At 45.5% G+C, this 72,089-nt stretch overlaps 3 protein-coding genes across 3 annotated transcripts; 2 read left to right on the forward strand and 1 right to left on the reverse strand.

Moving 5' to 3' along the window:
- Nucleotides 1-23,710: 23,710 nt before the first annotated feature.
- On the reverse strand, nucleotides 23,711-24,574 carry LOC123440344. The gene has a single exon (XM_045116916.1). It carries the CDS (start codon nucleotides 24,572-24,574, stop codon nucleotides 23,861-23,863), a length of 714 nt encoding a protein of 237 aa, XP_044972851.1. The 3' UTR covers nucleotides 23,711-23,860.
- Nucleotides 24,575-24,769: 195 nt separating this feature from the next.
- Nucleotides 24,770-26,567, forward strand: LOC123444594 (pentatricopeptide repeat-containing protein At3g13160, mitochondrial-like). The gene has a single exon (XM_045121373.1). It carries the CDS (start codon nucleotides 24,794-24,796, stop codon nucleotides 26,228-26,230), a length of 1,437 nt encoding a protein of 478 aa, XP_044977308.1. The 5' UTR covers nucleotides 24,770-24,793; the 3' UTR covers nucleotides 26,231-26,567.
- A 9,312-nt stretch (nucleotides 26,568-35,879) lies between these two features.
- LOC123440346 lies at nucleotides 35,880-38,239 on the forward strand. The gene has a single exon (XM_045116917.1). The coding sequence runs from the start codon at nucleotides 35,978-35,980 to the stop codon at nucleotides 38,009-38,011; it is 2,034 nt and encodes a 677-aa protein (XP_044972852.1). The 5' UTR covers nucleotides 35,880-35,977; the 3' UTR covers nucleotides 38,012-38,239.
- The last annotated feature ends 33,850 nt before the right edge of the window (nucleotides 38,240-72,089 follow it).

Raw genomic sequence — 72,089 nt, forward strand, 5'->3', positions numbered from 1 at the left:
ATAAATACAGAGGGGAGATAGACACTACAGGTACGACGTACAAACCCGGACCTACATACGTACAAACATGTTTAACACCCCCTGCAGTCGAAGCGTTGCCTGTGACGCAAAGACTGGACCGGAAACCCTCGAATGTCGAGGTAGGAAGTCCCTTCGTCATCACATCTGCAAACTGTTGATCGGTGGGTACATGCAAAACACGAACACGACCAAGCGCAACGTGCTCCCGAACAAAGTGGATGTCAAGCTCTATGTGCTTCGTCCGTCGATGGTGAACAGGATTAGCAGAGAGGTAGATCGCGGAGACGTTGTCGCAGTAGACAATCGTGGCCTTGGGAACCTCACATAGCAGCTCCTGGAGCAACTATCGGAGCTAGGAACACTCAGCGACGATGTTAGCCACAGCGCGGTACTCCGCCTCGGCGCTCGATCGTGAAACCGTGGGTTGTCGTTTGGACGACCACAAGATTAGAGAGGGGCCAAGGTAGACGCAGTAGCCGGAGGTAGAGCGCCTGGTGTCGGGACACCCAACCCAGTCGGCGTTGGAGTAGGGGACTAGGCTGATGTCCGGTGATGCCGTCAGGGTAAGACCCATAGTCGTGGTGCCACGGATGTACCGAAGGATGTGGGGCACCAAAGACCAATTGGTGTCACGTGGGGCGTGCATGTGAAGACACACCTGCTGAACTGTATACTGAAGATCCGGCCGCGTCAGCGTGAGGTACTATAGAGCACCGACGATGGAGCGGTAGAAGGGGGCATCGGACACCAGAGTTCCCTCGACGGCGGACACCTTTGCCTTCGTGTCGACAGGCGTAGAAGCGGGCTTATAGTTAAGCATACCCGCTCGCTCCAACAGCTCATGAGCGTACTTCTGCTGATGCAGAAAGAATCCAGAGGCAGTGCGAACAACCTCGATACCGAGGAAGAAGTGAAGAGCCCCCAAATCCTTGAGAGCAAACTCAGTGCCAAGACAAGCTGTAATCTGCTGCAGAAGGTCCGGTGATGATGCAGTCAAGATGATGTCATCGACATACAAAAGAAGGTACGCACTAGCGGCTCCCTGGCGGTAAACGAACAGAGAAGCATCAGATCGCCTGGACTGGAACCCTTGTTGGTGAAGGTAGGCCGCAATCTGCTGGTACCAAGCCCGAGGATCTTGCTTCAACCCGTAAAGAGAACGGGAGAGCAGGCACACATGGTCCGGAGAAGTGGCGTTGACGAAACCGGTAGGTTGCTGGCAGAACACCTGCTCGTCGAGATGGCCATGCAAGAATGCATTGGACACGTCAAGCTTATGAACCGGCCAAGCACGAGAAGCAGCGAGCTGGAGCACTGTGTGGATCATGCCCGGTTTTACAACCGGGGCGAAGGTGTCGGTGAAGTCCAGACCGGCGCGCTGTCGAAAACCACGAACCACCCAACGCGCCTTGTAGCGCTCGAGAGAACCGTCAGGGCGAGTCTTGTGGCGGAATACCCACTTGCTAGTGATGACATTGGCATGGGGAGGCCGCGGGACAAGCTGCCACATACGGTTGCGCTGTAGGGCATCGAACTCCTCATGCATCGCAGCAAGCCAATTCGGATCCCGAAGGGCTGTGCGAACAGAGGTGGGTAGTGGTGATGTAGTCGTAGTGGACGCTGATACGTCCATTTTGCATCATGTTTTCATGTTGATATTTATCGCTTCTTTGGTAGTTATTTCACTTCACGGTACAATTCTTATGCCTTTTCTCTCTTATTTTGCAAGGTTTACATGAAGAGGGAGAATACCGGCAACTGGAATTCTGGCTTGAAAGTGGAGCAAAGTTGAGATACCTATTCTGCGCAACTCCAAACGCCGTAAAAATCAACGACGATTTTTTTCCCGATTTATAAAAAATACTGGGCCGAAGAAGTGCCAGAGGGGCACCAAGGGGTGCCCACAAGCCTACACGATGCGGCCACCCCCCCAGGCCGCGCCATGAGGGCTTGTGGGCAGCCCACTGGCCCACTTGCTCCCCTCTTTTGCTATATGGAGGGTTTCGTCCAGGAAAAAATCAGGGAGGAGCTTTTTCGTGGTTTCCCCGCCGCCACGAGGCGGAACTTGAGCAGAACAAATCTAGAGCTCTGGCATGACGATCCTGCCGGGGAAACTTCCCTCCCGGAGGGGAAAATCGTCGCCATCGTCATCACCAACACTCCTCTCATCGGAGGGGACTCGTCACCATCAATATCTTCATCAGCACCATCTCATCTCCAAACTCTAGTTCATCACTTGTAACCAATCACCGTCTCGCGACTCCGATTGGTACTTGTAAGGTTGCTAGTAGTGTTGATTACTCTTTGTAGTTGATGCTAGTTGGATTATTTGGTGGAAGAGTTTATGTTCAGATCCTTGATGCTACTCATTACCTCTCTGGTCATGAATATGATTATGCTTTGTGAGTAGTTACTTTTGTTCCTTAGGACATGGGATAAGTCATGCTAATAGTAGTCATGTGAATTTGGTATTCGTTCGGTATTTTGATGTGTTGTATGTTGTTTTTCCTCTAGTGGTGTTATGTGAACGTCGACTACATAACACTTCACCATTATTTGGGCCTAGAGGAAGGCATTGGGAAGTAGTAAGTAGATGATGGGTTGCTAGAGTGACAGAAGCTTAAACCCTAGTTTATGTGTTACTTCGTAAGGGGCTGATTTGGATCCACTAGTTTAATGCTACGGTTAGACTTTGTCTTAATTCTTCTTCCGTAGTTGCGGATGCTTGCGAGAAGGGTTAATCATAAGTGGGATTATTGTCCAAGTAAGGGAAGTACCTAAGCTCTGGTCCACCCACATATCAAACTATCAAACTAACGAACGCGAATCATATGAACATGATGAAAACTAGCATGACAGAAATTCCCGTGTGTCCTCGGGAGCGTTTTTCCTCCTATAAGACTTTGTCCAGGCTTGTCCCTTGCTACAAAAGGGATTGGGCCACTTTTCTGCACCGTTGCTACTTTTGTTACTTGTTGCTTGCTACGAATCATCTCACCACACAATCACTTGTTACCGACAATTTCAGTGCGTGCAGATTTTACCTTGTTGAAAACCACTTGTCACATCCTTCTGCTCCTCATTGGGTTCGACACTCTTACTTATCGAAAGGACTACGATTGATCCCCTATACTTGTGGGTCATCAAGACTCTTTTCTGGCGTCGTTGCCGGGGAGTGAAGCGCCTTTGGTAAGTGGAACTTGGTAAGGAAACATTCATATACTGTGCTGAAATTTATTGTCACTTGTCACTATGGATACAAATCCTTTGAGGGGCTTGTTCGGGGTATCTTCACCTCGAACGGAAGCACAAATAGTTGCTCCTCAACCTGCTGCACCTACTGAAAATATTTGCTTTGAATTTCCTTCGGGTGTGCTTGAGAAACGGCTGGCTAATCCATTTACAGGAGATGGAACATCACATCCAGACTTGCATATGATCTATGTGGATGAAGTTTGTGGTTTATTTAAGCTGGCAGGTGTGCCCGAGGATGAGGTCAAGAAGAAGGTCTTTCCTTTATCTTTGAAGGATAAGGCGTTGACATGGTATAGGCTATGTGATGATACTGGATCATGGGACTACAATCGGTTGAAATTGGAATTTCCTCAAAAGTTTTATCCTATGCATTTAGTACATCGTGATCGGAATTATATTTACAATTTTTGGCCTCGTGACAGAGAAAGCATCGCTCAATCTTGGGGGAGGCTTAAATCAATGCTATATTCATGCCCCAATCATGAGCTCTCGAGAGAAATTATCATTGAGAACTTCTATGCTCGGCTTTCTCATGATGATCGCACCATGCTTGACACTTCTTGTACCGGTTCTTTTATGAAGAGAGATATTGACTTCAAATGGAATTTATTGGAGAGAATTAAACGCAACTCTGAAGATTGGGTGCTTGAAGAAGGTAAGGAGTCAGGTATGAATTTCACATTTGATTGCGTTAAATCCTTTGTTGAGAAAAATACCTTTAGTGATTTTAGCGCTAAGTATGGACTTGACTCTGAGATAGTAGCTTCATTGTGTGAATCTTTTGCTGCTCATATTGATCTCCCCAAAGAGAAGTGGTTTAAATATCATCCTCCTTTAGAAGTCAGTGTAGTTAAACCCACTCCAGTTGAAGAGAAAGTCATTGCCTATAATGATCATGTTGTTCCCAGTGCTTACATTGAGAAACCACCTTTCCCTGTTAGGATAAAGGATCATTCTAAAGCTTCAACTGTGATACGTAGAGGCTATATTAGAACACCTACACCCCCTGAGCAAATTAGAGTTGAACCTAGCATTGCTATTATCAAAGATCTTCTGCCTGAAGAAGTTGAGGGACATAATATTCACTTCTGTGAAGATGCTGCTAGAATTGCTAAACCTCACGTTAGAGACAAACATAGGCCTCTTGTTGGCATGCCTGTGGTTTCTGTTAAGATAGGAGATCATTGTTATCATGGCTTATGTGCCGTGGGTGCTAATGTTAGTGAAATACCTCAATCCTTATATGATGAAATCAAAGATGAGATTGCACCTGTTGAGATAGAGCCTATTGATGCCACTATTCAGCTTGCCAATAGAGATACTATCTGCCCTGTGGGAATTGTTAGGGAAGTTGAAGTCTTGTGTGGTAAAACGAAGTATCCTGTTGATTTCCTCGTTCTTGCTACCGCACAAGATAGTTTTTGTCCCATCATATTTGGTAGACCTTTTATCAATACTGTCAATGCTCATATTGATTGTGAGAAGCAAACTATCACTGTTGGCTTTGAAGGTGTGTCACATGAGTTCAATTTCTCTAAGTTTGGTAGACAACCTCATGAAAAGGAGTTGCCTAGTAGGGATGAAACTATTGCCTTAGCCTCTATTATCGTGCCTCCTACTAATCCCTTAGAGCAATACTTGCTTGAGCATGAAAATGATATGCATATGGATGAAAGGGATGAGATAGATAGAGTTTTCTTAGAACAATATCCTATCCTTAAGAATAACTTGCCTGTTGAACTGCTTGGGGATCCACTGTAACATCCCAAAATTATAAATTTTGGAATGTTAATATAATTATTAGATTGATTGTTTGTTTGTTTGCTGAGTGATTGAAACTGGTGTGAAATTTGAAACTTTTCGAAACTTTTGAATGAGAGGGAATAAAATGACTTTCCCCTTCTCCGGCGAATTCAAATTCAAGGTTTTAAAAGCAAAGAGAGAAGATGACATGACTTCTTCAACTATAAATAATTTGAACGGAGATATTTGCATTTGAATTCTTCTCCATTTTCATTCGTTTTCTTCGTGCAACAAAATGCCGGGAAATACATTTCCAAAGAGGAGGAACATGACCCTCGAACCCACGAGCATTTTGAAAGTTAATTGAACCCTCAAACTTAGAGGATCATTTGAAAATTATTTGCAAAAAGAAATAAAGCAAATTGGGAATTTCTGAAAAAACATTTTTTTTAGTTTTTATTTTGGCTTTAAAAAAATGTTATTCGGGTAGAGATTCTTTTTCTGATTTTTTTGATATATAATACCATATATAGATATTTCGATTTATTTCCCTTTATTAGCTTTTGATTTTCTGTCTCGAAAAAACTTAGAATTAGGAAACCTTTTTTTTAGCCACCCCTGGGCGCTAGATAGGCCTGGGCCGAGACCCACTATTCCCTGGGATCCCCAAATCCCTTAAAGCCGGCCACCCTCCCCAATTTTCCCTCCTTCCACCCACTTACCTGTGGACCCCTCACCTGGCCGACACCTCTTCCCCGTCACCTTCCTTTCTCCTACCTCCCTCCTCCTTCTTGTTTTCTTCTGCCCGACCGAGCCCCTCCCCAGCTCGGGATCCCTCCCCGCTTTTCTCTCCCTCTCTTAGCAGCACCCCGCCCCTGCCTCTCCCCGCCCCTTCTCCCTCTGACCTGCGGACCCCCACCCGAGCCCCTCTCTCCACGTCGGCCTTTTCTCCTTCCTCACCTTCCTTCTTCTACAGCCAAGACCGAGACCGAGCCGCACCACCCACGATTCCATTCCCCACTGCCTCCCTCTCCTTCCTTAGCCCGAGCCCCTCCTCGCCTATATAAAGCCCCATCCCGAGCCACCCCGTTCCCACCCTAACCTAGCCGCCGCCGCCGCCCGAAGCCGCCTCGCCACCGCTGCCGCCGGTGCAAGCTACTGCACCTTCAGCCTCGCCCCTGGAGGAGCCCCCCGGAGCCCCCTCTTCCCCGAGCGCCTCCCCCCGCGGAGGAGGAGCACCGCCGCCGCCTCCCCGAAGCCTCCAACCCCGCCCCGGAGCTACCCTCTCCTCGCCGGCGACGCCCTTCCCGCCGGAGCTGCTGCCAGCACCCAGCCACGGTAGCTAGCCCCCCTCTCTCTATTATTGCATGCTCTTTCTTTTTAGCCGTTAGATCTTGTATATAGGGTCTAGATTAGATCTTTTGTACCCATTCGGTTTATCTTAGAAAACCCCCGGTTTTTATTCCCACTTAAGTTTTAGCCGGCGACTTTGCTTAGCCGTAGGCCGTTTGCCCGTAATGTTCCAACACACAGCCTCCGCAGCCAATAGCATCAGGCCACGTATACCCTCTGTTAGCTACTAGTAGTTTTACATTTTTCTGCCTGTTTGCAAAAAACAGCAAGTTTCAATCTTGTTTTGGCCACAACTTTTTATCCCGAAGTCCAATGACATTGATTCTTTTTCCAGTAGCTCAAAAATTTCCTGTAGTTTTTAAAAACATATAATTTGTATATTTTGAATTTTTCAAATATAAGTTAGAGCAGATTTAGTTTAAACCTTGTTTTGCCTATTCCAGGAGTTTAAAAATAGCTTTTAATTTGATTCCTGTTGGTACTGATCACTAGTGAGCTTATGTATCGGTGGTAAAAATTTCAGATTTGTTTGAGTATTTTAGATCACTGTTCCGTGTGAAACAATTTCTGTTTCACCGCTTTTAGGTTTTCGGCTAATTCATTTTCTACTTTTGTTTTAAAATATTTTCTCAATTATTTCAGAAAAATTATTGTTTTGTTTCTGTTAGATAAAACAGTAGTTTTGCAACAAGTTTTTATTTTATTTTTATTTGTTTTCATGAAAACAATTCTAGTCCCGTAGTAACGTGCAATTGTTTTCATCACTCTTTCAAATCCCGTTTGGGAATACTTTCAAAAAGTTTTGTGAAAAAAACTTTATTTTATCTTAGATAAACTTATATCTTAGTTCTTTGTTATTATTTTCTGTTAGACAAAACTATTTAGTGTTTAACGTAGTAGAAGACTCCCTAGTCTTATTTGAAGTTTCTTTCGGATTTCCTATTCGCTCTCTCTTTTGTTTTGATTGCTAGAATGATTGCTAGTATGAGTGCTTATGTGGATGATATGTTTGTTATATAGATTTCATCGGAGAGTGACGAGTAGTCTATCAAGTTATTTCTCGAGAAATTCTTCTTCGTCAACATCACCAGGCAAGTCACTTTGATCATACTATCACCCATGTTTTATGCATTGTAGTTCTACCATCCTATGCCCAATTGCATGCTGCCTAGGTACTTGGAAACTTTAGTATAAGTTGTAGTATCATGTGGTAGGGACACAACAACCCCGATACTTGGCCCCGGGACGACAATTTCTTAATGCTATGCTTGAGTAGACGGGTCATCGGTTGAGTGTATACCACGAGTGATGCGAGGTTGATATAATAATCAAGACCAGTTAAGACAAGATTTTCAAGACCTCGGACGCAATGCAACACTGGGTGAAGGACGGTTGATCGGCTCCCTGGAAAACCCAGTGGATGCCCGGGATGCTGGAGAGGCCATGTCATCCTGCGGAAAGCTTCACCCAGGCTCAAAGAGACGGACGGATATTTTCAAGACCCAAGGCTTACCTGCACAGCCACAAGTCATTATGGGCTTTGGCTTGGTTGGACAACGCGGCGACTCTGGACAGGCGGTGCTAGCAGATGTAGAAGAACGGGAGGAATGGATGGGCACCCACAGGGATTCAGAGGGACCCGTTGAAAGACCATGTTTTGATCATCCGGTCTTCAAACACCCTGAAGTGCGAGGACATACTCGGAGGCGATAAAATCTTGTGGGGAACGTGTGCAAAACTCTGCAGAGTACTCAAACCTAATCGATTAGCCGTGTCCACGGTCATGGACAACTTGAGCCAAAGGAACTGAAGTTATCTGGATTTCTCAACACCATTATATTTGATGAGGGTAATTATCGACAACTTGGGTACGAGAACTGGTTGGCGGAACCATCTCGTTAACAACCAACAATGTAGTAACAGTTTGCTTTTAACCCTCTCCTGATGTAGGAGAAAACTTGCTTTTTCGCTAAAAAAAACTTATAGACCCACGTGCCATATATGCATATAGTATAGATGATTACTTTTCACCCCTCTCTTATGTGACTTGCCGACATATTCAATATGCTGACCTACACGGCTGCAACGTCTTATGTTGCAGATATTTTTCTTCGACGAGTAAGAGTACGATCCAGGGTTACGGTCTACACTCAACTTGCCGTTGGTGTTTATTGGGACTCCACTCCCTTGACTGCTTCCGCTGAGATATTTAAGGTATATATCAGTTTTACGCTATTTACATGTGATTGCACTTTGATATATACATTGATGTACTGTGTGTGCCAGCATACTGATCCAGGGATGGCACAGAAACACAGAGGCTTGACTCGTCTTGAGTCGGGTCGCTACATCCACCCCCACCAAAGGGTGATCCTGTGTTCGAGCTTAAAGAGTTGCCTGATACTCTTAAGTATGCTTATCTTGATGAAAAAGAGATATATCCTGTTATAATTAGTGCTAGACTCTCAGAGCATGAAGAAAAGAAGTTACTAAAAACTCTGAGGAAGCACTGTGCTGCTATTGGATATACTCTTGATGATCTTAAGGGCATTAGTCCTACTCTATGCGAGCACAATATTAAAATTGATCCTGATTTCAAACCAGTTGCTGATCATCAAAGGAGATTAAATCCTAAGATGAAAGAAGTAGTGAGAAAAGAAATACTAAAGCTCCTGGAAGCACGTATCATTTATCCTGTTGCTCATAGCGATTGGGTGAGTCTGATGCATTGCGTCCCTAAGAAGGGAGGCATTACCGTTGTCCCTAATGATAAGGATGAATTGATCCCACAGAGGATTATTACTCGCTATAGGATGGTGATCGATTTTAGGAAATTGAATAAAGCCACTAGGAAAGATCATTACCCTTTGCCTTTTATTGACCAAATGCTAGAAAGGATGTCTAAACACACACACTTCTGCTTTCTAGACGGTTATTCTGGTTTCTCCCAAATACCAGTTGCACAATCTGATCAGGAGAAGACCACTTTCACCTGCCCTTTCAGTACCTTTGCTTATAGACGTATGCCTTTTGGCTTATGTAATGCACCTGCCACTTTTCAAAGATGTATGATGGCTATATTCTCTGACTTTTGTGAAAAGATTGTTGAGGTTTTCATGGATGACTTCTCCATTTACGGGTCTTCCTTTGATGATTGCCTCAGCAACCTTGATCGAGTCTTGCAGAGATGTAAAGACACCAATCTTGTCTTGAATTGGGAGAAGTGCCACTTTATGGTTAATGAAGGCATCGTCTTAGGACATAAAATTTCTAAAAGAGGTATTGAAGTCGATAAGGCTAAGGTTGATGCAATCGAGAAAATGCCATACCCCACAGATATCAAAGGTATAAGACGTTTCCTTGGTCATGCTGGTTTCTATAGAAGGTTCATTAAAGACTTCTCTAAGATTTCTAGGCCTCTTACCAATCTCTTGCAAAAGGATATTCCTTTTGTTTTTGACGATGATTGTGAGGAAGCCTTCGAAATACTTAAGAGGGCTTTGATAACCGCACCTATTGTTCAACCACCTGATTGGAACTTGCCTTTTGAGATCACGTGTGACGCTAGTGATTATGTTGTTGGTGTTATTCTAGGGCAAAGAGTTGACAAGAAGTTGAATGTTATTCACTACGCTAGTAAAACTCTAGATAGTGCCCATAGAAACTATGCTACTACGGAGAAGGAGTTTTTAGCAGTCGTGTTTGCATGTGAAAAGTTCAGGTCTTACATAGTTGATTCCAAAGTCACTATTCACACTGATCATGCTGCTATTAAGTACCTCATGGAGAAAAAGGACGCTAAACCTAGACTTATCAGATGGGTTCTCTTGCTACAAGAATTTGATTTGCACGTTGTCGACAGAAAGGGTGCTGATAACCCAGTAGCAGATAACTTGTCTAGGTTGGAGAACGTTCTTGATGACCCACAACCTATTGATGATAGCTTTTCCGATGAGCAACTGAATGTCATCAATGCTTCACGTAGTGCACCGTGGTATGCTGATTATGCAAACTATATCGTTGCCAAATATATACCACCTAGTTTCACATACCAGCAAAAGAAGAAATGCTTCTTTGACTTGAGACACTACTTTTGGGATGATCCTCACCTTTATAAGGAAGGAGTAGATGGTGTTATTAGACCTTGTGTACCTGAACATGAACAGGGACAGATCCTATAGAAGTATCACTCCGAGGCCTACGGAGGACACCATGCGGGAGATAGAACTGCAAACAAGGTATTGCAATCAGGTTTCTATTGGCCCACTCTCTTCAAGGATGCCCGTAAGTTTGTCTTGTCTTGTGACGAATGTCAAAGAATAGGTAATATTAGCAAACGTCAGGAAATGCCTATGAACTATTCACTTGTCATTGAACCATTTGATGTCTGGGGCTTTGATTATATGGGACCTTTTCCAAAATCCAATGGGTATACTCACATCCTAGTTGCTGTTGATTACGTCACTAAGTGGGTACAAGCTATCCCCACTAGTAGTGCTGATCACAACACTTCTATCAAGATGCTGAAAGAGGTTATCTTCCCTAGATTTGGAGTCCCTAGATATCTAATGACCGACGGTGGCTCACACTTCATTCATGGTGCTTTCCGTAAAACGCTTGCTAAGTACGATGTCAACCATAGAATTGCGTCTCCCTATCACCCTCAGTCCAGTGGTCAAGTAGAGCTAAGTAACAGAGAGATTAAACTGATTCTGCAAAAGACTGTCAACAGGTCTAGAAAGAATTGGTCTAAGAAGCTCGATGATGCACTGTGGGCTTATAGAACTGCCTATAAGAATCCCATGGGCATGTCTCCGTACAAAATGGTGTATGGGAAAGCATGTCACTTACCTCTTGAGCTAAAGCATAAAGCTTATTGGGCAATCAAAGAGCTCAACTTTGATTTCAAACTTGCCGGTGAGAAGAGGTTATTTGATATTAGCTCGATTGATGAGTGGAGAACTCAGGCATATGAGAATGCCAAGTTGTTCAAAGAGAAGGTTAAGAGGTGGCATGATAACATGATACAAAAGCATGAGTTCAATGTAGGTGATTATGTCTTGCTATATAACTCTCGTTTAAGACTCTTTGCAGGCAAGCTTCTCTCTAAATGGGAAGGTCCCTATGTTGTTGACGAAGTATATCGTTCCGGTGCTATCAAGATCAACAACACGGAAGGTAATTGTCCGAGAGTGGTAAATGGGCAGAGAATCAAGCATTATATCTCAGGTACTCCCATAAATGTTGAAAGCAATATTATCAATACCATAACTCCGGAAGAATACCTAAGGGATATTTATCAGGCTATTTCAGACTCCGAAAATGAAGAGGTATGTGATTCGGTAAGAAAACAGAGTCCAAAACTTTTCCAGTAGGAAATTTTCTCCGTTTTGGAATATTAGAAAAAATACAAAAATTGGAAGTAGTCCCGAAAGTGCGCGAGGAGGCGACAAGCCTGTACGGCGCGGGCCCACCCCCTGGCCGCGTCGTGAGGGCTTGTGGCCACATCGTGCGTCTCCCGGACTCTGTTTTCGTGTGGGGTACTCCTTCTGGTCTGAAAAAATCAATATATATACTCCCGTTTGGTCTGACCCCTGCATCACGCAGATTTCCTCTGTTTTTCGTTTCGAGCCTGTTTCTGTTGCAGATCTAGATCGCTATGACTTCCCCAAAAGCTCCAAAGGACAAGATCTTCGAGAAGGTCATCAATACCTACCTCACAGAAGTGTTGCAACACCCTCAATCTATCGAGATGCGTGAGGGGATGTTGCACATCCGTGATGTTGAGGGGCCTAAGAAGACCGGAAGCATGGAGACGAGGCTCGAAGCAATGGAGCAACAAGTCTTCAAGTGCCAAGGGATGGTGGAGCGTGGACTCAACGCCAACCACATGATGATCACGGAGTTCACCAACAAGCACAGGATAGATGCCAATGACATTGGGAAGCACCTCTCCAGGCTCTATGGCAGGGTTGATCAACTCCAGGGCCATATCTATGACCCGCAGAACCAAAACTGTGAGTATGAGTATAGATTTAAATCAATAAGGTTGGCTGCATATTGGAGGATTCCGGAGACTCGTTCATCTTTCCGCGGTGGAGCACCTATGCCTTGGAAGACGAAGGATCAAACTCATGTTGCAACAACTCCACCATCACCACCAAAAGAAGACAACTGAGCATTGGTATGGGCAATCCCCTTGTCTTTTGCCAAGCTTGGGGGAGTTGCCCCGATATCGTATCACCATCACATCTTTTGCCTTTACCTTTGTTTTAGTTTTCCTTTTCAGTTTTCTTTTTCTCTAGTAGTTTAAAAGTCTTAGTATTTTAGTTCTGAGTTTTGCTTTGTGTCACCCCCGATGTATTCTTGCTCGTGAGCCTTATAATAAAGAGTGTCTTAGTTGAAGGGCTTTGCCTCTTGCCATGATCAAAAGAGTGAGAATAGAACAAAAGCATGAAAAATCATGTAATGATCTCATGGAAAGTGATGGCTTCACATATAAAAAGAATGAGGATTGAAACTTGTTGAGGGTAGGCAAACGTAGACCTTGGTCATGGTTGCAATTAATAGGAAGTGATCAAGAAGGAGAGGTTCACATATAAATATATCATCTCTGACACCATCTATGATTGTGAACACTGACCAAACTATTGCATGCCTAGAAGTAGATGTTGGACAAGGAAGACAACATAATGAATTGTGTTTGCTTGGCTCTGAACAATGTTATATGATTAGCGATCCCTTAGCATGTGACGATTGCTTCCACCTCATATTAGCCAAAACTCCCGCACCAAGTAGAGATACTACTTGGGCATCCATAAACCATCAACCCAGTTTTGCCATGAGTGTCCACCATACCTACCTATGGATTGAATAAGATCCCTCAAGTAAGTTGTCGTCGGTGCAAGCAATAAAAATTGCTCTCTAATATGTATGATCTATTAGTGTGTGGAAAATAAGCTTTGTACGAACCTGTGATGAGGAAGACATAAAAGCGACATACTGCATAATAAAGTTCCTTATCACAGGAGGCACTATAAAGTGACGTTCCTCCGCACTAAGAGGACACGCATCCAAACCTCAAAAGCGCATGACAACCTCTGCTTCCCTCTGCGAAGGGCCTATCTTGTACCTTTACTTTTTTCCCTTGAAAGAGTCATGGTGATGTTCACCAATTCCATATTTCGCCTTTGTCTTGGCTACCGTCATATGCTTGGGAAAGATCTATATTCATATGTCAATTTGGAGGTAGGCATTCATGAATTATTATTGTTGACATTACCCTTGAGGTAAGCAATTGGGAGGCAAAACTATAAGCCCCTATCTTTCTCTGTGTCCAGCTGAAACTTTGATCTCATGAGTACCACGTGAGTTGTGGCAATTGTAGAGAACGAAAGAATGCTTGAGTATGTGGATTTGCTTTACAAGCTCTTATTTGACTCTTTCTGATGTTGTGATAAATTGCAATTGCTTCAATGACTAAAGGTATCGGTTGTTACTTCTCGGTAAGGTTCTTGATCCATGCTTTACTTTGTGAAGGAATTATCACCTTAGCATGAGAGATTATATGTTGGTATTGCTGTTGTGATCTTGATCATGATGCATGCATGTTCGTATCTTGTTTTGTCGACACCTCTCTCCCAAAACATGTGGACATATTTATTGAGCTCGGCTTTCGATTGAGGACAAGCAAGGTCTAAGCTTGGGGGAGTTGATACGTCCATTTTGCATCATGTTTTCATGTTGATATTTATCGCTTCTTTGGCTATTATTTCACTTCACGGTACAATTCTTATGCCTTTTCTCTCTTATTTTGCAAGGTTTACATGAAGAGGGAGAATACCGGCAACTGGAATTCTGGCCTGAAAGTGGAGCAAAGTTGAGATACCTATTCTGCGAAACTCCAAACGCCGTAAAAATCAACGAGGATATTTTTTCCCGATTTATCAAAAATACTCGGCCGAAGAAGTGCCAGAGGGGCACCAGGGGGTTCCCACAAGCCTGCACGGCGCGGCCACCCCCCCCCCCCCAGGTCGCGCCATGAGGGCTTGTGGGCAACCCACTAGACCACTTGCTCCCCTCTTTTGCTATATGGAGGGTTTCGTCCAGGAAAAAAAATCAGGCAGGAGCTTTTTCGTGGTTTCGCCGCCGCCACGAGGCGGAACTTGAGCAGAACCAATCTAGAGCTCTTGCAGGACGATCCTGTCGGGGAAACTTCCCTCCCGGAGGGGGAAATCGTCGCCATCGTCATCACCAACACTCCTCTCATCGGAGGGGACTCGTCACCATCAACATCTTCATCAGCACCATCTCATCTCCAAACCCTAGTTCATCACTTGTAACCAATCTCCTTCTCGCGACTCCGATTGGTACTTGTAAGGTTGCTAGTAGTGTTGATAAATCTTTGTAGTTGATGCTAGTTGGATTATTTGGTGGAAGAGTTTATGTTCAGTAGTCATGTGAATTTGGTATTCGTTCGGTATTTTGATGTGTTGTATGTTGTTTTTCCTCTAGTGGTGTTATGTGAACGTCGACTACATAACACTTCACCATTATTTGGGCCTAGAGTAAGGCATTGGGAAGTAGTAAGTAGATGATGGGTTGCTAGAGTGACAGAAGCTTAAACCCTAGTTTATGTGTTACTTCGTAAGGGGCTGATTTGGATCCACTAGTTTAATGCTATGGTTAGACTTTGTCTTAATTCTTCTTTCGTAGTTGCGGATGCTTGCGAGAGGGGTTAATCATAAGTGGGATGCTTGTCCAAGTAAGGGCGATACCTAAGCGCTGGTCCACCCACATATCAAACTATGAAAGTAACGAACGTGAATCATATGAACATGATGAAAAGTAGCATGACAGAAATTCGCGTGTGTCCTCGGGAGCGTTTTTCCTCCTATAAGACTTTGTCCAGGCTTGTCCCCTGCTACAAAAGGGATTGGGCCACTTTGCTGCACCGTTGCTACTTTTGTTACTTGTTGCTTGCTACGAATCATCTCACCACACAATCACTTGTTACCGACAATTTCAGTGCGTGCAGATTTTACCTTGCTGAAAATCACTTCTCACATCCTTCTGCTCCTCGTTGGGTTCGACACTCTTACTTATCGAAAGGACTAGATTGATCCCCTATACTTGTGGGTCATCAGACGCCGAGGTAGACGTTGTACAGGCGTACTCAGCCTCGGGGTAGCGCGTGCTGGGACGCAAAGTCCCAGTCCGAGCCCGAGTGACCGCACCGATGAGGGGTGCGGGTGCTGCCGGCCGACCAGAAAATGAGCCCGACGAGGTGGATGTGGAGCCGAGCTCCAAGGGCGCCGACGTGGCGTCAGCGGGGGCGGCACGTGGGGCGTCCAGGAGGACGACCGCGCCGGCGGTGCCGCTAGGGGGAGCAGCCGATCCCGGGGCCACCAAATCCCCAGAAGAGGAAGGTGCAGCCGGGGCGGTGGGGGTGCTCGGCGGGGTAGCAGGCTCGCCAGGGGTGATGGCAGGGGCGAGCCTGGTCGCGGAGGGCACCGTGGGGAGCTCAGACGCTGGCGGGACCTGCTGGAATGGAAACACAAACTCATCAAAGTAAATGTGTCGCAAGGTGTAGACACGATGGGACACTGGATCATAGCACCGGTAACCTTTGGTGTTGGGAGGGTAACCAAGAAAGATGCAAGGAACCGAACGGAGAGCAAGTTTATGTGGGCTGGTGGATGCGGTGTTAGGATAACAAAGACACCCAAAAATGCGAAGACCATCATAGGATGGAGCCGCACCGAAAAGGAGTTGATGAGGAGCATAGTTCCAGCGAGGACGACACGGGCGGATGTTAAGTAGTAGGCTGGCGGTGGCAAGAGCATCCGGCCAGAATCGAGGTGGCACGTTGGAGTGGAAGAGCAACGTGCAGACACAGTCATTGAGAGTGCGAATGACGCGCGCAGCGCGACCGTTTTGTTGGGAGGTGTAGGTGGCGGCGACGTGGGGCGGCGGCGGCGGCTACAGATGGCAGCGGCGGCGGCGGCCCGAGGAGGCAGCTAGGCTAGGGTTGCGGAAGCTAGGGTAGGATCGAGACGGTGAATGATACCATGTTAGTTTTGGAGAGAAGGAATTGTGCATCGATAATTCCCATTGATCGTGCAATGGGCACATATATAGGTATAAGGGGTGCGACCGGTCTCTTGTCTCCCAAGAAAGAGATAAATACAAAGGGAACATAGACACTACAAGTACGACGTACAAATCCGGATCTACATACGTACAAACATGTTTAACACCATGTATATGAATATTAGCCGACGAGGTGTAGAGTTGGACACGAGATGTGCAGTCTATGGACGCCTTTTTGAGGATAGTGGGCACCTATTCTTTAAGTGTAAGCTTGTAAAACAGAGATGGAGGGCCCTTCTACTAGAATAAGAACGGAGTCATCTCTCCCTGTTGAGATCAGTGAATGTGGTTGTTCACGCAATTCTGCAACTCCCGCATGAAAAGGAACTCTAGATTATTGCCTTACTATGGCTGTGATGGACTGACCAAAACCGTGATAACCACTCGGAGAAACAACAAAACATATATGAATTCCAATTCTTTGTCAGATATCATGTTCACGAGTGGAAGGACGATTTTACAAGCGAGCACATGTGCTAGCGGCTCTAGTGCAGGTTTAGACCATGGTACCAGGCGTATTTCATATGATGACTACCCAGTTAATACAACATGTGTGGTAACCGATGATTATGTCGTGTCGTAAATCTACTACCCTATAAAAGGATGAAAGGGTAAATCCAACTTCAAATATGGACCGTCTAATCATACAATCAAGGGTCTAAATATTTTATTAACTCTCGAAGCCCTCGCGTCGCCCTCCCCCTAGGGTGACTCGGGGGAGCCCGGAAACCTAGCTGCCGCAGCCAAGCACTCCCTCCTCCTCTTCCTCCGCCGTCGCCGCGGGACGCTGCCGGGCTAAGCCCGGGTGCCGACGACGGTGGCGGGGGATCTCCTCTCTCACGCGTCTCCGGGTTGGGGCGGGACCCCTAGGCGTGTGGCGGCGTGGCCGATCTGGATTCCGTGGCGCGGCGGATGGCCGGCCCGTCCTCAGACGGCGGCGGCTAGGCGCGACGGGCGGTCCAGTCACGGACGGCGGCGTGGGATGTGGGTGCAGCGACCGGCCTTTCTAGGCTGCGGCGACGTGCAAACTTTCTTCAGATCGACAGTGGCGGCGTGGAGGGCCTGGTGGTTTCGTCGGCAGCACATCCGGTCAGATTTGTTCTGACCGATGCGACCGGCGGTGGTGGTCATCTCTTCCGTCAGAGGTGGTCGGCATGAGGTTGGATGTTCGGATCTTCAAATCCATGATCCAATACTGGCTGCGAGTCGGGGAGACATAGTTGCCGGTGAAAACCGAGCCGACGGCGAGCGATGGCGGCGTTCTACGTCGTTACCTTGATGAAGGCATCGTTGTGTGACTTATGTCAACCCACTCATACTGCTTTGGGGGAAACCCTAGGATCTGGTCTTCCAGATCGGACGATGACGGTACTGCGGTGGCGTTTCTCTCTTGTGAGCATCGTTTGTGGAGCAGTGCTGGTGGTCAGAGGCAGGAGGTGGAGCGGCTTCGTCTTGCACGGAGCTTCGATGGAGATGTCAAGTCATGCCTGGCCGTCAGGTGCTATGCTTTGTCATGCCTGGTCGGCAGGTGCTACGCACGACAGATCTTTCATAGACTTCAAGTTGTGTTGGCTGGTGGTACTTGGCGGCATGGAGCTGAGGTGTAGCTGTGGCGACCGCGACGTGCTCAACAGTTCGTGCGCAGGGTGGTGGTGGTGTTGGGCGCCGTGGTGGCGTTGACGGCAGATAGACCAGGCAAGGATGATGCGTCAGTACAACTCTGAAGATGGAGTAGTGGCAGTTGGCGGCGACGGCCTCTGAGAGCATGCCGGACCGGTGGGTGCCCCATACCCGGTAAGTGGCTTGGTTGGGGCCTCAGGTCTTAGATGTTAGGCTTGTCTGCGAGGTTTGTGGTATTATGCCCAGACTATTAGCATCCCTTTATCAGATGGATAGGAGTAGCGACACTTGTCGCCTAGACGGTGGCTTCAGACTTATTGTTATATTTTTTTGTAAGGTCATTTATGAATAATTAATAAAATGGTTGCATACATCGTCCAGATGCAGAGGCCGGGACGATCCTCCTTTTCTAAAAAAATAGTATATACTTTATTAACGAAATTGTCTTAGTTAACGAAATGCTAACCCATCACATCGATCCCGCACTTCTTTGCCCTGCCAACCGCTCCCGCCTCTCCTTCACGCCCAGCCCAGCCCCTGCACCCACCGCCTAGCCATGCCGCCTCCGAGCCCAGCCCTTTCACCCGCCGCCCAGCCATGCTGCCGCCCCGCGGGCGCCTGCGCCGCCCAACCACGCCGCACCTCAGCGGCTCGACGAACCATGGACATGGCTGCTGCCCTGCACCTCAGCAGCTTTACAGCAGGCACTAAACATGGATTAATGAAGCAGCTGCCTAGACCAATTTTTTGATCCATTAGGTTCAGCCATGTAGCTTCGCGGTCGTCGAGCACAACAGGATCAGGTCCGCCCTTAATTTTTCTAGGGTAGTGCATAAGCAATACAATCTACATTTTCCCTAATTGTCTCCATTCCAAATTTCGTCCATATTAATTCCGCCTTTGGAGCAAATTTGGTCCAACAGTTCAAGATGTGCTTGTAGGTTCGATCCGTGCAAGTTTAAGGACATAATGCAAGATTAGTATGCAAGTTTGGGTACCAATTTGATGATACACGACCAGTAATACTTGTTTCTCTTCCCTGAACATGTTAATTTAATTATTGGAAGATTACCCTCACTAATTAGTTTTTGAAAAAGGTGTGATGGCACCGGGGGGTCCCGACACCCTTTTATCCGGTGCGTTCATCGGTTACAAGATTTCTGCTGTGGACTGCACAGTAGCAAGCCACTTGCATTGTCAGGTCAATTAAGCTGGCGTTTTACAGAGACAAAGAGGGCAGGTCCTAGGTTTTAGCTGCCTGAGCAGGGAGGTCACGGATAACACCTTTTCGTGCTGGAGAGAGGACAGGCGGGCCATCGGTGAAAAGACAGCACGTTGCATGATGTGTGTCTCGTGTAGACTACAGTACATTCTGCAACGCGTCACATCAACGCGATACCATCGGAGTTTCAGATGTTTAGGTTATTTTCTTCAGTTTTTGACTTCCTAGTACTTTGTTCACGTAGAAAAAAAGCAACTGTGCCCATGGGATGGGATGTGGATGGCTAGATTACTACTCCTCTACGGCCCTGTTTGGATCCTAGTTTGAGCTGGTTTGGGTTTAACTAGCCTTAAAATATCCAAACATAAAGGTTAGATTAGAGCTAGTTGCATCTAACTCACCTAAAAAAACTAGCCCACACAAGAGGTGCTAATTGGAGCTAATTCTCATGGGATTCATTAAAAAATATTTTTCTCTCTCTCCTACCAGCCAAGAGATGTTAATTGGAGCTAGTTTTCATGGGGCCCATTAAAAAATCACTTTTCTCTTTTCATAAAGTGCATCTATTATCAATCTAACCCTTTTATCCAAACACCTATTTAGCTAGAGTTAGTTTAGGGTTAGTCATGAACTAGAAACTAACTCTAACCACTAGCTAAGCTAGAGTATCCAACAGGGCTATAACTTTGTTGTCTGTTCATCGGAGTCACGTGTGTAGATGGCGAGAAGCCCTAGAACGCGACCGGGTCAAAGGAATCTCAAATGAACATCCCTATGCTATGCGGTCGGTCAATTACTGTTCATGTCATGTACATATCACAGAAGTGGCAGGGAGTCGTCCTGATCTCGAGAGAAGGGAAATTGACACAAACGGTGCAGATACTGGGGTGTCGGGACAACCGGGAGTCAAAAAATCCAGTCTCTTCTTAGTTTTTGCTTTGCATATCATTTTTTCCCAAGATTGAATAGCACTCTCCAGTGAGAAATAAGGGTTGTTGTGAGTTGTGACTTTCAGAAAAAGTTTCTATCTTCCTTGTATTTCCACACTAGCTAGCTACTTATATATTTTCTTCAGTACTTTCCTCAATTTTAGCTACTTTACTCACATGAAATGTCTAGTTCGTCATTTTTTCCAGGTTTATGACGTTAGCAATCGGTTTGTTGTACAAAAGGATAACTTATTACTGTTATACCTAGAGTGTGAATTCTTTCTACCATGTGTTTTGCTGTACATGCAGGTCCCGATGATTTCTCGTAGCATGTACAAAACTAATACCATTGTTTGGTGTAACCATGTTGAAGATTTACACTTTGTGCATGCATGCAGTCAGACTTTAAATTAGAATGTGCTTTACTATTACGTATTGCGGACTTTTTCTTTGAGAGGTCCCACACAGGCATATGTGTCTACATATCGAATGGAATCGAGGAAGTTATAATGATGGTTTCTACAAATAGCTTACTAGACGTAATGGTTGAACCCCATCGCAACAGCACCCTGCCCTCCCCCTCCTAGCATCGCTGCTACCACGATGTGCCCTCCCTCTCACTAGTGTTGCTACAGCGAGTCCCTAGTCAAACGGCGATTGGCATCGTTTATCTCATGGCCTTGCAGATCTGCCACACTGTGGTCACGCTCATCGTCATTCGTCGTACCACCTCACGGGAACGTGCGCTGCTGAGTTTGGACACCACAAGTACGCCCGTGCCACCGCAAGGTCCGTAATAAGATTGCTACCAGGGAGTAGAAGGGAGGATATGCAGATCATGAGGGTCCCCCACTCCTTCATCCCCAGGTATTTACATCACATAATTGTTGGGTTCGGTTCTGTAGTCAAATGATGGCATATGATTGGCCGTGTAGCATCATCATAACTGTGCCTTTCTTGTTTGATGTAGTGGTATACTGGTAGTGGAATCGCTATACACAGAAGAACCAAGGCATCTCTGACTATAAAAGCTGATGAGTTGTAGCTGCAAATTTTGAATTCCTTCTCATTTAGAGCTTCAGCTTACGCTCTTCTAATTTGCAACAATTTTCCTCATCTAATGACACTCAATTTTTCTTGCATGACTATGGACTAGGCTGATAACATATTCATGAAAATACTTGAGAATGCATCGGCATTCCAAGCTTCAGAAGGTCCACTCTCTAGCGCAATAAAGCTGGACTGTTTGCTTACCGTACTTTAACCTATCCTCATATGATTTTGGTTATATTTTTTTTCCTTTCTTCCAATTGTTCCAATGGGATGTACTTAGCAGGATCGAGAGTAGAGTGTCGCATGGTGGAAGCAAGTTAGTTGGTAAGAACTGACTCTTATTAAGCTCACTTAATATATATCCTGTTTATAAGAATTTTAACTTACATTCATCTTATGATTGTGTGTGCAAGTTTGATTCTATAATTAATCTAACTAATGGCAAGAAAAAGTGACGTGTGCTAGAGGTGAACTATTTATTGTCTTCTAGTGAGCACTTCAGTTAACATAGTGTTATCTGAAATAATTAGAAACCATTCATGTGTTTGTAACACGGGTAGAATGTGGACTGCTAGGAGCTGTGATTAAACAAATCATGGAGAATGGATGGAATTTACATGTAACGAGATTTCAGGAAGAAATAACATATTTTATGGCATGTATAAATAATAATAAAAATATCCCGTGAATAGTCATAAACAAGCATCAAAAATTGCTTTTTTTACCCAAACCACATAAAATGTCCTTTTACACCGAAACTTTATATACGAACATACAATGTTCGGGTGAACACACAAGATTTTTTTTATTTTTATTTTTTTACTTTTTAAAATGTGTATTTAGATAATAGGTGCATCTGCAACTTTTTTTGTAATTTTTTAGCGTCCATATTAGGTGAACTCCTAAGGATACTCACAGCCTTGCTAGCTACCCAGTCTTGCGATGGCGTTATGGTCTTCACCCTGCTGCTTGAAACACAATCATGTTGATCAACTAAAACTGTGACCTGCACATACAGAATTTAAAAATGGAGGAAAGTTATATAGTAAATACACATAAACAGAGATACAAAAATTAAATGATGAATGGATGTTATATAGTTAGCCATATATCATCTTTACAGTACTTTTATCATCCTGTAGGCTGCCAACAATCCTCCAAGGACAATCCTCACTTGACTTGCAAAACCCTCTAAATCTCTTCTTATCCGACTTCTTCGTGCCTAGATCAAACTCCTCATTGATGGCAAATTGCCTCACTGCTAACCTGAATTCCTTCATTGATGGATACATTGTTCCAAGGTCCATTTTTGGGTGGTCTTTATCATACGTAATCACTACCTCATTTGGTATGACATCACTAACAGGAATGGCAGCACCATCATTATCAGTACTTTGCTCAACCATTCTACGACCCTTTGGTTCACTCTTATATTTTTTCTCTTCCTCATCCTGCAAGCCCAAAATATCACATAACTGATCATCACTCAGTAGTTCAATTCTATCTTCGTCATCATGTGTCTCCACTATCTGCAAGTTATCCCAATCAACTTCTGAAAAAGGTGTTGCCTCAAACTATAACGGATCATCAATACTACTCCCCAACACGACCTCTGCTTCATGCCTACTTGAAACAATTCAGAAATCATGAACACAAGTTTGGGTTAGCGGTACATTATAGATGTGATTAGAAATTATCAAATACAAACAGTACACTACAGATGTAAATTGGCAGCCCTGGGACAATAAACAGTATGAGAACAGTTTACATCTTTTTCTTCATATTGATAGATGTAAGCAGTATACTACATATGTAAACTGTTTGTATGCAGATGTAAATTGTTTGTATTTATACCGTCCTTTTCATCTCTGAAAACTGCAGAAACTTAAACCGATCCTGGGACACATTGACAGTCCTTTTCATCTCTGAAAACTGTAGAAAGTGAAAGAATAGCAGCATTATACCGTTCAGAATCCATGAATAAGGCGTCGACGAGATCGATGGCAGACGACGTTGACGAGAGCATCGACGAGATCAGCGGCAGACGACGTTGACGAGAGCGTCGACGAGATCAACGGCAGACAACATTGACGAGAGCGTCGACGAGATCAGCGTCACGACGTTGACGAGATCGGCGGCGCACGATGTTGAAGAGATCGGCGGCCGCTGCATATAGGCGATTGGTGGCGCCAGCATACACGTATTCTGGGTAGCAGATGCGCGTTGTATCAATTCGGAGATCTCATACGTGAACATATAATCAGGGATAGTTTGGTATTTTCCTGTGTTTATAAATGTAAAAAAATAAAAAAAAATCACTAAAAGGAGGGAAGTGGTATGGTAATCAAGGAGCCAACGATCAGAGTGACAATTTTGCAAAGCCAACGTTGAAAGTGGCAATTTTGCGAAATCATGTATTGAAAATGGCAAATAACCAATTTTCTTCTTATTAGCCAAAGTAATCTTCTCTTTGATATCGAACCTAAATATTGTCCAAAAGAAACAAATGGAATCAATGGCGCTCCGAGTTGGCGCTGAGGATTACTATGCTGGTCGCGGAGACATCAAAGGTAGCATTCCTCACATCGACGAGGCGTGACTTTCTGAAGATGGAGGCGACGACGTTCAGGTCGACGCGCCGGTCGACAGCAACCGCGATCGCGCCGCCACGGCGGACGGTGCGCTCGATCTCAGACGCGAACCTGGACGGGAAGAGCGCGCCGGTGAAGGCCGCCGGGTCGCTGGAGAGGACGAGGTCGAAGGCGTCGTCGAAGAACGGGAGGTTGTGCGGGTCCGCACGGCGGACGAGGGGAGGGAAGTCAACGAGATCAACGCCGGTGACGTCCCCCACGCCGGCCACGCGGAGCGCGTCGACCGCTTGCCCCGCTCCGGCGGCGAGGCAGAGAACTCGGGAGGACCTACCGAGGAGGCGCAGCCGGCGGAGCGGATCGATGACGGACGCGGAGAGGGCCGCGTTGTGCCGCTTCCAGCGCGGGGAGGACCGGAGCTTGGCCAGGCGGGTGTCGGGGTCCACCACGCGGCGGGACGCGGCGTCGCAGGAGGTGCGGGGCAAGGGCGCCGTCGACAGCGAGAGGGAGGAATGGGCGAGCGAGCCGCCGAAGCAGGAGGCGGACGGGGAGCGGAACAGGTGCAGCAGGGCGGCGGTGGCCACGGCCGCCAGGGCGATCGCCACGCGGTTCAGCAGCCGCCGGACGTGCCTGTCCATTGCCGGCGCGGGTCGGTGGAGCCAGCGCCACCTCCGGGCTCCGGGTAATGGACCGGTATGTGCGTCCGAGGCTTTCTTCGTCGTGTTGGGCTGGGCTGGGCTGGGCTAACATTTTTACGGCCTAGTTAAGAAAGCAGGTGTATCGATGAGCCGGCAAAACCCTCCTTTGCCTATTCCCCACTCCTCTCGCCCCAAACCCCCACCGTACGCCGCCTTCACATGACCACCCCCGCCGCCGCTGCCGCCGCCGCCGCTACCGCCGCCTCCACCCGGGCGAACAGCCTCTCCCGTATCTTCTCCTCCTCCTCGCCAGTCATAAGCCCACCCAAGCGCAGTCCCAAGACCAAACGCGCGCCGACGCCGACGCCGACGCCGAAACCGCCCGCCGCCGATGCCGGCTCCATCGCGGACGAGAAGCCCCCGAAGCCCGTCGGCGCACAGCCCGCCGCCAAAGCTGAGTCCAACGCCAAGCACAAGCTCCCGAAGCCCCTTGGCATCATCCTCAAGGCCCTCATCCGGCAGCGCGACCCTGATAAGCTGGTCTCTGACTTCGTCCAAGCGTCAACCGTGTCGTCGCGCTTCCGCGACCGGCACCGCGTGTTCGAGGTGGCGGTGAGCCGGCTCAATTCCCTCGGCCGCCAAGACGGCATCGAGGCCATCATCGAAGCGCAGATGCCCTTCCTCGAGACCTCAGCCGAGGGATTCGCCGCGCGCCTCATCCGCCTCTACGGCCGTGCCTCCATGCCATCCCACGCGGCCGCAACCTTCCATAAGCTTCCAGCGCAGCATAAATCCACCATGACCTTCAACTCCGTTCTTTCCGCGTACGCCGATGCCGGAGATTTTGACGGGCTCACTGCTGCATTCCAGGAGATCCCAGCCACCCACCCCTCGATTGTTCCCACCGTATACTCTTACAACGTACTCATCCACGCATTGTGCCAGAAGCCCGACATCTCAGCTGCTCTCGACGCTGTCCATCTCATGGAGAAGCACGGTATTCCACCTGACATTATTACCTTCAACACGCTATTGAATGGGTTTTGCAACAATGGCCGCGTGCATGAAGCAGAGACAGTATGGGAGATGATCAAGGAGAGGAATTTAGAGCCAGACGCCAAGTGCTACAATGCCAAGCTGCGGGGTTTGGTTGCAGAAGGGAGGATTGATGATGCAGCTGCTGTGCTTGAGAGGTTGGAGAAGGACGGACCAAAACCTGATACAGTATCCTACAATGAGTTGATTCGAGGATATTGCAAAGCCGGGAGGTTACAGGAGGCCAAGAAGCTGTATGATGATTTGGTAAAAAATGAGTGCACCCCAAATAAGGGAACATATGAGACTCTCCTGCCACAGCTTCTGCAGGCTGGAGAGCTGGATTGTGCATTGACGTACTGTTATAAAATCTTTAGTGATAAAAGGAACCTTAGAGTGGAGTGTGGTGTGCTGCAGGATGTAGTGAATGCTTTGGTAGATGTATCAAGGGTGGAGGAGGCTGCCAAGATTGTTGTGCTCGGGCGGAAGAAGTACTACCCCCGAAAGGGTTTGAGGATGCCTGATAGGACAAAAGACAGTGAATTAAGAGCTGAAACTGATGAGGAAGAAGCAATATCAGAAGAAGAGGAGTGTGAAGTGGAGCATGAGACTGAAAAATAAAATTCGTAGGTCAGGCTTTTACTGATGCATGCCAAATTTCACCATGGCCTGTTTTACTCAGTTCCTCTGTTAGCATGATAGAACAAAAAGTGCAAGTTAAAGTAGTGGTTAAACTAGTTTAATAAGGTATTAGTTAAGCTTGCCCTGTGCTGTGATACTTATTGAAAATCTTTCTATTCGTTTTAGAAGAGATCCACAGAAGTCTTTATTCTTATCTGCAATGACTTGCTTGTGCTGATTTTCCTCGTTGCATCAATTTATCTGTATGGATCTAATATTTGTGTTTGGAAACATCCTCCAAAAGTTGTTTACTTTATGGGTACTTGTACTTTCTGGACATTGATGATTCAACTGTTAGCTCTGCGATGAAGATAAACACATACCTCCCACTTTTTTCGATTCTTATTGTTTATTTTATTATTTCTCTTTGAAGCATGGACAATGCAAATGTTATGACATACATGAAGTTAAAAGGCCTTTGATCAATGATCAGCTTCGATAGTAGTTTGTCAGGTTACTAGTTTGCCAAACTAGAGGTGAATAGTTGTAGCTCCATTCCAGAATGGATTCGTTGCATCGTCATGTACTCCCCTCGGATCCATATTAGTTGTCGCTGAAATGGATGTATCTAGACGTATTTCAGTGCTAGATACATCCATTCGAGCACAACTATTATGAATCGGAAGGAGTCTTTTCCTTTTTTTGACCGATGTTCATATTTGATCATATAATGAGTTAGTAGAGTTGTAAACCAAACAAGGAAGAACTGTATGAATTAGGATAGTAGGTGAAGCAGACTAAGGCATTGCCTAGTGGTGGAAAGGGGTTGATGACTTTCCACCCACCCAGGTTCAAGGCATGTTACTTGCAATTTGGGTTTGTTGCACCAATTGTACTTTAGGGGCCTCCCTTACAGTCTTTCTGTCAAAAAAAAAAAAGGGATAGTAGGTGAACTAATGATTTCTCACAATTCAGATTCTTGCTTCCTAAGAAGATGGTAGGAGCGGACCAGAAGTGCTATTATGAGGTAGTAGAGTTGTAAACCAAACAAGGAAGAAATGTATGAATTAGGATAGTAGGTGAACTAGTGATTTGTCACAGTTCAGATTCTTGCTTCCTAAGAAGATGGTAGGAGCCGACCTCCTTTAATTGTTAGGAAATTGGCTTCAGTATGATACCGCTAGGCTTTGAGACTACCATCAAAATTCTTCCGAGAGTTCAAACTATGAAATTAAGTATGTACTAGTCAACTAAATAATTGTTTTGTGGTTATATCAAAATACACCAGTGTTGTCAAATGTTAGGACTAGACTCATGTATGAAGTACTCCCTCTGTAAAGGAATATAGAGGGAGTAAGTATTACCTGTACAACTCCGCCAATGTTACTCTTTGTGCATTTCATCTAATTAGAGGTAGTGAGCCACCCCAGGTTTAAGCCTTGGTGGTTTGACTGGTCGATGCGGCACCTTATTGACCGACCAGTGCTCGTTACTGTGCTGTCCATTTGCTCGTGTCAAGCTTAGCATATCTGGCAGCAGATTGTTACTTTCTGTGTGCTGTTCAGGTGGATGATCAAGCTTCGCATATCTGGTAGCAGATTCTTACTTTCTGTGTGCTGTCCAGGTGGATGATCATCCTTATTAGACAAACTATTTGGCAGTCGCACCTCTCTTTCTATACGAGCAATGGAAGTATTTCCACCATTCCTCTGATCCCTAATGAGGCGTATCTTTGTCCCCTGAAACTCCTGGAGCGCAGGCTATGTTCATTTTTCATTTTTGTCATCTGGCTTTATCAACAATGGAAGACACTATGAGAACATATCAGCCGCCTTGTTATTCAGGCCTTCCGCAGGTCAGTTTCCTGATGTTGATGTACAAAGCTTGCTTCTTACTGAAGCTATGAGAGCATATCGAACATTAAGGCCATTTATTGGTCAGTTTCCTGATGTACTGCTCTTCTGCTCTTACAGTTTGTTATCTTTGATAGTTAATCATTTCTAATTGGTGTCATATATAAACTGTACCTTGTTCCCTGGTTTATTCTGTGAGCTCATTGCTCTCGTATTACCATTTTTCAAATAAAGGGTCTCCCCCCAGTTTTCATTTCTGAAAATTGATAAGGCGATTTATTGGTCATATGGTACGGTTTTCTTTAGATAAACTGTCATCTGGTAGGTTGATTGCATATCTGCATGCAGGAACCCTTGGGTTTTCTCTTGCTTAGTGCAGTGCTGAACAGCTACACTGTTGTTCTGGCATGCATGTTAATGAACATCTGAGGGGGGTGCAGTTTACAAGCCAATGGAGGCCAAAAACACGGTTCTGGCCTTCGTAGCAAACATCAGCACAAAATGAATCTGGTTTGAAAAAAAATCACGATATAACCCTTTTTAAAACGCCACAAGCCGTGGCATTGTTGCCCCATTATAAAACGCCGCTCTATTTTGGCGTTGCCGACCACCACCGACACGCCAGTCTTGTGTGGCGTTTCTTCTTCCTTGCAACGTCATCATCTCTGGCGTTTTCACTTACAGCTGCAACGCCATGGGCCATGGCGGCATTGCTGCCCCACTATAAAACGCCGCTCTATTTTGGCGTTGCCGGCCACCACCGACACGCCAGTCCCATGGGCCATGGCGTTTCTGTCTGACATATTTATTAGGGGGCACCCTCCACTCACCACTCACTCTCTTCTTCCATCACTCTCTTATCTCCCGAGCTGCAACCCCTTTTCCCCCACTTCTCCCCTCTCAAATCCTTTCAAAAGGATCGGTTTGGTCCGTGGATCCGGTATCATTTCCGTTGCTTGAGGTTATCTCCTTCATCTCACAAATTTTTATTGGTTAGAATTGTCTATTTGGATGGTTTTTTGCTCATGTGTTTCTAGCCCTAATAATGAGTATAGTTGTTCCAATAATGAGTATAGATGTTCTTAGTTTATCTACTAATGAGTATAGTTGTTCCAATTATGTTACATTGTATTGGTTGGATTATGCTTATTGTTAAGATTTAGGGTTAGGGTTAGGGTTTGGGTAATGCTTAATTTGGATTGACATAGATGTTTCTTAGTTATTTTGTTACGAATGTGCTATACTTAGCATTGGTAATTTTGTTCCCTTTTTTAGAAGGACAAGATTGTGAATATTCATTATGTTGACAAAGAGACATTCATGAATGTTGATATTGTTGACAAGTATGAGGAAGTGTGGACATTTCTTGAGAGTCCTACTTATGAAGAGGTTGTGGCAGAAACGCGGATAAGATTGAAGTGGGTCGATCCAAGTGACCAAGTAGAATTATTAGCAAGATATGATGTTGGGTCGGTACACAAGTGTCGAATGAAGACAATGCCTATCAAGTCCAATTTGCATTGGGTTGCATACAAGGAGGCGGTTGCATCCTCGGTAGTCAAGTCACTCGAAGTGTTTGCTAGTATGGTGGTCAAGGCTCCTCTTTTTCATGTTGACTTGAACCAACCCTTAGTAGATGATTTGAGCCCATATAGTAGTGTGCCACCTATTGTTGAGCATAAAGTTGAAGTGGAAGCCAATGAGTATCCCAATATGAGTTCGGAGGTAGTGCACTGATCAAAGATGATGGTCATGACTCCGACGAAGAGTATGAGAGGCACCACAACATTGTTGGTGACCTGGAGGCTCAAGTAAGGCATGATGACATGGATCCTCACATTGTGTATCAGCGTGCTTGTGTGGATGACTCCGATGATGAAGGCCCGATGAATGAGTTGGACGAGGATGGCTTCACTGAGAAAGAATCGGATTGGCATACAAAAATCACCGGTAGGGATCACAAGGGCTCAGTTTTTTCTTTCGGAGTAGCAGCCCCTTAGGACACGAGATCTGATGGCTAAAAATGTTCAGATCGTAAAAGTGGACGGCCGGAAATGCAAATCGCCCCTTAGGAGAGGAGATCTGATGGCTAAAACGTTCAGATCGTAAAAATGGACGGCCGGAAATGCAAATCGCTGAGAGAGAGAGAGAGCTTTAGGCTCAGTTTTACTGTCCTAAACTAGATCATTGATGGCGCGCGTTGCTGCGCCCGTCTATTTTGGCTCTTAATTGTTAGGCATATAAAGTAATTCATATACATTTGTTTACAATGCTTTGAAGTATGGTGCTTTTTGTAGCTACTTCTTGTCTCCATTTTTCAAAATAATGACATGGAATTGAAGAGAGGAATATGACTGATTTGCAATAAAGGTTTGTTGAGTTGTTGTCTTAGACCTAATAGATTTACTTGTTCGAGTTGTGCTTGATGGTTCATGGATACATGTTTTTTGATTGATCATGACCACCTTTGGTTCCTAAAATTACTCTCACAAAGGCTCACATCATGACATTTAGAAACAGAAATGTTGAGGAGACATAAATTAAATTAGATGGTACAAATGATTCTAAATTTTTGGATAAACTATTATCTAAACAAACTAAATCATTAATGACATTGGTGTTAGCCTAGAAGAAAATTCTACATTGAAGCCTGACAAAGAGAGATTGTACAAGGAATTGCACCTGGGCATACAACTCTTCTCACGATATTAATTGTCTTGTAGCTCACTCCTAATTCACCGTACATCTGGCCAATATATCAAAGTTATTTCAAAAAATGGGAGTAAAAACATATGAAAATGAGGACAACCAATAAGAATTCATATATAATCAAGATGGGGAACGTAAACAAAAGTCGATGAAAATATGGAAGCAAGTATATATTTATTCATAAACACCGGTTAGAGAACAAAATGGAACTACTTTATATTTATTTGAAGAAAGTTTGTTCATACAGTAAAACATGAAAAAGGTGAAAATGGAAACCTGTCTATGCAGATAGACTGACAGCCTGAAGGTCTGAGTATCGAGCTGAATGAATTTACGGTGGTTACAGACTTACCGTGCTTGGCCGATGCCCTTCAATAGAATCGGCAGGCTGGTTATGGATTTCAGCTACTACACGTCCTGCACAAAGTGTTATCCTTCCAACATAATCTTGCAGGATTGACTCATGGGTCATTTATCCTTGCTTTCAAACATCAGTGCAGAAGTTAAGAATTGGAGGAGTTCAACGATCATTGTCTCCCTATATATACGTACAATATATACATGGTAGGTCTCCACGTTTATATCAGAATGTTCTATGAGAGGCAACTCCCTTCCTTGCTGGACACAGAGTTGCAGAATTGACCTTGAAACTACAGTTGAATATACTTATGAAGTAGTGAAGCACATGTTGTAGCATCTAAAACATAAATTTGCATATGGGTGCCAATTTTTCAGACCTTCCATGATAAAGATGATCCAGCATACCACACACATATTTTGCAAGGTGTGAGCCATCTGGCTGCAAATGCGAAATATGAGTTTGTGGTTAGCCATTCAGAAGGAAAAATGGATTCATGTACCATCAAATATTTTATCCAGAACAAACAAACTAATTTCAAGTAAATCTATCAATATCATTATTGAAAGGCTTGGCTTCGCACAAACAACCATCCTGGATAACCAAATCAGATCAGGAAACTGAACATAAGAAGTCACAGTTTCTATGATCTAACAAATGATTTGTTTTTCTCATCTAATGCAGTGACAGATTCACGCGAGGAAAAAATCAATCGTGTACTACAAGTAGGAGCCAAAACTCCATCGGCCATAGTTCTTCATCTTAGAAATTACAAAAGAACAAAAAGATGAATAGGAAAATAATTTTCTGTCGACGGTACCCTCGAGACAGAACACGGCAGCAGAGTCATGAACAAAAACCATGGAGAATACCAGGCAGAAGAATCCTAACACGTAGGGATGTCGCCGTCCCAGGAGTCCATTTTTTTGTACCGAGGCCGCTAATCCCGGCTCACACGCAGTCATCAGGACGGGTAGCTGGCCGCGGCCATGTCACGCATCTATGGAGTGGCGGCTCCCTCGAGCCCGACGCGGACGCGGCAGCCAACGGCCTGCACGACGGCTCCAGACGCGCGCGAACCACGAGCGACGAATTGGGCGCTCCGGCGTGACACCCACTGACACAAGGGGACACCCTTACGCCTCGTTCGGTACCCAGGTATTTGGACCTTATCTAGAGTATTTTACAGGCCCGGTAAAAAAATCCCTGAGATTCCCGACAGCCCGTTCGTTACTCCGGTATTGGACCGGCCCATCCCCAAATTTACACGCTGAAATCCTTGATACCCGTGCACGAGCAGACGCGAGCTGCCCCTCGCGAATTTCCTCCCTCCGCCGTCGCCCCTTCGCACCTCTCCACCGTCACCCCCGCCGCCTGCCCCCTCCGCCGTCGCCCCTTCGCCCCTCTCCACCGTCCGCCCTCCGCTCTTCGTCGTCCTCCGTTCTCCGTCGTCGGCCCTCTGCTCTCCATCGTCGGCCCTCCACCCTCTGTCCGCCGTTCGCCGGCTCCGTCCAGGCCTCGTCAACCCCTGTCCGTCGGTCCTGCCTCCTCAGCCCCTGTCGCCTCCGACGCCAGAACTCATTGCTCCGGTAACCTGGCGTCTTCGCCGGTAAGGGCTGGTTCCATCTCATCCCTCCCCTCTCCTCCCCCTTTTCTAGGGTTCGCCGGTTCCATCTCATTTGATTCTTGCTATGATAGTGTTGCTTGATTTTGGCATTGACTGATTGGATATGATAGTGTTTGGATCAAAGCCCAGGTTCCAATTCCTAGTTATTTCAACCATTATAGCGTCCCGAGTTATTTTCAATCTTCTAGCTGATGAGACTAAATCAAGTTTCAGTAACTCACAGTTTGTACATAACCAAAACAAAGAAGACGGACAATGCGATAGCATTATGGCAAACAATTTAAGTAATTATATTTGCTGATGTTCTTGTTTATCCCGAAACTAAATGGTTTTACACTAGTTAAAAGCAAGGGAGAGGTATAGTTTTGCGTACATTCTATGCTTTAATATGAACTAGTTAAAAGCAAGGCAAAGGTACGTGTGAGGTTATGGATATACTGAGATCAATCAACGGTAGGAGGATGCTGTGACTGTAATATGAGCTTACTCGTGTTGGTTCTGTGAGCTCCTCTGCCTTTTGTGTTTGGCAGTGGCTTGTGATCAAGATGAACACCTGTAAGTTGGTTCTGTAGTGAAGAAACTGATGTTAGGTACGTATGAGGCAGGCATCCCACAATTGGGTTGTTGTTATATCGCAACTAGGAGTATTAATTTCTCCATCGTGATGGTTATCCTCTCTGACAGTTGACTCAGCCAGGAAAATGTTCAATACTAATACTAGTAGTACATTTCTTTCTCTCTGAATGTTTGGTTTTCCAGGGATCACACCTCCTGCGTGGAGCTTAAGCGTGTGCCCCCTCGCTTTCACATATTTTTTGGTTGCTTGCCAGCGACAAACCTCTGACAGACAGAGCAAACTAACACTACTATAGTTATCTATTCTCTTCTGTACATTCACAGCTCATATTACAGTCACACTTGTTCTTGTTTGCTGTAACTGTACAGCTCAAACTCATTTCTTTGGCTTCATATTAGCAGTTCAAATTTTGGACAATTTGCATAGTAACTCATGTAAATACTTATTTACCAGAAACTCTGATCCACATTCCGTAATACTAATAGTCACCTGATCAATGTGAGGAACCTACAGAAAATTAACTGTTGCTCCAGAACATCAGCAAATACAATTACTTAAGATGGAGCCAAACATTAACTGTTGTTCATCAAGTCAGGAAATTATGGGAGCTGGGTAGCTGAAAAATCTGTGAATTTGTTTTTTTAATCAGAGAAGATGCTACATATTTACATGTCGACACATGCTTTCTCAATTATGTTGCTGTTTTGTAGGTACCTGGGCCTTGGTTTATAGTGGGAGTGACCCACATCGGTTCTGGGTATTCTTATTCCGCTGATATGTGGTCGTTCGCTTGTATGGCAAGTAGATCTGTCTAGCAGGTTTACATAATTCTGTTGTTTAATGGTTTACATAGATATGTCTGTAGCAGGTTTACATAATTCTGTTATATAATGATTTACATAGATCTGTGTGTAGCAGGTTTCATTCTCTATGGATATATTGTACCAGATTAATTACTAAAAGTGGCATCTCTCTTTGATTGATCTCAGCAAAAGTGTATCTTATGCTAATAAGCTTCTCTTTTCAATCTGACCACATTTTGTTAGAGACCATACACATGTTTGGTTTACCTCGTGTCCTCATTAGTTATCTGGTTATATTCTGCATGATTTGAGTGGTTGTGGTAGACATTTACTCTTGACATCTCTGTCTTGCAGGAGGATGCCAAGGATTGGGCCGTTGATGTGCTCACTATTGCATTTACTAGAGCGGAAGAGAGTGCTAAGCGAAAATGATTCAGAAGAAAGGCACTTTGAAGTTTTGTTTAGAGGAAACACCGTGGGGTTCTTTCATAATGATTGCATTATACTTTTGCAAAAATGTGTCATGACTGTGAGACTATTGTTGCTATGATGAGATAGTGATTCTAAGTCATGCAAAATTAAGTTGTTGATGTGATGATCCGAAAAGATCACATTTTCATTTTGATTATCCAATTATCTTTGTGTTTGTTGTGTCGTTCTGATTTGTGCTTTGTTGTTGCCGTTGGCACAGCTGACCGGATTGTTAAAAGATTTGATTTTTATTTTTCATCTTATTACAATGTAGGACAACTATTGCAACTTATGCTATGTTGTTGTATCAACACAGGAAACTAAAAAACTCTAGTACCAAACAAGACCTGGGGTGGGGGATTAGTGGGGAATTGAGGGGATTTGGTGGAGGGGAGGGGATCATCAAATCCCCTCCAATCCCCAAGCCTATTGGGTGTTAAAAACATCAGTACCAAACAGAGCCTTAGGTGTGGAGTGGTGGCCACTGCAGTGAAGTCAAGAAGGATAGAAGGGATGGAGACATGGAGGGAAGGGAGGTGCAAGAAGAGGCGACGCAAAGTGGGGCGGCGGCGACGCAATCACAAGGTCTTGAAGTGACGGATCCCCTTCCCCTTCCGTTCTCTCTCGTGGGTCGCCTCTGTCAAGGGCATGTTTTTTTTTCTTCGGAAATGACCAAATCGTTCGGCGGCCTTTCTCTCCAACATGTTAGTTCGTTGGGCTGGATAAAAAGGCCCAAATAACTAGAACGCTCATATTTTTCCTGTGGAGTAGCTGCCCTTTAGGACACTTGGGCCAAAAAAAATATAAGTACGATGCAGGCGGGATAGACAACAGATCTTACGGTTAAGATTGTCTAAATCACAAAAACCAACGGCGAAAAATGCAAATCGCTGAGAAGGCTTGCTTTAGGTTCGGTTTTACTGTTTTAAATTAGTTGCTATAATGGTTTGTCATATGTTTACATATCTACTTGCACTTCAATGACGGTGCAAAGTTTAACTACATGTTAACGGAGGACATGAGGGGAGGGGGTTCAAATACAAAATTCATGATCCAAAAATCGAACCCAGTGCAATCGCACGGACACTTTTACGAGTATATGAAAACAGGGGAGGCATATCTCTTTTTTTGAAAAATAAAAAATAAAATAATTGTGTTGTTCGTAAATACAGCATGCCGTCCAGGCCTGCCATTTTGTGCATCCGCAGGCCCAAAGCCCAAAGCAACGCACGATAAACGGCGACGGAGCGACCTGTCTGTCGCTCGTCTCTCTCCCAAGCTGCCGCACTCTTTCCTGAGAAATAGAAAACCCAAATCCCCTCGGCGGCGGAACCCTAGCAGCGGCGGCCATGGCGACAGACGCCGACATCGACATGGCCGACCTCGCCTCCCTAGACGCCCCGGCCTCTTCCGCCGCCGCCGCCGCCGCCGCCCCCTCCGTCCGCTTCCAACCCAAGGTCAAGGGCAAGCCCAAGCCCAAGCCGAAGCCAAAGCCGAAGGCCAAGCCGGAGCCCAAGCCCAAGCACAAACCAGAGCCGGAGCCCGAGTCAAAGCCAGTGGAGGGTGAACCCCACGACGCGGCGGCGGGCACGCTGCCGGAGGGTGGCGTGGACGCGATGGAGACGGACAGGGTGGGCGCCGCCGAGGGCGCGGATGACATGGATGTTGAGGATGAGGACTTCGTGGTGCGGGAGATCGACGTCTGCTTCACGCCCAAGCCCTTCGACAAGGACAGCAAGCTCTACATCATGCAGTACCCGCTGAGGCCATGCTGGCGTCCGTACGAGCTCGGTGAGGTATGCAAGGAGGTCCGCGTGAAGCCAGGGAGCTCAAAGGTTGAGGTAGACTTGGAGGTCGATACGCAGAGCGACAATTACGACCCGGAGGTTTCTGGGTCTCTGAGGCTGACAACGCAGACACTGTCCTCATCGGAGGCGGCTGATGTATCTGACTTTGCCGTTGGGGTTCTCCGAGGCAACATGGTTCATCTGAATCATCTTGATGCGGTGATGCAGCTGCGGCCGTCAAAGCCGCATCTGATTTCTGGTGCTTCGCGTGCTAGGCAGCCTTTGCAGCAGGTGGAAACAAATGGCGGTGGTACTGGTGTCCAGGCTGTTCCATCGGTCAAGGGAAAAGAGCGCTCAGATGGTTCCAAGGACCCCCCTAAAGAACCTGAGCCGTGGATTTCTCTCACTTACGAACCAGCTGGGAGTGATGTTGCAAGCAAGTACTATGCTGAGATGGTAGCAAGTGAGGGCAGACCTATAGATTTCACAATGAGCACACAGGATTATGCAGTGTCATTGTGTCCTGGAGGGCCGACAGGCAGCAAGAATATTAACAGATGCCAGGCGATCCGGGAGATGCTTTCACTGCCACTGGAAGAGCGCCTGAAGAAATGGTTTACTGAGGTGTCACAAGTGAGTCAATTTGTTGCTCTAATGCATCTTGCTCCAGACTGTTCGGAGGAAGACGTTCTGGAAATTCTTCCAGTTTATGCTGATTTGGTGCGTGGTTTATGGGTCTGCAGAAGTTCTTTGTTGTATGATGATGGACTTGCTTCCAAAAGGGATCAAATTATGCTTGAGTTTACAAAAATGGAATCCATACCTGTGAAGTATGTAGAAAGACTGATCAGAGATGAGCGGACAAGGAACATGATATTGAATCCGCTGGGTAAAAGAAGGGAGAAGCTTCAAGACTACAAGTTTATAGTAGCAGCAGATTCATCCTTCATAAAACGTTATCCCCATATAGTCAAGGAGCAAGAAAATGCTTGGTCAGTTCGCGCGGCAACCATGCTTGATCCCCTAGAGACACGCAGCGCTACTGAACAGAGGAAAACCAAGAATTCAGCCAGATCTAACATTCCTGTGAAAGGGCCTGATACAGTCATGGGTAAGGCCAAGGATGGCCTCGTTCAAGGAAGTGAAAACCATGTGCGCTCTGTCTTGGATAGTGTCTTCACTGCCAATAAAGTTCGTAGTTTTCCGGCCGTTGTTAGAGACTTGAGGCACTTGGCAGTAAAATATGCCTCTAACAAGAAAGATGAAGCAAGGTTCCAAGCTCTGTCAAATGCTGCACAAACTTGTGTATCACTTTCTCGTAAAGAGCTTGATGCTTCAATACGTCTTGTTGCTGTTCCTGTCCATGATTTATATGTTCAAAAGACAGAGGAGAAGGCTAGCGTGCGAAATTGTCTCATTATGCTTTTCCGTGGTAGAGCTTCCAATGGAACAGTAAAGAAGCAGGAAGTTATTGATTGTACTCTGAAGCTGCTAAAGAGAAAAATTAGCGAGAAAGAGTACCATCAGGCTGTGACTGAGATCTGCTTCTCAAATGAAGATGGACACTTGGTATTGAAGAATGGTGAAATGCCCTGAATTCGACATGCCATCAGGCTGTGAATGAGATTTGCATATCAAATGAAGATGGACACTTGGTATTGAAGAATGGTGAAATACCCTGAATTCAATATAATGATGAACCTTGTAGATGTCCAAAGTGCTTGAAGTTCACTGTAGACACAGAAGGTGGTAAATAACCATTCTATCATTGCATGTCATTCTCTTATGTGTTCTTAGCAATAAAGATGGGCATTGGTTCTCTAATTGGTTTATATCTGGACCACTTGCTGACAAGGTTCAAAATTCAAATCAACATTTCTAAGCATTATGTTTCTTTATTAAATTATACCTGTGTTGTAGCTGGTTTGCAATATTTGTTCTGTTGCTGAGGTGTCGATGTGCTGTGTTGCCATAGCAATGGTTGGAAAGTAACTTTTACATCATGAGTAGGTCAACATGCAGTCTCTTCATATTTGTATCTTTGCTACAGAGCTTGCTTGCATCCTCGTGTACAACGTCAATCCCAACCAGAAACATTGGGTGATAGTCAAAATGTATAAAACCATTCACCTCCACTATGGTCCGATGAGCGTTCTCACCACCCGGCAGGGTGCCTATCATCCATGACTCTGCCAGACCTGCAGGTCCATTTTTCTCTCTCTGGATTAGGGACTATTTGGAAGTGGAACAGCAAACCCTGGTGATTTGGTTTGGTGTTCAAGGAGAGGCGGATCTGGATTTACATTTGTTTTGGTGTGGAATTCTTTAATTTTGTAGGAATTGCTCCAGAGGAAACACATCAAATTCAAGGTGTATAACCATATATTGTTGTGGATCTTAGGTTGGATGCGCACATGAAAGCATTGATCTGATTTTGCTTGTCTCTGTAGATTTTTGCCCATGCTGGGCTGTGTCTATGTGCAGATTTTTCTTCATGTGTGGAAGCTGGACTGTCTATATGTACAATTTTGTTCATGCAAGGATTTTTTATTTACACTCATTAGATCATCTCATTCTCATGTGTAGCTCAATCAGTTACCCAAATTATTGTTCTTCCCTGTTCTGCCTCTGAGCCTGTTTCCTTGCCATGAAGTCTTGTGCTGTAGCTTCTCACTTCACCTTCGATGACACTCTGCTTCAACCCGTATTTGTCCAAGACTTAAATTATTCAGCTTTGTTACTATATACTCCCTCTGTACGGAAATACTTGTTGGAGAAATTGATAAAAATGGACGTATCTAAAACTAAAATACATATAGATACATCCATTTCTTTGACAAGTATTTTTGGATTGAGGGAGTATATCTCGGCATAGATATTGTAAATACTAAATACTATCATATGCTTTTAAGAAACAGTGTTGCTTTCTGTTTGACATTGATATGGTTGTGAGTTGGTTTACAGATTGTTTTCCTTAATAACATACTGTATTGGTTTAGCAAATTGAGTTTTGTTTCATCATGTTTTTTATACCATGCCATCAGGATTTTCAGTTGTTCTTCTGCCATATACACAATATGTCGCAGCCCTTTAGGTTTTTAGGTTATTCTTCTGCCATACCATCTTTGTGCGTGTATATCCTGACATATAGTTTCCTTTTGCTGTGCAGATGTGCTTATATTTTCTCATGTCTTCCCCTCCTATTTTTTCCGGAGGCAAAAGTCTTGCCTTATCTCATTAATAAAACAGAAGAGAGTTGTCTGATTAATAAATGAAAAACCGAACGAAAACCGTCACAAACCGTTGAGCGACACACACATGATAGTACACATTAATATAGAAGGTCTCGTCAACATAACACACCGATGTCATCGTCATCACTTCTCCCCAGCACGCGTCATCGCCATCCCTAATTACTGAGCAAGCGACTTCAACTTCTCTGAAGACAGATGTCGACCCAACCCAGAGCGTAGAGGCAGTGTGAAACACAAGAATCCCCGTGCCAAACTCAGCCACCCGCGTCAAGGAGAGCACAACTCCGACTCTGAAAGATAGCTCTGAAGGAGAACTATGCAAGACTGGCATCGTGGAAGACCACTGAACATATCACCTGCTCACTGTCATCGTCGGCACAGCGGCCTCGCCGCCACACCTCCGACTTCACCGCAACAAAACAACCCGAGGTAATCCCACTAACATGCCGGAGAAAACCGACTACTGCAACCATTGTCACGCCTCCGACATCACACACACACACCATTGTTGTCATAGAAGCCTCGACGTCAATACCACCAACTTTCATCGGTCCCGCTTGATGATGCCTAGCTCCAATGACAAAGCCCTCAAGAGAGGATACGTTGGAGCATCGTCATCGTCTGATCCCATGGATCTAGGGTTTTTCCCGAAGCTGCGAAGATTAGAGCTGAGAGTACCTCGACGATGCCAGCGAGAAGGAACTGACGCTTGAAAGCGTAGCCATCGTCGGCTTCGGACACGCCGGAGACAAGTTTTCGCCCGACTCAACCTCTCAAGCCCCGCACATCATGCATCAGCAAGCCTCCAACAAGCCACCAAGGTCAAATCCGGAAGGATGTGACCACCTTCACGGGTCCTCACACATCGCGACCTCCGAGCAGCAAATCCGTGTCGCCCGGCCCCTTGTGCGCCTGCATCTGCCACTGCAGGACCCCATGCGTAGATCACGCCTCACCAGATTCGCCGAACTCGCCCGTGCCTCGACAAACACGCGGCCACCAACGCAGCGCCGCCCTGCTCGTCCCCTTGCACGCCCCGGCTTCTGTCCTTGCGATCCTCAGCCCGCCCATGCTCCTGATCCACGGCACACGGAGCAGCACTGCCGCCCCTGGCCGTTGTCACCGCTCCGTCCACATCCCTGACCGCGACCGCCGCCCAGCATGTGCCACCTTGCGCGGCCCCACCTAGCTGCCCGATGCGGCCACCGTGAGCTGCCGCGTCCTCCCCAGCACCGGATCCACACCTTCACACGGCGGAACCGGCCACCGATGCACTGGTCGAGCTCCATGCCAGCCCCGCAGCAGAAGCACCAGACTCGGTACAGATTTGGCCCGCAACACCATCGTTCGTGCCCCGCACCGCGCCCTGCACTTCTGCCACCCCTACGCTGCACCAGAGGACCACGAGACCTCGCAACAGCCCGCTGGAGCATTGTCCGTGACCAGCCGCCACCGAGCCTCCCAGATCCAGAGTAGCCAAACCACTGGGGAGGACGCTCCTCCCCGCCGCGAGTGCACGAGGACCAAGTCCCACCGTCGTCGGCCGCCGGCGGGCTTTGTCTGGAGGCATGCGCCGATGGCGGTGAGGGGATGAGGAGGGTGGAGGGGGGCCAACGGTGGTGGAGGGGTTTCCGCACGAGCCGCCCCTAGGCGCGAGGTGAGGGACGCTCTTTTTCTTCGTCTACCTTTCCTCCCTCCTCTCCTATTTTAGCTTAGTGTGCTTTGGATATAAGCATAGATGCTACGTAGGTCGATACCAAGGGTGAGGTGCCTCCACGTTTGGACAAGATCTCATAGGATCTCTATTACTGAGAATGACGTTTTGTTTCATGGAGGCCTTTATTTTTAAAAAAATCAAATTCAAATTTTTATAGTTTAAAAAATTCTGAAAAAAATATGTATGTATGTAAGTATGTAACCGACATGTGTGTAAAATTTCAGGTCAAAATACTTTAAAACGTGATCTGTACAGAAAAGACAAATTCATGGTCTGAAATGATGAATAGTAACATGTGTTAAACAGCCTCAGATTTGTCTTTTTTGCACAGTCCTCATTTCAACATATTTTGTTCTGAAAATTTACACACTTGTGTATTATACCTTCATCTATCTATGTATTTTTTTTCAGAATTTTTTGAAACATTAAAATACAAATTTTCACTGAATTTGAAGTTTGAATTTAAAGGCCTCCAGTGAGCTCGGGAGCCAAAAGCAATATTCCGTCTATTACTATGCTTCTTTTGTTCTTTTGGTTGAATGTTGAAAAAGGAAAAGAATAGCATCTGTGTTTTATTGATAGACACACGCATTATTTATGTCGTGGAAGTTTTCTTATGAGAGTCTCCCAATATATGCCATAATATTATGCACCGAGTATCCTGACCATTAATTCTTGGGATTTTTTTTCTGTGCCCCTCGTTCGTTAGTTCTACTCATTCATCCCCACGCTCTTAACTTTAGCTCACTTTTCCCCACTCCCTTGCCCGAAACCCTTAGAACTGGTCACAACCGACGTTGCTGTCGGGTCAATGGCTTGACCGTTAACTCTCACTAGTGGGGCCGCATAGGGCGGAGTACACATTTTGACCGCTACGTGGTAACCAGTGGGGCCGCGAAACTGACACTCACCTGAATTAGATCCAGTCGCTTCCGCGCCGCCCCCTCCGCTGCCGTCGTGTCGCCTCCGCCGCAGTCGTGTCGCCTCCGCCGCATCCACCCTCTCTCCCCATCTAGGATTAGGAAGCGATGTCGAGGGGGGGGGCACCCCGTCCGGCCCATCGACCGTGGAGATGATTGGGTCGAATCAGAGGCTGATAATTCATGGATTCCACCTGGGTAAGCATCGTTTTCCTCTCAAATTGATTAGGAGATCCGTAAATTAGGCTGTATTTGACCACCGTTTGCGTGAATCAGCGCAATTTATCTAAAAATTTTAGGCCTAACTGCGCCCTTTATCTTATTTCAAATGAATAGGGTTGATCCTGCACTTGCTTTTCGGCTGGAGGTTAGAATGGAAACTAGCGAGTTGCGTGGAACTAAACCGTATGCGATTTCTGGATTTTTCTATCCTAAAGTGGTAGAAACCACCGTTTCGTTCAGAGATTTCCGCGAGGCACTCTGTTGTGAGTATCCGTGGAGCCCTGCCGATGCTGTTGAACTGAGATATTTTGACAGTACCGAGCAGAGATTTCTCCCATTAACTTGTAATGAGCATCTGGGATTGCTATTTAGTTTGAATGCTGACAGCCGTTTCGGTAAAATCCATATCGGTGTGCTTCACGCACGCAAACAACGTATCCCGAAGGGTGTTCAGACATCATCTGTCTCTGCTAATAGCGAGCGTCCTCGCACTCCTTGTAGGTCGAGACCAAGTAAACCTAGTGGTTCTGAAAGCCACAACATGTCGGCTGCCGCTAATTCTGCCACTTCTCCTCTCCCTTCTGCACCTGATGTAGAAGTAGATGCAGAGCCTGACGAGGAAGTGCCTCGACATGATGATGAGGATGAGATTCTATTCCCTGAACTGGTAGATAGAGTCAGTCAATATGCAGTGGAAGATGAATATGCAGAGGAGCCTTGCAGCCGTGCTAGATTTGATGACACTGACGATGAAGAGAGGGAGGAGAACATCGACTCCTTAGTTTTACAAGAATATGATGGTGAGGACGTGCCAACAATTGAGTGGGACAGGGAAAATCCTGACCTTACTCCAGGAACCGTATTCGAATCGATGGTGGACTGTCGTAATGCAGTGACTACATATTGCATTGTCACTGAAAACTCTTATGAGGTTGATAGGAGTGAGCCAGGAAGTTTCACTATTCATTGCCCTTATGATAGGTGTAGGTGGAGGTTGCATGCATCCACTATGCGAAAGAGCAAATTGATTCAGGTATTACAACTGAATATTAATTGTATTGTTTCTTAATTGTATTTGACATCATTTTTCATTTTGTTTCAGATAAAAAGCAACCCACACGGGCACACTTGCCCACCTGGAGGGGGAGGGGGAAAGGACAAATCTAAGCTTGCAAAGACTAGGTGGGTGGTAGATGCAATCTTGGATTGGGTGAGGGAAACACCAACAATTGGTCCAACAACACTCCATGGGAAGCTATTTGAGAAGTACAAGATTAATGTACAATACATGAAGATTTTCTATGCTAAGGAAAGGGCTCTTGATAGGATTAATGGTCCATGGAATGAGAGTTTTCAGTTGCTTTACACCTTCAAAGCTGAAGTGGAGACGGCTAGTCCAGGGAGTGTTGTAGAGATTGACAAGCATATAGTTAAGTACAAATTATAAGGGAATACAATGGAGAAGGAGTGTTTTAGGAGGGCTTTTGTTTGTTTCAAGGCTTGCTGGAAGGGGTTTCTGAATGGTTGTAGGCCCTATTTGGCTGCCGATGCGACTGCTTTGAATGGAAGATGGAGAGGCCAGCTAGCAGCAGCTTCTGCAGTTGATGGACACAACTAGCTATTCCCACTTGCATTTGGTGTGTTGGAGGTAGAGAGTGAGGAGAGTTGGGTCTGGTTTCTGCAGCAGCTGTGCAACATTATAGGTACACCCTCAGGTTTAGTTATACACACATATGCTTGCAAGGGTTTAGAAACTGCAGTAGAAATTGTATTCCCTAGAGTGGAACATAGGTAATGTATGCGACACCTAGCGCAGAATTTTAAAAAGAAATTCAAAGGCAAAGTTTATGATGAGAATCTATGGCCAGCATCATACACATGCAGCTTGAGGAAGCATGATCATCATTTGAGAGTGTTGTATGCTCATAATCCTTTGGTGAAGAAGCAAATTCAATGAAATCTGCAAAGTAGACTATGTGACCAATAACCTCGCTGAGTGTTTCAATGCAAAGTTCAAGTCAGTGAAGGGCTTTTGTTGTGGCAAGCATTTGATAAGATCAGGAAGATGATCATGGTAAAGATGGATCTTCGTAAAATAATTACAGAAACACAATATGTTGGCCATCTTATGCTCCCATCTCTGATTAAGGCATTGCATGCCAAGGCAAGAGGACTAAGAATGAAATGCATTCGACCGTAGACACACGAGGCTGAGGTGACATACACTGACAGTAAAAATAGGGAATGGAGATATCCAGTGAACCTTGCAACCAATGAATGCAGCTGTAGGCAATGGCAGATCCGCGAGAAGCTGTGCATACATGCCCTACATCTCATGACTGTTATTGGAGGTGAAGATGGTGAAGTTGATCAGTATTGCTCTGAATATTTCTCTGTTGCCAAATTTAGGGCTGCTTATGCTGAAAATGTGCCTGCACTCTTGGGAAAAGACCAATGGAACATAGTAGACCCAGGGTTCAAACTCCATTCTCCTGTACTGACTAGACCACCAGGAAGGCCAAGGAAAAACAGGATAAGAGTTGGTGAAGAAGGTCGTGTAAAAAAACAACGCAAGTGCAAAAGATGTGGTATCTTAGGGCATATTGCTAGGCGTTGTACCAATCCAGTTGATGCATCATTTGGAGAAGAGGAACAATGGGCAGCAGCAAATGCAGAGGAGCATGCAGCAGCAGAGGAGAATGCAGCAAGTTTAGAGGATAATGCAACAGCAGAGGAGAATGCAGAAAGTTTAGAGAATGAAGCAACTGAAGTAGCTATAAGAGCGGAGGAAGTTATTTTGTCTATAAGAGAGAAAAGACCTAGAGAGGAAGAAACTTTGGTTGAACCATCATCTGATGCGGAATTTGAAACCATGGCTTACGAAGGTTTTGAAGCTATAAGAGAGGAGGAAGTTATTTTGTCTGAAGTTCCTTTAAAGATTAGTGAGCCCACAGATGTCCGTCAACTGGTCATCACTTAATCGATCAGTCAAAGCTCAACAAAACCGCCACCACCAGAAGTGAAGATCAGAAGCAACAAGACAAAGCTTTCAAAAGCACAAAATATCCCAGCCAGGGAAACCAGAAGCAAGACGGTTAACCCATCCCGGAACACAAGGAGCAAGGCAAAGATTTGGATTTGAACTTGAAAGCAAGTCATAAACTTTGAATAATTTGTAATAAGGATTATGTCGTCAATTTGAAGTACTGTGAAAACTCGTAAGGTGTAGTAATTCTATATGTAAACTCTGAATTTGAACTAGTGAGGCAAACTTTGAATTTGAACCAACACTTCAGTCCATTCCCCTGTGATGTGAGTTGCACAGTTTGCTGAACTATTATAAACGTTAGGTGATCAATCTAATCTCTTTTGCATGTACAAAACTTGTTGTCATGAGAAATGTGCTCCAAATGAGCTCCCAAGCTAGAGTAAACAACCCCATTTGTAATCAATTTTTTTGGACCTACTCCAAATGAGCCAAATATTTTATATTAACACCAAATCAATCTATAGAGTGTAGATTCGAAGAATCACTATTTATTGAATTAATCTTTCTATCTGTACATTTTTTTCAAAAATATACTTTAATAAAAAACCATTAAAAACACGTTTACAATATGAAAATGGAAAACTAAGTTCAGATCCTTCTTATTCACTTTGAAATCAAGCTTTGGTGATTTTTTTGAATTTTTTAATTTTCAAAAACCGAAGGGAAACCCTACCTCCTCTCCTTGGTTTCTATGAAACGTTGTACATGATAGCTCATATGTATGAAGGTTTTTTCATGAAAATGTCCATAGACAAAGTTTATGATTTTTGGTTGGTAACATGTCACACAAGACAACATTGTGCGCAGGTTTTATATTTTTTTGATTTTTTTTAAATAATGGTGCTCATTTTACCTCGATCGTGCGATCTAGGGTTTTTTCATGAAAATCACCATAGACCAAGTTTAGTATTTTTCGTCGTTAGTGTGTCTTATAAAACAACGAACGACGAAGGTTTCATATTTTTTCGATTTTTTTTAAATTAGTTATGCTCAGTCAAAGCTTTCATAGCCCCGTTGACCAGCTCAAAACCCCGCGGGGTTTCGCCTAACCCTAGCTCCCAACGTCAGCCGTCCGATCATACCCTAGCCCCAAGCGACAGCCTCTTATGTGGTCTTCTAGAAGTAATTCCGAGGGCAGGCTGCGAGCATGCTCCGAGCCGTTGGATCGCATGGACGGCTCCGCATCGTTGGATTGTGGGGCGATCCGCGAGACTTGTTGGTTGTGCCTCCCCTTTCTTCGGGTACCCCCTCCTCTGCTTCTTCTTCTCCGGGGACGAGAGGAGCCACTCCTGTGCTTCTTCTTCTCCGAGGACTTTGGGCGATATGTCGAGCTCCACTTGAGCCACCCGCCTCTCGTGGATCCAGTATGGTCCACTTCCCTTGGAGCGATGTCCTGACTGCCCACGTAGCGCGCCACTGATATGGTTGACTTCGAAGGAGGTCAAGAATGGCAACCATGGGCGCGGGTTCGTGAAATGCGAGAGCAAGCCAGAGGGGTAGGTTAGATCTCATGATTTTTCTCTGATTTCTTTTTCTATTTGCTTTTAATTCTTTTTCGATCTGGGATTTAGGGTTCATGTTTTCGTTTCAGATCGTGAAGAATGCACACATTTTGAATGGTTGGATTACTACGTTAAGCGGATTCAATTCAATGGGGCCCCAACCTGGAAGCTCAATGTGCCGTCAGCAAGAACGAATTTGGTCTCTGAAAGTTGGGGATGCAGATCTGAAGGAGGAAATAAAGAAGATGAACAAGAACTTGAAAGAGATGATTCAATTGAACAAGCAGCCGAATCTGATGGCTTTAGGATTTTATCCCTTTTATTTTTGTGTAGTTGCTCTAGGATTTTCTTACTTGCTGGTCATCACTCGTTAGAGATGTTATTAGTGTGGTGTCATGTGCTCTAGGATTTGGTTAAATTTGTGGATCATGTTCTCTACGATTTTCTTAAATTTGTGGATCATGTGCTCTATGCTTTGTGTTGCTTAATTTGTGGATCATGTCAGTTTCGGGTACCCGTTAGTTTCGCCACTTTTGTACACTTTCAGTTTCTTCAGTTTCGTCAAACAACACCGACCGCAGAACAAAAAAAAGGTAGGGCTCAAATTGAAATTAAGCTCTCGTTGGGCCGTCTCATTGCGTTGAATGTCGAAGGCCCACACGTTGGCTCTGTTTTTTCCCTCGATTGTTACCATGGTAAATCCATTTATTGCCATGCCGAACAAAAATAGTGCATGATGGTAAATATATTTATTGTTGGACTTGCACATGTCAAATTTATTTGTATTCCTACATATCATGGCAACTTCCTTCTGTATATTGCCTACAACACAACACTTTCATTTTTTGAGTGCGGGTATTATAAACAAGTTTTTGTTGCAAAAAAAATATTGTATACATGATTTTTTGTTTTTGTTTTTTATTAAGAACATGTCAGACTTAATTATGTAGATCATGATATCCATCTGAAACCACGTCCAAAATAAAGTCCGGTGGCACCATTAGCCAACATATCTATCTAGAGAGCATGTCTAGGCTCGACCATGACACCATATCCATCTAGAGAGCTTGTCTACAACTCGGCTATGGCACCATATCCATCGACCGATATCTCACGTACTCCATAACATAAAAAGTAGAAACCATAGCATACTTCTTACATAAAACATAGGGTACCATAAACCATAGCATAGTCCACAAACTATTCAAAAATTAGCTTGTTTTTGTTCATACAATATACAGAATAGGGCCACCAACAATTCAATTTTTTTTATGTTTTCTTCTTCTTCTTTTCAACATCAACATGGCTCATTATTCTAGCTTTAGTTTCCTTTTTGACACTTCAACTACTCCATTATCCGCGCGTTCGAAAACTTGACCCTACTCTAAATGGGCGAAAACTTGTTGGTTTCATTGAGGAATGCAGAAGGGCTCGTGTACGGCACCATATCCATCTAGCGATTTATCTCACGTCAAATAAGATAGAAATAGCAAGCAAAAACACTGATAACCAATGACATATCAAATAGGGATAGAAATAGCAAGCATAACCAAGTTCACGGTTCAACCAACGACATAATTAAGTTAAAAATATATAAAATATAAAAAGCCCTAACACCCTAAGGCAAGACCGGGACCGGGACTTCACCACCATCTTCACTGCGCCTTCTCTTCACTGCTCCCTCTCCATGCCGTCCTGGCCGATGTAGTAGGGGAGGCTGTGCATACCATCGCGGGTGGGGAAGATGCAGTCAAAGTTTGTGTAGATGTTGTGGGTTGTGAATGCGATGAATTCGCATCCACACCAAAACACCTTACCGAGGAGGTAGTACGCATCAAAACTGTTGGTGAAGGTGAAGGTGACGGTGAGCCCTATCGGCGGAGTCCTAGAGTTTGGACGCACTTCGTCCAGTCGAAACATCACAGGCGAGCCCGCCGGGAGGTGTGCGAAGCCCGCATGGAGGAACCACTCGGCAAACCCCCTTGCACCCCTCCAGCATGAGAACGCCCACACGTGGAGCGTCCTCTCCACGACGACGCCGGCCAGATACCGTCTCTCCGGCACAGTCGGTGGGAGCTCGAAGGTGGGGCCGTTGTACTGCATCCTCGGCTCGCTTTGAGAGTGCTCTGGGTTTGGGTGAAGGGGGTGGCGCAAATGGATGTGTGAAGAATAGGTGGAGGGGTGGTGGTTTAAATAGGGAAAGGGGAAGGGAAGGGGAGTGGCACCGGCCACGCTTTGGATTTGCTACGTTCAAACGAGACGCGTCGATCGACATGCCACTTTAATTGCCAACAGGTTTTAATTGCCACGTTGAATAGATGCGAGTGGATCGAAAAGTGTGAAACAATGCTCTACATTGAGGAGACACGCGTGGGAGATGATACGAACCAACGGCAGCAACCGTCCCTGCGTCCATGGCAGCTCGCGCGAAAATGAGGCCGGTTAGCATCCGTGGCGGCTCGCGTGAAAAAGAGGCCGGTCAGCGTCCGTGGCGGCTCGCGTGAAAAGAGGCCGGTCAGCGCATCGTGGCGGCAGGCGGCGAGGCATGAGGTAGGCTAGCTACGTGCATGCATGCTGGCTAGCTGTACATGTCGTGCATGCATAACAGGCTCCCGTCGTTGTGGCGCGCACACGACCCAATTCTAACAACGGCCCAACGGGCTAACCGCGGCACCATCCGCCGCGACCCCACTCATCAGGTCCAACGGGCGACACATTCAGCGCGGCCCCACTCGTCAGAGTTAACGTCAAAACACTGACCCGACGACATCCATCTTTGTGACCAGTTCTGAGGGTTTCGGTCAAGGGAGTGGGGAAAAGTGAGCAAAAGTTAAGAGCGTGGGGATGAATGAGTATGGCTAAGGAACGAGGGGCACAGAAATAAAAAACCCTTAATTCTTACTAATAATAGGCTTCTCGATTCTTTCTAGAAAATGAATATATATCAAGGATGTGTTATGGGTACCCATTCTAGGCAAACTACTACAAATTGGGGTAACAAACTGGTGTAAATCAATGCGACAATAGAGCTAGAGACCACTTGTGTAGGAACTGCAAGCGCATAGTATACATGGATAGTGGCAGAAAAATAAACACACCGGTCAGAAGTGTCGTTATCTAAAAAAATGGTCAGAAGTATGACCTTATCAGCCAAACATGCATCCGCATGAACCAAAGAATTGGTCAGCAGCAAATGGGTTGTATTGTTCTACTTTTAAGAAATAGTGACCGGACTAATACCATAGTTGATCTCCTTTTCAAACCCAACCTCCCCCAACCTCTCCAGTGCGGCGGCGGCGCCCCGCACTGGGGAGCCCCCGCCCTCCTCCTACAGCCGCTCCCGCCTCCTCTCCCCTCCGCCGCCGTTGCCCGCGGTGTCTGATGACCCACAAGTATAGGGGATCTATCATAGTCCTTTCGATAAGTAAGAGTGTCGAACCCAACGAAGAGCAGAAGGATCTAACAAGTGGTTTTCAGCAAGGTAATATCTGCAAGCACTGAAATTATCGGTAACAAGTGATTGTGTGGTGAGATGATTCGTAGCAAGTAGCAAGTAACAAAAGTAACAACGGTGCAGTAAAGTGGCCCAATCCCTTTTGTAGCAAGGGACAAGCCTGGACAAAGTCTTATAGGAGGAAAAACGCTCCCGAGGACACACAGGAATTTCTGTCAAGCTAGTTTTCATCATGTTCATATGATTCACGTTCGTTACTTTGATAGTTTGATATGTGGGTGGACCGGCGCTTGGGTATTGCCCTTACTTGGACAAGCATCCCACTTATGATTAGCCCCTCTCGCAAGCATCCGCAACTACGAAAGAAGAATTAAGACAAAGTCTAACCATAGCATTAAACTAGTGGATCCAAATCAGCCCCTTACGAAGAAACACATAAACTAGGGTTTAAGCTTCTATCACTCTAGCAACCCATCATCTACTTACTACTTCCCAATGCCTTCCCCTAGGCCCAAATAATGGTGAAGTGTTATGTAGTCGACGTTCACATAACACCACTAGAGGAAAAACAACAGACAACACATCAAATTACCGAACGAATACCAAATTCACATGACTACTATTAGCATGACTTATCCCATGTCCTCAGGAACAAAAGTAACTACTCACAAAGCATTCATATTCATGACCAGAGAGGTAATGAGTACCATCAAAGATCTGAACATAAACTCTTCCACCAAGTAATCCAACTAGCATCAACTACAAGGAGTAATTAACACTACTAGCAACCTGACAAGTACCAATCGGAGTCGCGAGACGGAGATTGGTTACAAGTGATGAACTAGGGTTTGGAGATGAGATGGTGCTGATGAAGATGTTGATGGTGATGAGTACCCTCCGATGAGAGGAGTGTTGGTGATGACGATGGCGACGATTTCCCCCTCCGGGAGGGAAGTTTCCCCGGCAGGATCGTCCTGCCGGAGCTCTAGATTGGTTCTGCTCAAGTTCCGCCTCGTGGCGGCGACGAATCCTCCGAAAAGCCTCCTTATAATTTTTTTCCGGACGAAACCCTTCTTGTAGCAAAAGGGTGAGCCAGAGGGCCAGCTGGGTGCCCACAAGCCCCCTAGGCGCGACCAGGGGGGTGGCCGCGCCTAGCAGGCTTGTGGCCACCTGCTCGCGCCCCTTTGGCACTTCTTTGGCCCAGTATTTTTTATAAATCCCGAAAAAATCATCGGTGATTTTCACGGCGTTTGGAGTTGCGCAGAATAGGTATTTTAAACTTGCTCCTTTTTCAGGCCAGAATTCCAGCTGCCGGCATTCTCCCTCTTCATGTAAACCTTGCAAAATAAGAGAGAAAAGGCATAAGTATTGTACCTTGAAGTGAAATAGCAGCCCAAAAAGCGATAAATATCAACATGAAAGCATGATGCAAAATGGGCGTATCAACTCCCCCAAGCTTAGACCTCGCTTGTCCTCAAGCGAAAGCCTAACTCAAAAAATATGTCCACATGTTTAGGGAGAGAGGTGTCGACAAAACAAGATACGAGCATGCAGGCATCATGATCATGATCAGAACAACAATACCATCATATCATCTCTCATGCTAAAGTGATAATTCCTTCACAAAGTAAAGTATGGATCAAGAACCTTACCGAGAAGTAACAACCGATAGCTTGTAGTCATTCAAACAATTGCAATTTATCACAACATCACAAAGAGTCAAATAAGAGCTTGTAAATCAAATCCACATACTCAATCATCCTTTCGTTCTCTACAATTGCTACAACTCACGTGGTACTCATGAGATCAAAGTTTCAGCTGGACACAGAGAAAGGTAGGGGCTTATAGTTTTGCTTCCCAACTGCTTATCTCAAGGGTAATGTTAACAACAATAGTTCATGAATACTTACTTCCAAGTTGACATATGAATATAGATCTTTCCCTAGCATATGATGTTAGCCAAGATAAAGGCGAAACAAGGAATCGGTGAAGATCACCATGACTCTCTCAAGGGAAAAAAAGTAAAGGTACAAGATAGGCCCTTCGCAGAGGGAAGCAGAGGTTGTCATGCACTTTTGAGGTTTGGATGCGTGTCCTCTTAGTGCGGAGGAACGTCACTTTATATTGCCTCCTGTGATAAAGAACTTTATTATGCAGTCCGTCGCTTTTATGTCTTCCTCATCACAGGTTCGTACAAAGCTTATTTTCCACACACTAATAGATCATACATATTAGGGGGCAATTTTTATTGCTTGCACCGATGACAACTTACTTGAGGGATCTTATTCAATCCATAGGTAGGTATGGTGGACTCTCATGGCAAAACTTGGTTGAAGGTTTATGGAAGCACAAGTAGTATCTCTACTTGGTGCGGGAGTTCTGGCTAATATGAGGTGGAAGAAATCGTCACATGCTAAGGGATCTCTAATCATATAACATTGTTCGAAACCAAGCAAACACAATTCATTACGTTGTCTTCCTTGTCCAACATCTACTTCTAAGCATGTAATAGTGTAGTGAGTGTTCACAATCATAGATGGTGTCAAAGATGATATATTTATATGTGAACCTCTCCTTCTTTATCACTTCCTATTAATTGCAACAATGACCAAGGTCTATGTTTGTCTACCCTCAACAAGTTTCAATCATCATTCTTTTTATATGTGAAGCCATCACTTCCCATAAGATCATTACATGATCTTTCATGCTTTTGTTCTTTTCTCAATCTTTTTTATCATGGCAAGAGGCAAAGCCCTTCAACTAAGACACTCTTTATTATATGGATCACGAGCTCGAATACATCGGGGGTGACACAAAGCAAAACTCAAGACTAAAACACTAAGACTTTTATTCTACTAGAGAAAGAGAAAACTGAAAAGGAACAAACTAAAACAAAGGTAAAGGCAAAATATGTGATGGTGATACGATACCGGGGCAACTCCCCCAAACTTGGCACAAGCCAAGGGGATTTCCCATACCCATGCTTAGTTGTCTTCCTTTGGAGGTGATGGTGCTGGAGTTGTTGCAGAGGTCTTGAGCTTGTTTAATTTCCACCTGAGCATAAAATTCTGCTCCCTCAGATCATCATTTTCCTCTCCAAGCTTCAACACCCTTTGGCATAATTCCTGCTTACTCTCCTGCAAGAAATGAGAAGGGATAAACAAAGTCTTAGGCTTCTTCCTTGAGTCAGGGAGGCTCGACTTCTTGAACTCTACATGCGTGTGTCCAGGTTGAGGTAGTGGAGCCTCCTCTTCATCGGAACTTGTTTGTTCCTTCCCCTTGGGATCATAATCTTCTTCTTCATTAGTGGTCCAGCCATAAGGATCCAAGTCCCCATAGACCTTGGGGTCAGCATGGTAATCTTCTACATAGATCTCCCCCTCTGAATCCTGAGAAGTCATCTTGCCCTAAATCTGCGGCAGAAAACAGGCTCGAAACAAAAACAGAGGAAATCTGCGTGATACGAGGGTCAGACCTTTCGGGAGAATATATAATGATTTTTTCCAGACCAGAAGGAGTACTCCGCACGAAAACGGAGTCCGGGAGGCACACGAGGTGGCCACAAGCCCCCCAGGCGCGGCCAGGGGGGTGGCCCGCGCCTGGCAGGCTTGTCGCCTCCTCGTGCGCTTTCTGGACTACTTCAATTTTTTCTATTTTTCTAAATATTCCAAAACGGAGAAAAATTCCTACTGGAAAAGTTTTGGAATATGTTTTCTTACCGAATCACATACTTCTTCGTTTTCGGAGTCTGAAACAGGCTGATAAATATCCCTTAGGTATTCTTCCGGAGTTATGGTATTGATAATATTGCTTTCAACATTTATGGGAGTACCTGAGATATAATGCTCGATTCTCTGCCCACTACCACTCTCGGACAATTACCTTTCATGGTGTTTATCTTGATAGCACCGGAATGATATACTTCCTCAACAATATAGGGACCTTCCCATTTAGAGAGAAGCTTGCCTGCAAAAAATCTTAAACGAGAATTATATAGCAAGACATAATCACCTACATTGAACTCACGTTTTGTATCCTCTTATCATGCCACCTCTTAACCTTTTCTTTGAACAACTTGGCATTCTCATATGCCTGAGTTCTCCATTCATCAAGCGAGCTAATATCAAATAACCTCTTCTCACCAGCAAGTTTGAAATCAAAGTTGAGCTCTTTGATTGCCCAATAAGCTTTATCTCTAACTCAAGAGGTAAATGACATGCTTTACCGTACACCATTTTGTACGGGGACATGCCCATGGGATTCTTATAGGCAGTTCTATAAGCCCACAGTGCATCATCGAGCTTCTTAGACCAATTCTTTCTAGACCCGTTGACAGTCTTTTGCAGAATTAGTTTAATCTCTCTATTTCTTAGCTCTACTTGACCACTGGACTGAGGGTGATAGGGAGACGCAATTCTATGGTTGACATCGTACTTAGCAAGCGTTTTACGGAAAGCACCATGAATGAAATGTGAACCACCGTCGGTCATTAGATATCTAGGGACTCCAAATCTAGGGAAAATAACTTCTTTAAGCATCCTGATAGAGGTGTTGTGATCAACACTACTAGTGGGGATAGCTTCTACCCACTTAGTGACGTAATCAATAGCAACTAGGATATGATATACCCGTTGGATTTTGGAAAAGGTCCCATATAATCAAAGCCCCAAACATCAAATGGTTCAATGACAAGTGAATAGTTCATAGGCATTTCCTGACGTTTACCGATATTACCTATTCTTTGACATTCGTCACAAGACAAGACAAACTTACGCGCATCCTTGAAGAGAGTGGGCCAATAGAAACCTGATTGCAATACCTTGTGTGCAGTTCTATCTCCCGCATGGTGTCCTCTGTAGGCCTCGGAGTGACACTTCTGTAGGATCTGTCCCTGTTCATGTTCAGGTACACAACGTCTAATAGTACCATCTACTCCTTCCTTATAAAGGTGAGGATCATCCCAAAAGTAATGTCTCAAGTCAAAGAAGAAATTCTTCTTTTGTTGGTATGTGAAACTAGGTGGTATATATTTGGCAGCGATATAGTTTGCATAATCAGCATACCACGGTGCACTACGTGAGGCATTGATGACATCCAGTTGCTCATCAGGAAAGCTATCATCAATAGGTTGTGGGTCATCAAGAACGTTCCCCAACCTAGACAAGTTATCTGCTACGGGGTTATCAGCACCCTTCCTGTTGACAGCGTGCAAATCAAATTCTTGTAGCAAGAGAACCCATCTGATAAGTCTAGGTTTAGCGTCTTTCTTCTCCATTAGGTACTTAATAGCAGCATGATCAGTGTGAATAGTGACTTTGGAATCAACTATGTAAGACCTGAAGTTTTCACATGCAAACACGACTGCTAAAAATTCCTTCTCCGTAGTAGCATAGTTTCTTTCGGCACTGTCTAGAGTTTTACTAGCATAGTGAATAACATTCAACTTATTATCAACTATTTGCCCTAGGACAGCACCAACAGCATAATCACTAGCATCACACATGATTTCAAAAGGTAAGTTCCAATCAGGTGGTTGAACAATAGATGCAGTTATCAAAGCCTTCTTAAGTATTTCGAAGGCTTCCTCACAATCATCGTCAAAAACAAAAGGAATATCCTTTTGCAAGAGATTGGTAAGAGGCCTAGAAATCTTAGAAAAGTCTTTAATGAACCTCCTATAGAAACCAGCATGACCAAGGAAACTTCTTATACCTTTGATATCTGTGGGGTATGGCATTTTCTCGATTGCATCAACCTTAGCCTTATCGACTTCAATACCTCTTTCAGAAATTTTATGTCCTAAGACGATGCCTTCATTAACCATAAAGTGGCACTTCTCCTAATTCAAGACAAGATTGGTGTCTTTACATCTCTGCAAGACCCGATCAAGGTTGCTGAGGCAATCATCAAAAGAAGACCCGTAGACGGAGAAGTCATGCATGAAAACCTCAACAATCTTTTCACAAAAGTTAGAGAATATAGCCATCATACATCTTTGAAAGGTGGCAGGTGCATTACATAAGCCAAAAGGCATACGTCTATAAGCAAAGGTACCGAAAGGGCAAGTGAAAGTGGTTTTCTCCTGATCAGCTTGTGCAACTGGTATTTGGGAGAAACCAGAATAACCATCTAGAAAGCAGAAGTGTGTGTGTTTAGACAGTCTTTCTAGCATTTGGTCGATAAAATGCAAAGGGTAATGATATGTCCTAGTGGCTTTATTCAATTTCCTAAAATCGATCACCATCCTATAGCCAGTAATAATCCTCTGTGGGATCAATTCATCCTTATCATTAGGGACAATGGTAATGCCTCCCTTCTTAGGGACGCAATGCACCGGACTTACCCAATCACTATGAGAAACATGATAGATAATACCTGCTTCCAGGAGCTTTAGTATTTCTTTTCTTACTACCTCTTTCATCTTAGGATTTAATCTCCGTTGATGATCAGCAACTGGCTTGGAATCAGGATCAGTTTTGATCTTGTGCTGGCATAGAGTGGGACTAATGCCCTTAAGATCATCAAGAGTAGATCCGATAGCAACACGGTGCTTCCTCAGAGTTTTTAGTAACTTCTTTTCTTCATGCTCTGAGAGGCTAGCACTAATAATAATAGGATATATCTCCTTTTCATCAAGATAAGCATACTTAAGAATATCAGGCAACTGTTTAAGCTCGAACATAGGATCACCCTTTGGTGGGGGTGGATCACCAAGCAGTTCAACAGGCAGATTATTCTTAAGGTAGGATATTGTTCTAAGACAACTCTATCTATCTCATCCCTTTCATCCATATGCATATCATTTTCATGCTCAAGCAAGTATTGCTCTAAGAGATCAGTAGGAGGTACGACAATAGAAGCTAAGGCAATAGTTTCATCCTTACTAGGCAACTCTTTTTCATGAGGTTGCCTACCAAACTTGGAGAAATTGAACTCATGTGACACACCTTCAAAGCCAACAGTGATAGTTCGCTTCTCACAGTCAATGTGAGCATTGACAGTATTGAGAAAATGTCTACCAAATATGATGTGACAAAAGCTATCTTGTGTGGTAGCAAGAATGAGGAAATCAGCAGGATACTTCGTTTTACCACACAAGACTTCAACATCCCTAACAATTCCCACAGGGCAGATAGTATCTCTATTGGCAAGCTGAATAGTGACATCAATAGGTTCTATCTCGACAGGTGCAATCTCGTCTTTGATTTCATCATATAAGGATTGAGGTATTGCACTAACACTAGCACCCACGTCACATAAACCATGATAACAATGATCTTCTATCTTAACAGAAACAATAGGCGTGCCAACAATAGGCCTACGTTTGTCTCTAGCGTGAGGTTTAGCAATTCTAGCAGCATCTTCACAGAAGTGAATTATGTCCCTCAATATCGTAGGAAAGAAGATCTTTGATAATAGCAATGCTAGGTTCAACTCTAATTTGCTCAGGGGGTGTAGGTGTTCTAATGTAGCCTCTACGTATCACAGTTGAAGCTTTAGAATGATCCTTTATCCTAACAGGGAAAGGTGGTTTCTCAAGGTAAGCACTGGGAACAACATGATCATTATAAGCAATGACTCTCTCTTCAACTGGATTGGGTTTAACTACATTCACTTCTAAGGGAGGATGATATTTAAACCACATCTCTTTGGGGAGATCAATATGAGCAGCAAATGATTCACACAATGAAGCTACTATCTCAGAGTCAAGTCCATACTTAGCTCTAAAATCACAAAAGGTATTTGTTTCAACAAAGGATTTAACACAATCAAACTTGAAATTCATACCTGACTCCTTACCTTCTTCAAGCTCCCAATCTTGAGAGTTGCGTTTAATTCTTTCCAATAAATTCCATCTGAGGTCAATATCTCTCTTCATAAAAGAACTGGTACAAGAAGTGTCAAGCATGGTGCGATCATCAAGAGGAAGCCGAGCATAGAAGTTTTGAATGATAATTTCTCTCGAGAGCTCATGGTTGGGGAATGAATATAACATTGATTTAAGCCTCCCCCAAGCTTGAGCGGTGCTTTCTCTGTCACGAGGCCGAAAATTATAAATATAATTCCAATCACGATGTACTAAATGCATAGGATAAAACTTTTGATGAAATTCCAATTTCAACCGATTGTAGTCCCTTGATCCAGTATCATCACATAGCCTATACCATGTCAATGCCTTATCCTTCAAATATAAAGGAAAGACCTTCTTATTGACCTCATCCTCAGGCAAACCTGCAAGCTTAAATAAAACACAAACTTCATCTACATAGATTAGATGCAAGTATGGATGTGATGTTCCATCTCCTGTAAAAGGATTAGCCAGCAGTTTCTCAAGCATACCCGAATGAAATTCAAAGAAAATATTTTCAGTAGGTGCAGTAGGTTGAGGAGAAACTCTTTATGCTTCCGTTCGAGGTGAAGATACCCCGAACAAGCCCCACAAAGGATTAGTTTCCATAGTGACAAGTGACAATAAATTTCAGCACACTATATGAATGTTTCCTTACCAATTTCCACTTACCAAAGGCGGTTCACCTCCCCAGCAACGGCGCCAGAAAAGAGTCTTGATGACCCACAAGTATAGGGGATCTATCGTAGTCCTTTCAATAAGTAGGATTGTCGAACCCAACGAGGAGCAGAAGGATCTGACAAGTGGTTTTCAGCAAGGTAATATCTGCAAGCACTGAAATTACCGGTAACAAGTGATTGTGTGGTGAGATGATTCGTAGCAAGTAGCAAGTAACAAAAGTAACAACGATGCAACAAAGTGTCCCAATCCCTTTTGTAGCAAGGGACAAGCCTGGACAAAGTCTTATAGGAGGAAAAACGCTCCCGAGGACACATGGGAATTTCTGTCAAGCTAGTTTTCATCATGTTCATATGATTCGCGTTCGTTACTTTGATAGTTTGATATGTGGATGGACCGGTGCTTCGGTACTGCCCTTACTTGGACAAGCATCCCACTTATGATTAACCCCTTTCGCAAGCATCCGCAACTACGAAAGAAGAATTAAGACAAAGTCTAACCATAGCATTAAACTAGTGGATCCAAATCAGCCCCTTACGAAGCAACACATAAACTAGGGTTTAAGCTTTTGTCACTCTAGCAACCCATCATCTACTTACTACTTCCCAATGCCTTCCTCTAGGCCCAAATAATGGTGAAGTGTTATGTAGTCGATGTTCACATAACACCACTAGAGGAAAAACAACATACAACACATCAAATTACCGAACGAATACCAAATTCACATGACTACTATTAGCATGACTTATCCCATGTCCTCAGGAACAAAAGTAACTACTCACAAAGCATAATAATATTCATGACCAGAGAGGTAATCAGTAGCATCAAAGATCTGAACATAAACTCTTCCACCAAGTAATCCAACTAGCATCAACTACAAGGAGTAATTAACACTACTAGCAACCTTACAAGTACCAATCGGAGTCGCGAGACGGAGATTGGTTACAAGTGATGAACTAGGGTTTGGAGATGAGATGGTGATGATGAAGATGTTGATGGTGACGAGTCCCCTTCGATGAGAGGAGTGTTGGTGATGACGATGGCGAAGATTTCCCCCTCCGGGAGGGAAGTTTCCCCGGCAGGATCGTCCTGCCGGAGCTCTAGATTGGTTCTGCTGAAGTTCCGCCTCGTGGCGGCGGCGAATCCTCCGAAAAGCCTCCTTCTGATTTTTTTCCGGACGAAACCCTTCTTGTAGCAAAAGGGGGGAGCCAGAGGGCCAGCTGGGTGCCCACAAGCCCCCTAGGCGCGACCAGGGGGGTGGCCGCGCCTAGCAGGCTTGTGGCCACCTGCAGGCGCCCCTGTGTCACTTCTTCGGCCCAGTATTTTTTATAAATCCCGAAAAAAATCATCGTTGATTTTCACGGCGTTTGGAGTTGCGCAGAATAGGTATCTTAAACTTGCTCCTTTTTCAGGCCAGAATTCCAGCTGCCGGCATTCTCCCTCTTCATGTAAACCTTGCAAAATAAGAGAGAAAAGGCATAAGTATTGTACCTTGAAGTGAAATAACAGCCCAAAAAGCGATAAATATCAAAATGAAAGCATGATGCAAAATGGACGTATTAGCGTCACAGGGCAAAGCCCTTGTGGTGTGGCGACGACGGCGGTTTTTCCTCTCGGACCGCGATCTAGCTGGGAGGCGGCGCTCCTTTCCGACCGGATCGACGGCGGTAGCGCAGATCGGCGGCGACATGGCTGTGGTGCGCCGACGGCGGTGGAGGACGACACCAACAACGACAGATCTGGCCTTGACTAAGTCGGGCTGATTCGTCGTGCTACTGATCTCAATCGTCGTCAGCGGTGCACTGCTCTTGGGCTTGATCTACAACACGAGGATGTTTGGGGGTGCCGGCCCTAGGCTTGGTGTGGTGGCCTTCTTCTTCGTTGGAGGTGGTCGGCCGGCTGGCTGTGCATGGAGTGGGGACGGGCGGCTGTCGGTGAAAGCCGTGATTCGACTTCAGTCGTGGCGGATGACGACGGCGCCGAAGCATCGTTATCTTCTTGAAGGCGTCACCTTTGTAGCCTATGTCTTCCCACTCGCGGTCCAGTCAGTGAAGGCGGCGACCCGTGCACAAGAAGCTGGATGGAGTTCTTCGAGGAGAAGTTCTAGAGCTCTATCTGCTACCTCCGGGGGAAACCCTAGATCGACAGATCAGAAGACGGCGGTGCGGTTGTGTCGTCTTCCCCTTGGGGCGTTATTCTTGGAGGTGTACGCGGGATCGGGGGACGAGTGGATGTTTTCTTCGGTGCAGTGGTGCTTCATCCTGCACATTGAAGGCGACGGATCTCGATGGCATGGCGCCCTGGTGATTAGGCGTCTGTTGTGCGATCATGGACTCGCTCAGGAGGGCGACACTGTCTGGCGTCGTGGTGGCGTCGATGACAACTAGACCAGGCAAGGTGGATGCGTCAGTACAGTTCTGAAGATGGATTGGTGGTAGTTGGCGGCGGCGACCTATGAGTATGCACCGTACCGGTGGGTGCCCCATACCCGACATACGGCTTGGTTAGGGCCGCATGTCTTAGATGTTAGATTTGGTTGCGAGGTCTGTTTGGTATCAGGCCCAGACTATCAGCATCCCTTCATCAACTGTATAGAAGTAGCAACATATGTCGCCTAGAAGGTGGCTTCAGTCTTACTGATGTATTACTTTGTAAGGTCTTCTGTGAATAATTAATAACATGGCTGCATGCATCGCTCAGATGCAGAGGCCGTGGATCTTCCTCCTTCTATAAAAAAATGACTAAGGATGTCTACTCATTTTTCTACCTCTAAGAAAGCATGACTAGAATGTGTGCTCATAGTATACATGATGGTCCGTGGAGTACAACAAAGGTTTCAAGTGGTCGATGGTGGAAGCGGTTCATATATCTCCAGCGTCTATGGGACTCCTTTTCCCATAGGAACAACTGACCTCGATAACTCCTATCTCGCCTAGCCGTTATTTTAGGTGCCTAGATTCCGAGGTTGTCATCATTATGCTCCTCTCCAATCATGCAATCTGGCCAAGACAATATCCACGGATAAACCAGTGAGGACGTTTGAGTGTACTCGGAAACATCATGAAATGAGACATAATACAAAAGGTGAATTGTATGCACTGAAATTATTAATGGAATTTCAATCAGTCATAAGATAAATTCATAATCGCAAGTAAGCAGGTAATTTATCCATACTAAAAATAAAAAATGAATCAAAGAATGAGAACAAAAATAAAATGGAACATCAGGCGGTAGTCCTCCCAAAAATTCCAAGAAAATAAAATAGTCCGATCGGGTGTCTAAAGCGACGCCACAAAAGGATAAAAATATAAATCATGCCTCAGTCGGGCATCTGAGCGACACCACATAAAGGGCTTATACGAAATGATGGCTGGTGGGTGGGTCGCGGGCCATGACTCATATTGGCCCAAGAAATGCCACTGTGCTTGGTGTTTTGGTCGTGGACAGAAACACCACACATGACAGGCGTTTCGGTGGTGGTCGGAAACGCCACAACAGACCGGCGTTTTTTAGTGGGGAAGCAGCGCCACCACTTGTGGCGTTTCGAAAAGGGTTAGATCGTGATTTTTTTTCAAACCGGGTTTATTTTGTGCTGACGTTTGCTACAAAGGCCAGAATAGTGATTTTGGCCCCAATGGATGCAGTGACAGCTGACAGTGCTGGCTGCAGAGTGCTAATGGTACCGAGTGCACGTGGATCTTACCCGGAAGGCACATGCAACCACGACACAACACCGCACCGCCCACAGCAAAACGTCCTGATCAGGCAAAATTGACAAATCTGAGCTTGAGGTGAAAAAAAATTCACAAACTGGACCATGTTTGAAAAACATTCGCTGAGCTAACTCTTTTGTGTGGCGCCCGACACATAGGTGTCACACTACACTATGTGACGCCTTAGACGTAGGCGTCACACCCCCGTCCATGCTGGTTTCCGACCCCATTGCACCCCCAGCAGTGTTATGCCTTGCGGCAGTGTGGCGCCTAAGCCGCAGGCGTTGCACTTGCAGCAGTGTGGCGCCGAGCGCTTAGGCGTCACACCCTCACTTATCCAGCCGCGGGACGGTCCTCCCTCACCCCTCCTCATTCACCCCCATTGAAAGAACGTGGATGTCGCCTAGAGGGGGGGGGTGAATAGGCGCTTTAAAATAATTACGGTTTAGGCTTGAACAAATGCGGAATAAAACTAAGGTTTAATTTGTCAAGCACAAAACCTACAACAACTAGGCTCACCTATGTGCACCAACAACTTATGCTAAGCAAGATAAACAACTAAGTGATAGCAAGATATATGACAATAAACAATATGGCTATCACAAAGTAAAGTGCATAAGTAAAGGGTTCGGATAAGGGATAACCGAGTCACGCGGAGACGATGATGTATCCCGAAGTTCACACCCTTGCGGATGCTAATCTCCGTTGGAGCGGTGTGGAGGCACAATGCTCCCCAAGATGCCACTAAGGCCACCGTAATCTCCTCACGCACTCGCACAATGCAAGATGCCGTGATTCTACTAAGGGACCCTTGAGGGCGGTTACCGAACCCGTACAAATGGCAAACCTTGGGGGCGGTCACCGGTACCCGTAGAAATTGCTCGGGGCAATCTCCACAACCTAATTGGAGACCCCGACGCTTTACCGGAGCTTTACACCACAATGATTGAGATCCAAGACACCACTAAGCTTCTAGGACACCAAAGCATCCACAAAGAACAATCTCTAGGGTACTAAGTACCAAAGGGTAATAAGCTTCTCAACTTCTCACTTCCACGTATCACCGTGGAGAACTCAAACCGATGCAACTAATGCAATGGCAAGAACACACGAAGTGGTCAAGTCCCTCACACTCAAATCTGTCCACAACAACAAAAGCTATGGAGAAATATGAGAGGAAGAACAAGGAGCTCACAAAGAACTCCAAGATCTAGATCCAAGGGGTTCCCCTCATATAGAGGAGAAAGTGATTGGTAGAGATGTGGATCTAGATCTCGTCTCTCTTTTTCCTCAAGAACAAGCAAGAATCATTGGAGGGATTGAGAGTTAGCAAGCTCTAAGAAGGTCAACAATGGAGGTAGAACATGAGCTCAATAGATAGATAAAGCCAAGGGGGAAGAAGACCCCCTTTATATAGTGGGGGAAGGAATCAGACCGTTATCCCCACTTACAGCCTGAGCCCAGCGGTACTACCGCCGACCCTCCAGCGGTACTACCGCTGGCTGCAGCGGTACTACCGCTGACCCTCCAGCGGTACTACCGCTGAGCCCATGGTAGCGCAAATATACTACCGGGCCAACCACCGCCAAGAAAGTCTTCGCAAAAAGTCCGACATAGTACAGCCGCAAAGATGACGGTACTAAAGTCCTGCAGCGGTACTACCGCTGACCATGGGCGGTACTGCCACTAGGACAGCGGTACTACTGCCAGCTCTAGCGGTACTACCACTAGGGCCAACGGTACTACCGCTAGGTCCAGCGGTACTACCGCTCGCCACTGAAACAGCCATAACTTTCGCATACGAGCTCCGAGTCGAGCAAACCCAAGCTTGTTGGATTCAGGACGACAAGAGCTATCCAAACAGCGACCTCTATGAATGAAGAACCGGCAAATACCAATGATAAGACCATGCAGATATGAAAATGCCAATGATATAGAGAAGTGAGACCTCTATGAATGAAGAACCGGCAAAACTCCAACATCGAAAACATCATAGTAGATGCATATGGACTCCGTTTTCGATGAACTCGAGCTTGTCATGCAGATGACCATAAGCTCTAAAACCCACAAAGAGAAACACCAAATATGAACCAAGAAGTATGATGCAAGGATGCAAATGGTTTGAGCTCTCAACGAACGATACGATCAAGCTACTCACTTGAGAACCCCCCTTGACAGTACATCAATCTATCCTAAAACAGAAAACCTATCAAGGGCAAACCTATACCTTGCACCTCGACCTCTTGAGCTAGATGATGATGATCTTGGCTTCCTCAAGATGGACCACCTTTCTTGATTGCGTTGGCTTGATGAAGACTAGTTGATTGCTCCCCCATACTCACTATGGGTGAGCCACTCTTCAGCATATCTTCACAAGTCCATTTCCACCACAATGGACGGCAAGCTTCAAGCATGATATATTCGTGTTGATCCACTTGAACTTGCACACCGCAATCTTGATGATGATCACCACTTGAAGTCATCCTTCATGGGTTGTATGAGATCTTCCTTTTGACACAAGCCCATGGAAACACACCTAACCCCCACATAGAACTCTCACGAAGACCATGGGTTAGTACACAAACACGTAATGGACAATGCTTACCATACCATGGGATCACCTGATCCCTCTCGGTACATCTTGTACGCTTTGTGTGTTGATCATCTTGATTTACTCTTTGTCTGAGATCTTGATCAACCTTGTGTCGCTATGACCATTCTTTGGATAATACCTTGAATACCATCTTGGTCATCATATAAACTCCTTGAGCCCAACAGATGGACTTCAAGAAGTGCCTATGCACAAATCCTATAAATATAACTTAAGGCAACCATTAGTCCATAGGAATTGTCATCAATTACCAAAACCACATATGTAGATATATGCTCTAACACCCATCACGAGATAGAGTTCTCCCTCGAGTTCCCCTCTCCCCTTCCTCAAATCCCTCTACAAATCAAGAAGATATGAAGCTTTGGGCCGGGCACTTCGTCTCCAATCCCCCTGTCTGCGATGCTAGGTCGACACCTATGGGAATCAACGTGAAACCCTTGTGATCGTAGGGCGGGGAAAGATGATGTCAAGAGCAGAACTAACGATCAACGCCCGGCAAGCCTTTTTACCCAGGTTCGGGCCGCTTATGCGTAAAACCCTTCGTCCTGCTTGTCTGATCATATTAAGCATTCTGTTGTTCGTTACAGTGATTGATGATAACTGTCTTCTGGCCAATCTCCAAAAGGTCTAACCCCCTTGTGAATGAGCTAAGGGCCTCCTTTTATAGGCAAACGGGTCACCTACAGTGCTCGGTGGTAGGTTCACGGGAAGTTAAAGTGAACCTAGAGTGGTGCTTATCCATCTACCGCTGTCTTGTGCATTAAATGCACGTCTTGTCCTTGTCAGCAACGTGCTAGTGAAGACATGTGTCGAGGCGCTTCGACACCTGAACGTTGCGCTGGCGCATGCGGAATGCGCTGGAACTTGGGGGCGGTGGCACTGTGGCACGGGCGGTCGCCCTCTAGTGCCTAGCCTCATCATCCCGGCAAGGGAGCTTGCTGGGGCCTTGGGTCTTCTTCTCGGCAAGGGAGCTTGCAGGTGGCTTTGGCTGTCGTCCCAGCAAGGGAGTCTCGCCGAGGTCTTGTACTTGGTGAGTTCATCACGCCCACTAAACGGTCGTGGCCTTGGTTATCTTCCTGAAAAGGCAGGCTTGCCGGGGCCTTGCTTATCTTGGGGGTGCATCTTCTCTCGATCCTGCCACGCCCTACCGTCAGGGGCTCTTTGCGCCCGTGCACAAGTCAGGGGCACTAGGGACCCCAGTCTCTAGTGCACCGACAGGAGCCCCTGGACCCGGGCCACACACGCGTGCGGATCGTTGTTGGGCCAAGCCCAAAGAGGTGCACGTGACTTCGCGGCTGGATCTAGTGGAGGTTTCCTTTCCACACGTCGCGCATAGGATGCACGAAGTGGGAGGTCATGTGCTGAGTGGCCACTTCGCCTCCTGAAATGCCTCTGCCACGCGCGTGGCATGCGCAGTTATGGATGGACATGCGGCAGACGAGGCCTTGAAAGGCGCAGTAGTGGCTGGGGCCGCCCATGCATGCATTGGCGCATCAGGGCGGTTCTCTGTTCGCCCATGAGCTCGAGCGATTGGGCGTGAGGGGTGGTGGCTTCTGGAGCCAAGGAGGCTAGTGTTAGGGCATAGTTTATGCCTAAGTAATTTTTGTGATTGATGACAGTACCGCAAAGGACTAATCATGTGTGTTAAGATTTCATATAACACATGTCAACGGCACAAGACGACTCGCCCCCTCTTTCCATGGAACAAAAGCTCGGTGTACTCTACGATTCTCCTTCTTTGAGTCATAGGAACGCCGTACTATTAAGAGGGGACCCGTAGCGGAAAGGTTTGGGTGGAATCAATTTTACACGCACACACTTTATCTCCTTTCCCCTTACCTACAACTTTGGAGTGGCTCCTGCCTCGGTTTTTATCTCATGTAAGCAAATGGTCCCTCAGCGGTAGTACCGCTGGGCCTAGCGGTAGTACCGCTGGTGCTGGCGGTAGTACCGCTGTGCTGGCGGTAGTACCGCCCCTAGTCAGCGGTAGTACCGCCCCAGGAGCTTAGTACCACCTTCCTAGCGGCTGTACTTCGAAGGACCTTTTTGCGAAGACTTTCTTGGCGGTGGTTGGCCCGGTAGTGCTTATGCACTACCATGGACCCAGCGGTAGTACCGCTGCAGCGAGCGGTAGTACCGCTAGGCTCGGGGTGTGAGTGGGAAAACGGTTGGATTCCCCCCCACTATATAAGGGGTTCTTCTTGCTGTGGAACCCTACCTTTGACCCTCCCAAGCTCCATTGTTGCTCCCTAAGCTCAAAAGTGCCCGATCTCTCTCCCTAGCCAATCAAACTTGTTGATTCTTTAGGGATTGGTTGAGAAGGCCTAGATCCACACTTCCACCAAGAGAAAAGTTGATTCCCCCCACCAATCCCTTGCGAATCTTGTTACTCTTGGGTGTTTGAGCATCCTAGACGGTTGAGGTCACCTCGGAGCCACATTCCATTGTGGTGAAGCTTCATGGTCTTGTTGGGAGCCTCCAAGCTTTGTGTGGAGTTTGCCCCAACCTTGTTTGTAAAGGTTCGGTCGCCGCCTTCAAGGGCACCTATAGTGGAATCACGGTACCTTGCATCGTGTGAGGGCGTGAGGAGAATACGGTGGCCCTAGTGGCTTATTGGGGAGCATTGTGCCTCCACACCGCTCCAACAGAGATGTACTTCCTGTCAAAGGGAAGGAACTTCGGTAACACATCCTCGTCTTCATTGGTTCCACTTGTGGTTATCTCTAACCTTTACTTCGTGTATTCTTATGTTGTTGTCTATATCTTACTTGTCTTAGTAGTTCTTGTTGTTAGCTTCGTATAGGTTCACCCCGTTGTTGCTATTTTTGTGAACCCGTATGTTGCTTACCCTAACTTGCTAAGATTAATTAAAAAGTGGTCGTTTCCTATTCACGCCCCCTCTAGTCAACCATATCGATCCTTTCAATTGGTATCAGAGCCATGTCTCTTTATTAAGGGTTTAACCACCCGAAGAGTATGGAAGATGATGAGGGAGTTCCCCGTGCACAAACCGAGGGCATGGACTTGACTTCGATCACAAGGGACGACTTGAATACGACTATGGCCGCACTCAAGACGTCCATGACGAACGAGGTCAAGACCATGCTTAAAGAGTTAATTGAGGGAATTAAAAACTCTCCCGAACCGGCATTGGTGGTTAAACCCACCACCACGGATTCGGAGGCCAATTCCGCCAGGGAAACGGCTAAAGGTATGCAACCTTCCCGTCCTCTCCAAAATGATGGGAATGGGACGTATGCATGTGTTCCACCACCCTTAGTCTATGGAGGAACGGTTCCCACACCGCGTCTTAATCCTGTTGGTCCTCCTTCTAAGCTTGTAAAAGGTGATTTTGCTAACTGGGTATTTTCTATTAAGTCTCATTTGAATCACAGCTCAACAAATTTGTGGAGAATCATCGAGCAAGGATATTATCCCCATGATCCAAGCAACCTCACTCCAAGAGAAGATGCGGACAATCAATATAATCACTCTGCTTTGTTTATTCTCCAGTCCGCAGTGCCACCTGAAGATCTTCCTCACTTGCGTCCCTTCACTTTGGCCAAGGACTGTTGGGAGCACATTATGGTGTTGTACAAGGGAAGCTCAAGCATTCAACGGTCCAACTATGAAGTGGTACTTGATAAGGCCGATGAGTTTGTGATGAAGGAAGACGAGGACCCTCGTGATCTCTATCGGAGGGTGACTGCTATTGTTGTGGCACTCAAGGACCATGGGAGCAAGGATGTGGATGATTCATGGGTCAAGCGAAGTTTCTCAAAGCCATCATGCCTTTCAGTAAAGCCATGTCATCTGTCATTCGTCAGCGACCAGACTTCCACTCCTTGTTTTCCAGTGAGGTGTTGGATGAATTCATTGCAATGTCAATCATGAACGAAACAGCTGACAATGCACTTGCTCGTGTTCGCTCAAAGACAGCTTCACCCAACCTTTCGTTAAAGGCAAAAGCAACTTTTGAAGAAGAAGAAGAGGATGAGGAAGAGGAGAGCTGCCCTGAAGACACGAAGTATGCCTATCATGAGCACATGGCTCTTGCGTCAAGGCAATTCTGGGGCAACAAGAGGAACTCAAGACCCACCTTCACCAAGAACAACTCGAGTGGGTTCAAACCCAAGCAATGAGTGAGGACATGCTATAACTGTGGTAACGTGAGTCACTTCGTGGCCGAATGTCCCTATGAGAAAAGGGAAGACAACGGGTGCAAGCTCATTCACAAAGACAAAACCAAGTCATTCCCAATCAAGAACAACTTTGTGAAGAAACCTCACCCAAAGGGCATGGTGGCCCTTGAAGAGTACCCTTCCGATGATGATGATACAATGGCAACGTGTCACGCCCACTAGACTCGGCCAAGTTCGATCAATCAAGGGGGCTCCTAGGTCGGTACTAGTCTGATACCAACTTGTCACCCTCAAGATACGACCCTATCCTCAATTTGGCACGAGGGCCTCGTCAGGGATAGAAGCACATCTCGTCGTGTCGCAAGAATGGATATCTTTACAAGTACATGTACTGAGGAGAAGAGATAAATATAAAGAATTGTCTTACACTCGCCACATGCTACATCAGAGTCACATCAGTACATTACATAATCATCAAGAGTAAGAGCAGGGTCCGACTACGGATGAAAACAAACGACAAAAGAAGAACGACGTCCATCCTTGCTATCCCAGGCTGCCGGCCTGGAACCCATCCTAGATCGATGAAGAAGAAGAAGAAGCAACTCCAAATGAACAATCAACGCGCTCGCGTCAAGTAACCTTTACCTGTACCTGCAACTGGTGTTGTAGTAATCTGTGAGCCACAGGGGACTCAGCAATCTCATTTCCAAAGGTATGAAGACTAGCAAAGCTTAATGGGTGAGGTAAGGTTAAGTGGTGAGGCTGCAGCAGCGACTAAGCATATATTTGGTGGCTAAACTTACGAGTACAAGAAATAGGAGGGGGAAGATCTACGCATAGCGGACGGGAACTATGGATGATCAAAGAATGATCCTGAACACCTACCTACGTCAGACATAACCCCACCGTGTCCTCGATCGGAGAAAGAACTCACGAAAGAGACAGTCACGGTTACGCACACGGTTGGCAAGTTTTAGTTAAGTTATCTTCAAGTTATCTAGAACCAGTGTTAAACAAAGTTTCCACATTGCCACATAACCGCGGGCACGGCTTTCCGAAAGATTTAACCCTGCAGGGGTGCTCCAACTAGTCCATCACAAATTACCACAAGCCACATAGAAATCCTCAATCACGACGCTCGCGATCTCGTCGGATTCCCTAGTGGAAAACCTAAACTCTGAGATTACCCAAAGCATCACCGGAATCCCGATGCACAAGATATCTCGCCAAAGGTAAAACTAATCCAGCAAGGCCGCCCGACGTGTCGACGATCCCGATAGGAGTCGCGTACCTCGTTCTCAGGACACGACGGATAAGCGACGCGTACAAGTGCCAAACCTCGAGTTACCTCGCGGTGGCCCCGCACAGTGCTCTGTTTTGGACCAACACTCATGAGGAGCACTGGCCCGGGGGTTGATTAAAAATAGTCCGCGGGTGCCGACGGGTCCCTATGCAATTTTATTAGGTGATTAGGCAAATGTAGTACCAAAGTTGGGCCTTGCCAGACCAGCTTTAATCTAAAACGAATTATCAAGGGGTCCCCATAACAACCCCGATCGTGTTAGGAGTGCTCAATTATGGAATATAACACCGGTAGTCGGAAACTAAGGGGGGCAAAAGTGGAACAAAACACCAGGCTAGAAAGGCCGAGCCTTCCACCCTTTACCAAGTATATAGGTCCATTAAATTAAATAGCATTAAGATGGTGATATAACAAGGAACCCATGCTTTCGCATGGAAGCAACTGCACCTGCAACTAGCAACGCTATCAACAGGGTTAAGCAAGCGGTAACATAGCCAACAGTGGTTTGCTAGGTCGAACAGGTTGAAGGTAATCATGGCATTGTTGAGAGGCTGATATTTAACAGGTGGTAGGCAACGAGACATAAACGATAGAAGCGATAAACTAGCATGGCAATGGTAGTAATGGTATCTGGGGAAATGATCATCTTTCCTGAGATCTCGCTTGGAAGAAGAATGCCTCCGTGAAGCAGACGAACCGACGTAGTCGAACGGGTCCTCACATCCGACACGCTTGCGGAACTCTATCGAGACGAAGCAAACCGGAAAAACAAATCAAGACACGATATTCACCACACGATGCACAACATATATGATGCATGAGCAGCTGAATATATGCAAGTCACGGCATGACAATTCACACAATCAAACTCTACACATTAAGTGAAGTTCAATATGCAACGAGTTGCATATTGACGAAACTCCGCATATGAATTATTTAGTTCACTCCCGGTTATTTACACGGCAATTTTAATGTTGTCAAACATGCAAGAGGTGAAGCGGAAATTAAACTACCTATCTAGACATTTTAAATGAGGTCGGAAACGACATATAGCATCTCCGAGACGACCTCACATGTTAATTTACAATCCTGTCCAGATCTGAAATAACACATTTAATTAGTTATTAAACTGCAAAACAAATAGGTTCACGTGATTCTACGTGTCATTTCAAGCAACCTACACATAAAGAACATCTCCAACGGAGCTACGGATCAAAAGATACAAGCACCGCAAGATATGATGGCATGAATGCAAAA

Source organism: Hordeum vulgare, chromosome 3H, assembly GCF_904849725.1.
Source record: "Hordeum vulgare subsp. vulgare chromosome 3H, MorexV3_pseudomolecules_assembly, whole genome shotgun sequence".
NCBI lineage: Eukaryota > Viridiplantae > Streptophyta > Magnoliopsida > Poales > Poaceae > Hordeum > Hordeum vulgare.

What these genes read in the sequence shown, in the direction of transcription:
- LOC123440344 (XM_045116916.1), bottom strand. Translation starts at nt 24,574, where the DNA reads ATGGACAGGCACGTCCGGCGGCTGCTGAACCGCGTGGCGATCGCCCTG.
- LOC123444594 (XM_045121373.1), top strand. Translation starts at nt 24,794, where the DNA reads ATGACCACCCCCGCCGCCGCTGCCGCCGCCGCCGCTACCGCCGCCTCC.
- LOC123440346 (XM_045116917.1), top strand. Translation starts at nt 35,978, where the DNA reads ATGGCGACAGACGCCGACATCGACATGGCCGACCTCGCCTCCCTAGAC.